This window comes from Hemiscyllium ocellatum, unplaced genomic scaffold (assembly GCF_020745735.1).
Source record: "Hemiscyllium ocellatum isolate sHemOce1 unplaced genomic scaffold, sHemOce1.pat.X.cur. scaffold_438_pat_ctg1, whole genome shotgun sequence".
Classification (NCBI taxonomy): Eukaryota; Metazoa; Chordata; class Chondrichthyes; order Orectolobiformes; family Hemiscylliidae; genus Hemiscyllium; species Hemiscyllium ocellatum.
This window is the reverse complement of record NW_026869056.1, coordinates 436,659-508,747: the sequence shown is the minus strand read 5'-3', so window position 1 is coordinate 508,747 and position 72,089 is coordinate 436,659. Positions and strand designations below refer to the sequence as shown.

General features: G+C 42.1%; 2 non-coding genes across 2 annotated transcripts; both read left to right on the top strand.

The window, feature by feature from the left end:
* The first annotated feature begins 44,485 nt into the window (after positions 1–44,485).
* trnar-acg (transfer RNA arginine (anticodon ACG)) lies at positions 44,486–44,558 on the top strand. The gene has a single exon. It is a non-coding gene; the product is annotated as a tRNA-Arg (tRNA).
* Positions 44,559–66,099: 21,541 nt separating this feature from the next.
* On the top strand, positions 66,100–66,191 carry trnar-ucu (transfer RNA arginine (anticodon UCU)). Its single transcript is given in 2 exon segments — positions 66,100–66,136; positions 66,156–66,191. It is a non-coding gene; the product is annotated as a tRNA-Arg (tRNA).
* The last annotated feature ends 5,898 nt before the right edge of the window (positions 66,192–72,089 follow it).

The window sequence follows — 72,089 nt, the reverse complement described above, 5'->3', positions numbered from 1 at the left end:
AATACTGGATATCAGTGACAGGTCTGTCCCCAGAAATAGAAGCAGAGATGTGGAGGAATGGAAGGGAAGAGTCAGTGGTAGACCAGGTGAAAGTGTGGGAGGGGTGCAAATTAGAAACGATTAACTTTTCCAATTCTGGACAAGAGAGAGGAGCAGTAGCTGTGATATCATCTACGTATCAGAGAAGGAGTTGTGGATGAGGTCTGGAATAGAACTGGAACAAGCAATGGTCTACAGATTTAGTTAATATAATAGTCTGATGTGCCATGGGAAGTTTATAGAACAACAGGTGACATGTGAAGGTATCAAAAAGCTGGTCTGCAGGCTCTGAAATGTAGAGGTGAGTCCACCAGACAACAGCAGCACCACCCTTACCGGCATAGGCTGAATAACATAGTAAGGGTAGGGCGGAAGCATACAACGTATAGTCTGTTGAGATGGTGATAGGTTGGATAAGGTGAGGGGATACAGAGAACTTAAGATAACCAAACTCACATGGAACGTTCTCAATGAACAGATAGAGTTCAAGTAAAGGCCAGAGGAATGGGTCCAGATGGAAGGAGAGTGTTGGAGCTGGGCGAAAGGGCTATGGGATGGGGAGTGGACTTTTGCCCAAAGAAATGGACACTGAGAGAAGACGGTGGAAGAGAAGTTCAGCATTATGTCGTGCCTGAAATTCATTAAAGTGGGGGCACAGAGGGCTAAAGCTGAGACCTTTGCCGAGTACAGAACATTCAGCATGAGAGCGTGGAAGGTTAGGCGGGATGGTGAATACACGACAGGAGGTGGGTTTGGGGGAGGGGATGGACTCAGATTGCAGGTCATGGGTGGTGTGGCAGTTTTAGAGGCTCATAGGCATCTCTAAGTTATTCCATCTTGTGGGCCTCGTATATCTGGTGAGCATGGAGAATGAGCTGGAGAATGAAGTAGAATTGGGGAATGGTGCAGCCTTGAGCCAATGCGATGTGATGCTGTTGGACAGAGAAAATGTTGATCTCAGTGGCAGCGACACCGCACGACCAGTCCTCAGAAAGTAAATGATTGAAAATAATCGGAATCATTATCTTATTGTAAACTTCTGATTTCATTGGAATGACACTCAACCAGCAAGGTCTTACTTTTCTGAGACATTACACCTAACGGTGAAAACTGATGTATCTTGATGTTATTAATGAGACAAATCCATCCATGGATTTGTAAGGCACTAGCAAGGGCAGAGTTTATTTGTCATTCCCAATAGCTCTAGGGAAGGTGTCATTATTCATTGAGGAAATCACCAGCACAGAATTTCCTCCGATTCCCGTTGACCGCAGTTTCCTGAGGGTCAATGATGCTACATGAGTCATATACTACTTTGATGGCACCTCAACTGACATTGGAAAATCAGTTAAAATACTAAACAGAAAAAGGGTTGAACAAGGCATATTTGTACAATGTAGTCACTGTCCTCGCAACGTTTAAGGACAAACAGATGCATGGACTTCTGATTCTGAGGAGAGGTTTGTCCAATTAGTGATAAGGCTGTTTGGTGAAGTGCTGTGACAGAGAGATAGAAAAAAGTTCCACTCTCTATGGGGAAAAAAACACCCTATTCACGGTACCTTACACAGCAACAGACATACACTATTGTCTGTTCATATTGGGCATTGAATATCTCCATCTCATCATTCACTAATGCCCAATAGCAGCACAGAAGCCAGCAGCTCCCATCGCCCCAGTGGAAAGCTAAAAGGGTAAGGGATGGCCAGTGGAAGTGGGAGTAACTAGGGAACTGGTGTAACTTACAGTGGGAATGGCAGAAGAAGGATGATTGATCAGATAATCTCACAAACTTTTAAAAAAAGCCTTTGGACATGCACTTGGTGATGCACGCTCGCATTTTCATTCAATGATTCCATGTGGTGTCAGCCACGAACACTCAGATATATTCTGAAGCAATAACTAATGGCAGTTCCTAGTTTGTTCCATTGACTGTACTCAGTAAGTGAGCCTCCAGTGAAGTGCTGGTGTTATCTCCCACATTCTATTTCAATGTTTCGGTTTACTTGAGTTGGTAATGTAATTTCCGGAATCGATGATGTCATTTCCTGCCGTTTTTCTCACAGGATGGTAGATGGAGTCAAAATTGATGTGTTTGTTGATGGAGTTCTGGTTGGAATGCCATGTTTCCAGGAATTCTTGTGCTTGTCTCTGATTGGCCTGCCATAGGATGGATATGCAGACCTAGTCAATGTGGCGTACTTCCTCATCAGTATGTAAGACATTCGGATTGTGATCATGTCTTTTGTAGCTAGTTGATGTTCATATATGCTGGAGACTAGTTTTCTGCTTGTTTTTCCGTTGTAGTGTTTGTTAAAGTTCTTGCAAGGCTTATTGCTCCAGGAGCATAACCGACAAAGATGTGAATTTATTGCTGTGCTCAAAAGTATGAAAAAAGTTGCAGAGTAGAAAAAGAATACTCTATTAGTAGGCATTGTAGCATCAAGGAATTCTAATTTCAAGGTTGTCAGCAAAAGAGAAATAAGGAAAAACGTCTTTAGTTAGAGAGTTGTTACGAATTGGAATTGACCGGATGGGAAAGTCGTGGATGAAGATTCAAAAGAGAACTGGATATATATTTGGAAATTATTAATTTAACGGACAACAGAGAGAGGGCTGGCAAATGGGAGATGCTTGGGAGATATTTTTGTAGCTGATGCATGCATAATGACCGATCGCTTCCTCCTGTATTTTACAGTTTTGTATTCTATCATGTGCCAGCTGTGAATAAAATTCAATATCCAATTATTTCACAGTGTAAATGTTCGCAAATATGTGATTATTTGGTGCAGCATAAGCATTTAAAATGCAAGTATTGCAAGGTCAGCTTCATTATGAAGTCTAATTATTACTCAGAACATGAATATTTTACATGTTGTATTCCCATTACTAAAACAAATATATCATTGCTTTGTCACAAAACTCTTTGGAAAGCTTTGACTTTTCACTGACACGATGTTATGTTCGTTGTTTTTTTTCACTCTCCACGTTTCATATTAAACATCATTCATTCTAAAAATTGGAAGCTTTCAAGTTATTATTCACTAAAATTTGATCACACAAATAATTTATTTAGTTTAATGTTCACAGTGCATGATGAATTATTACAATTTTAAAATTGCTGGCAAACAGCTGAAGATCGTACATTTCAGTGAGAAATTAAACTGATTGTTTATATATAAAGGTATAAGAACGCTAATTCTATTTGTATCTTCAATCGTTTGCTCACTCTGAACATCAAATCATTCAGAAGCCAGCCACTTTAAAAATATTGGAGTGACAAAACATTGCTTTGAATCCTGACATTGAATATCTAATTCTGATCACCACAAGGGTTATGTTCTTTCTTCGATAAAATAAAATGAACTTGCTTTATTTCTGTGTTAGAAAATCTTGACAGGAGTTTATATTTTAGTTCCATAAATATAAAATCAACAGAATTGATTGAAGAGATTCTAGTTCAGTTGAATGATTATCGTTCACATCTTATTTTTGCCCAATTCATGGAATATAGCAAACATCTCACTATTGTTCGGCTCAGTAAACTCCCCACCTTGCAATCAGGTATGCTGAAAATTGCTTCAAATAGATCTGAAATCATTTACACTGTTATTGGACCTCACAGCTGCCTGAGATACACAGAGTCTCAGTCGCCTGTTCCAAAATGCGTACATTGAGTTTCTAACCTGGTTCCGGGCAGTCAGTCAAACATGACTTCAAAACAAATAATTTGGAATCCACCTTGGCCAGGGGGAGAACCCGTCAACAGACTATCACTGGTCTCAGTGTCGGTACAAATATTGTCCAGGTTAAATACTAATGGCTGATCAGCAATCAATTTTTAAAATTCATCTTCAGTCAGAGCCTGGCCCAGAGAGCAGACATGTTGACATGGAGAGCCAGAATCACACCATACATGTTACCTATGGTGATGAAATCTGACCTACCTCCAAGATTCCATACCCCTGCACCCCGGGTGAAGACATTAACAAGTTGACAATCTATTGCAGTACCTTGTACCTCACAAAGAAACCTCTAAAGCCATATCCAATAAATGGCACCTTCACATTCTCCAGTATCAAAATAAATTTGTACATCTCTGTGAATGGTCAGAAATTCCTACATGGGTCACACAGGAGAATGGATGCGAAGTAACCAGCAGCAAACGACAATCCAAAAATCACATCAATAACTGAACTTGACGGATTCTGTCTGGTTTAAGTAAGCACACATGTTATCCTGGCTTTCAGGTGACTGGAACAATGCACACCAAACTGGAGGCGTTGGCCTTACACCCCTCCAAAGCTTCCTGATCTCACACACATCACTCCCTCACACATTCAACAATTGATGAGAATCCACAAGCTGGGTGAAACTGGAAACACAGAACAGTGCAGAACATTGCAGCACTGTACAGGCCCTTCGGTCTTTGACGTTCTGTCGACCTTTGATCCTACTCAAAGATCAAACTAACCTACGTACCTTTCATTTTACTGTCATTCATGTGCCTATCCAATTATATATCCCTAATATAGTTGATTTTACTACAACTGCTGGCTGTTCATTGTTCACATCCACCCCTCTGTGAAATAACCTACCTCTGACATCACCCCGAAACCTTCCTTCAATTACCTTAAAATCTACCCCCTCCAGAGCCATTTCCACCGTGGGAGAAAGTAAATGGCTATCCACTCTATCTATGTGTCTCATCATCTTGAACACCCCTGTCAAGTCACTTTCCATTATTCTTCGTCCCAATGAGGAAAACACCCTAGCTCTCTCAAATTTTCTTTGTAAAACATGCCCTCCAGGCCAGGCAGCATCTTGATAAATCTCCTCAGCACCCTCACCAAAGCTTCCACATCTTTCCTATAACGAGGCAACCAGAACTGGTCACAATATTCTAAGTGTGGTCTCAGCAGGTCTTCATAGAGCAGCAGCATAACCTCGCAGCTGTTAAACTCAATCCCTTGGCTAATGAATACATCAAACACATCCTTAACAACCTTATTAACCTGGGTAGCAACTTTATGGGAGCTATGTCATGGACCATATGATCTCTCTGTTCCTCCACAATGGAAGAATCCTGCCTTTAACCCTATATTCTGCATTCAAATTCGATCTTCCAAAATGAATCGTATCCCACTTTCCATATTGAACACAATCTGCCACTTCACAGCTGGGTACTGCATCCTGTCAATGTTCCTGTTGCAAACTACAACAGCCCTCCACTCTGTCCACAGTTCCACCAACCTGTGTTACATCATCAAACTTATGAACCTATCCTTCCACTTCGTCATCCAAGTCATTTATCAAAATCACAAACAGCAGAGGTCCCAGAACTGATCCTTACGGAACACCACTGCTCACCTAGTTCCACACTGAATACTTCCCATTTACCACGACCATCTGTATTCAATGGGTTAGCCAATTCTGTATCCAGCCAGATAGGTCTCCCTGTATGCGATACCTCCTTACATTCTGAATGAAACTACCACGGGAAAGTTTATCAAACACCGTGTTAAAATCCATCTACTCCGCATTCACTGCTCTAACGTCTGCAGTGTGTTTAATTCCATCCTCAAATAATCCAATAAGTGTTGTGAGGTATAACCTGCCCCTCATAAATCCATGTTGACTATTTCTAATCAAACCTTGTTTTTACAGAATCCTCTCCAATAGTTTGCCCAATACTGATGTAAGACTGACTGGTCTGTCATTCTCAGGAAAATCCCTGTTTCTTTGCCTGAACAAGTGATTACATTTGCCACCCTCCAATCAACCGACACTACTCCAATGGAGAGTGAAGGCACAAAGGCACAGAAATCTCTTCCCTCTCCTCCTTTAGTAACCTAGAGTGTTTCCTGTCTGGCCGAGGGATTTATCTATCCTTATGTTTGTACTTCAAACAGTCTGTATTTCACCTCAACTTTTTACTCCCTGTCCAACCAAATGATTGACTGCTTTCCATTTCAGGGCTCTGTACAGTGCTGCCTTCCTGAGCAAGTATGGTTCCCAATATCCTGTGTATTATGGAATGGAAAACATGGGAAGCTTTGACTCTGCTGCTCCTCAGATGCAGCCTAACTGCCGTGCTTTTCCAGCGCCACAATTTTCAACTCTGATCACCAGTCCTCACTTTCTCCATCACGGAGGGCTGTCCCCTCTGCACACTGAGCAGGGAAATAATCAACTGAAACTCATTGTATCTGGAGCTGACTGTTCAGTTCTGGAAAGTTGCATTTGATGAACACATTTACTAAAAAGGAATTTCATATTCAACAAATTTTCATTCAGTCACAGAGTTACAGTTTTGATTCATGCATTGGACAGGTTGATAACGAACAGTGAATGACTGAAGAACTCCGAGGTACAGAGTATTCCAGGTGATATATTCCAGGTTGGATGTGCTTTACCTTGATGCTGGTAATATTATCAGACAGACAGATATGATAAGGAAACGAGTTGACATGTGGAAGTGTGACATTTTTGGATTACAGAGATGTGTTTGAGGGAGGTCGGAGCTAACAACTCAATATTCTGTGGTACCAGAACAAGAGTCAGGACAGAAGACAGGGTAAAAGAGGAGGTGATGTTGCCTTATTAATTATGGGGTTAGTTACTGGCGTAAGAAGGGACAATATCTTGAAAGGATCTTCTAAAGAGGCTTGGTGGTTAGAGCTCAGGATCAAAACCACGGCAGAAACACTGCTAGGGATATATTATGGACACCCAGATAAAGGAAAGTACAGGAGCAGGTATATAACCACGTTATTGAGGTGTGTAAAACAATCATAGGATAGTTAGATTCAAGCATTTCAATTCCAAACATTCATTCGGTCAGTGATAAATTTTTAAGAGGGGCAGGAGTTTTGAAATTTATTCCAGAGAGCTTCTTATATCAACACAGAGCAGATACAACAATGGGCAGTGCAGTGCTGGGCCTCACTGTGGGGAACGAAGCCACTCGGTTGTTCCAGGCAGAAGTGGGAGAACATTATCGGACCAGTGAACGTGATATCACACATTTTGATTTTGCAAAGGAAAAGACCCCAAAAATGTTAGAAAAATAAGACCTTTTTGCATTGGGGAGATCGATTTTATGGAAACAAATGACAGGATCTGGCCAAAGTGCAGTTGCTTCTGGGTGAAACTGGAGCAAAACAAGGTGGGGAGGGGGTTGGGGGAATCATTTGATTAAAATTGAATTGATGACAGTGTCGGCCAAACATGTTACACCGAAGATAAAATTTAGGAAAACAAACCCAGAGAACCTCAGATGTCGACACAAATTCCGAACAGGATGAAAAGGGAAAGAGAAGCTTAAATCTGGTACCAAGTGAGCAGGTCAATAAAGGTCCTGCAAGAATATAGCAAGTGGAGGGCTAAACTTAAACAGTCAGTGGAAGAGCAGAAGGAGGGTTGATAAAACATTAACGGGTAAGACTACCAAGAATCCACAGTCATTTGTTTTTGGTTTATTAAGGGGAAGAGGATAATGCGGGAAAGAATGGGAGTATTAGAGATTAAGGGGACAGCCTGTTCACAGAACCAGAGAATATGTTAAACACACCGTACGAATCGGTCTTCAGTTTGGAGAAGCAGTTCATGGATTCAGGGTGAGTGACCGTTTGACCCTTGAGCAAATTGACACAGGAGCTGAGGAAGAATTGCAATTTTATGCAAGATGGAGTGGGGAAGTCACTAGATTAAGGACCACCAAGTCTCACATCAGTGAGAGGGAAACAATTGTAGAAAATTCGGAGGACTGTTGAGGCTGCATCATTAAATATCTTCAAGGCTGAGACAGATAGATTTTATACAAGCGTTACGGGGATATCACAGGAAAGTGGAATGGGGGATTAACGAAATAAATATAACCTGATCGAAGGAAAAGCAGACTCAGTGAGATGATAGACATATTGTTGCCCCTACGTCTAATGGTGTTCTTTTCCAATAAACATGTATTGACAAAAACATCTACCTCTCTAACTATGGAGTAAGACACAGTTTGGAATGCAATCGAGGGATTCAAGGAATTCATAAACGCAATACGAATGGACAGAAAGTACGAGAGGACTGCAATGACATGGATTGCCTGTTAGAGTGAGGATTGCATCGACACAATCACCACTACCAGAAAAAAAACCTCAGCAAGACATCCTCCAAGGCCAAGAGCAGACCTGCACTGGGGAGCAGGTAGTCTGGGGCCAGGTGTCAAGGAGTGCTGAAGGCCTAAACACTACATCACTGTCGTGTCTCCTTCCTTCCCTGACCAAAATTAAATGTGGAGGGGTAGAGAGACATGCCGTTGGCAGCAGAGTAAGCAGGAAGGCTTTCACACGAGAGGCTTTGGACAGCTCAGCTCAGCAAAATGTACAGGTAAACTCAAATAAAGTCCTTTTAACTTTATTGTTACAGCAGTCGAGATGGCATTTAGGGCAGTTACATGCTCCATCTTGCGAGATGTGGTAGCCCAGGGAGATTTCCACCGTCCCTGATGGCTACACGTGTGGGCACTGCACCCAGCTTCAGCTCCTGGGAGACCGTGTTAAGGAGCTACGCTGGGTGGCAAGGTGGATCATGGGTTAGCACAGCTACTTCAGAGCACCAGTGACCAGGGTTCAAATCCTGCCTCGGGCAACTGTCTGTGTGGAGTTTGCACATTCTCCCCTTGTCTGCATTGGTTTCCTCTGGGTGCTGCGGTTTCCTCCCAAAGTCCAAAGATGTGCAGTTTAGTCGAATTGGTCATGCTTAATTACCCGGAGTGTTGCGTGTAAGGGAGTGGGTCTGGGTGGGCTGCTCTTCGGTGGGTCGGTGTGAACTTGTTAGACCGAAGCGCCTGTTTACACACTGAAGGTAATCAAATCTAGGATGCACTGAGGGTCATCCGAGATACTGACAAATTCATAGACACGCCCCTAGTTATGTTTCTTTAATGACTGTAATATTCCAGTCCAACGTTCATCGTCCTGAGTTCATTAGCCTTACCTGTCAGTCCTGTTGTATTTAAATGAACACAATTTAATCCAACAGGCGTTCCTTGCTTCCTGTCATGTTCCAGGCAGAGAGTAGATCGGCGACCAACAGGAATGGCAAAGGGAGTAGGCAGGGATTGCATGAATCCCCTGTGGCTATTACGCTCGAAAACAAGTAGACCATTTTGGATTGTTGGGGGCGATGTCCGTTCAGGGGAAAGCAACAGTTGCCAGGTTGGTGCTACTCCCACTGGCTCTTGGGCACAGCGGGAAAGGGCGTTAAAGTTAAGACGGTCGATTGTTAATGGGACAGATCAAAGATTCTCTGGTCGCAAATGGGAATCCAAGATGGTGCGTTACCTCCCAGGTACTAGGGTCCAGCATGTCTCCAAGTGGCTGCAGAACATTCTCAAAGGGGAGGGTGAGCAGAATAAATCGTTATGCACGTTGGCACAAATGATATCCGTAGAAATAGGGATGAGGTCCTGCAGCGTAATTACAGAGAGCTAGGAGAATCATTTTTTAAAAAAATATCTTGACAGTGATAATCTCCAGAGAGGTAGATTAACGTCAGAGACTTGCACTGAAGGGGATTCCAATATCTCTTGCGGCCAGTTTTGCTCGGGTTACAAGGGAGGGTTTAAACTAGATTGGCAAGTAGTCATATCCTCAAGAGCAGGAGGAAAGTGGAAGGAGATACAGTAATCAGAAATAGTAAGGTTAGGCTGGAAAACGATAGAGCGAAAGTAATGCATTTTGGATTAAATTGCATCTGTTTCAATGCACGAGGGCTGACGGGTAAGGCCAATGAACTCAGGGTGTGGATATGTAGGTGAGACTGGGATATTATAGCCATGACAGAAATATGGCTAAGTGATGGAAAGGACTGACAGCTTAATGAGCTAGGGAAAAGGTGCTTTAGGTGAGACAGAGATGGTGGAAAGAGGGGAGGGGGAGTTGCATTTCTGATTAAGGGGAGTACCACATCAGTAATCAGAGATAAAATAAATGATGGATCACCCAATGAGGCTTTGTGGGTGGAGTTAAGAAATAGGAATAGAATGGTGAGGTGTTGGGGTTGTAATATGGGCCCTCAAAGAGTCAACAGGAATGAGAGTAACAAATATGCAGGGAGAGGGGGGAGAGCTGCAGGAGCAATAGCGTTATCATACTAGGGGATTTTAATTTTTCTAATACAGACTGGAACGGCCAGAGCATTAAGGGATCTGATGAGATAGAATCAGTCAAATGCACCAGGAAAGTTTCCTCTAGCAGTATATAGAGTGTCCTACTCGGGAAGGGGCAAAACTCCAACTTTTCTTAAGAAATAGGGCTGGACAGGTGACTGAATTAATAGTGGAGGAGCACTTTGGGACCAGTAACCATAGTTCTATTAGTTTTCATACAGTTATGGAGAGGGACAAACCTGGTCAACAGGTTCATGTTCGAACTTCGGGCTTGGCTCAGTTCTAGGCCGCTGGGATCAAGGGAATCCCTGCAGATATATAAGAGAGACAGGAGTTCACTGAAGAAAGAAATCAGTCGGGTGAAAAGGGGGCAAGAAAGAGCCTCGGCTGAGAAGATTAGGACGAATCCAAAAAGGTACTTAAATATATTAAAAGAAAAAGCAATAACTGGAGAGAAAATAGGACCCATCGAAGACCAATGTGGACAAGTATGTGTGGAACTATAAGAGATGGGTGAAATCCTCAACGAATATTTCTACTCTATATTTACCGTGGAGAAAGACCTGATGACTTGAGAACTTGAGGAAGTTAGTGGTGATATCTTAGGGGCAATCCATATCATTGTAGAGAAAATTTGGACGTACTAGAATGTTTGAAAGTGGTTAAATCTCATTGTCCTTACCCGATATATCGAAGAACACCTCAAGTGGCTCCAGAAGAATTTTCGGCGACCCTGGACTATAATGTTGATCATCACTGACCACAATGGATGTCCCGGAAGACTGGAGGATAGCAAATGTCATGCCCTTATTCAAGGAGAACTGCACAAAAAAAAAGCCTTGGAACGACAGATCAGTAGGTTGAACATCCATGGTAGGTAAGTTACTTGAGAAGGTTCTGAGGGATAAGATGTACATGCATTTAGAAAGACAGGCTTTGATTAGGAATAATAAGTGTGGCTTTGTGCGAGGAAGTTTGTGCTTGACAATTTTCTTAATATAATTGGATGAAGTGAGCAGGAAGATTTAATTGGGTCAGTAGACATCGAAACATGTGATGTTGGAAAAGCACAGCAGGTAATGCTGCATTCGAGGGGCAAGAGAATCTATGTTTCGGACATAAGCCCTTTATCAGGAACGTCCAATATGTCGATTCTCCTGTTCTTCTGATGCTGCCTGACCCATCGTGCTTTTCCAGTGCCACACGTTTCGACACTAATCTCCAGAATCTGCAGAGCTCACTTTCTCCAAGATTTAGTCAATATGGATTTCAATTACACCAGAACAGAATGAGGCCTTTCAACCCCTGGGGCCCGATATACAGTTACAGGAGGAGGCCAATAAACCCCTCGGGCCTATAAAACTGTAACCAGATCATGCAGCACCAGTGTCCAGTTGCACAGCAACAGGATCAATCTATTCAGTTACTTGAAGTCCGTAACACAGGAAATGGAAGAGGCAGCAAAGTGACTGGACTATGGGGTATACTGGAATAAAACCAGGCTACATAGCCCCTCAGATCTGTCCTTCCATTCAGTAAGACAGGGCAGATCTTCACTCGGCCGCAATTTCTCTTTTATGCCCAATTCTTTGTAGCCCTCGACTCTCTGACAGGTCAAAATCCACTGACACCCACTCGCACCCCCCAAACATTTCAATGATTTGGCCTCCCCAACTGTCTGGTCCCAACCGTCACTACTCCCTGAGAGAAGGAAACACTCCCCACACATATACCTTGGCCTATTGACATGGATAGAAGATATGAACACAGCGTAAAGTGACTGGCCCTGATATCATGGCAGTACTTGATTCAGTGAGATGTCAAGGAGACGGAACAAAATTGAACTTGATGGGAATCAGTTGTAAACTCCCCACTGGTTGAATCATTCAGAACACAATGGGGTTGGTGGACATCAATCCTCCCAGTCCCTGGATATCCCTGTGGGCAATCCTCAGGGGAGCTTCTTCGGCAAAAACATCTTCAGCTGCTTCATCAATGTCTTTCCCTCTGCCATACGATCAGGGGTGGGGATGTTCTGTGAAGATTATACAATGTTCAGAACAATGAGTAACCTCCTAAGGTACTCAGGTATCAAATCAGAACAACATTCAAGCTTGTGCTGCTAATGTCAAGGTAACATTGATCAAAAGCACTGCTGTGCACTAAACATTTCCATGGTTAAAAGAAAGAGGAACGCCTTCAGCAACTCTAGCCGGTTTCACAGTAATATAAGAAAGCCATTCCACCCATCTGATCTGTTGGATAACAAGAGGCGCAATGCATTCACTCACTCCTGCCTATTACACAAGAAGACAATTTTTAAAAAAACAGTAGATGTTGGAATCCAAAATACACACGCAGGAAGCTGGAAGAACAAAATAAGCAAGGCAGCATCAAGACGTTGAGAAGTGAACGCCTTGGATATAACCATTCGTCAGGACTGTGGATGGGAGTAAGGGAGTCTATAGATAAAATGCGGGTGAGGGAGGAGGAGGCAGAGTGGCGAGATGGGAGATAAGTGAACACAGATTAAGGGTATCAGCGGGTTGGTGATGGGATGACTGAGTCCAGTTGGTAGGTAGCTGGACAATAGCTTGCTCAGAGGAATGGAAGGGAGGGGAGGGTCTGGGAAGGGAGTCAGGGGATTGGAAGGGAGGTTATTTGCAATTGGAGAATTCAATGTTGAGTCCCCGGGGTGTAGGCTACACAGGACACAGATGAGATCTTGTTCTTCCAAATCGTGGTTTGGTTCGTTGTGGCAATGGAGGACGCCAAGGATGGATATATTGGAAAGGGACTGGGAAAGAGAATTGAAATAGGAGTAATTTAGCTAGGATGACTACTACATTTTAAAACAGACAAAAACTTTATTCATGAAATTACACAATGAAACACAAAGAATAGAATAAAGAATCACGACAGAATTCAATCTAATTCAACTAGACTTAATTATGCTGTTCCGAGCATACACAACTGCCCCAATCATCAAACTGCCAATTAAAACCAGTACAAACGGAACATATACTTCCAGGTTGAAATTGAAGGTCAGAAAAGAGAGAGAGTTTCCACACAGCTCTCAGATGAACTTCCCAGTTCAAAACTCAACTGAAAACTGCTCAGCTCAATTCAGCTCAGCTAGTTCAGCTAAAAGAGCTCACCACTCTCCGTTCATTATACTGGTCACTTATAAAGCATGACCACTTTGGCCTGAAGTCTCATCTGTTTCCATATAAACAAAAGGCCTCTAAAAATCCTTTTCATCTCTGTACCAAACCAGACTGATAGGAGCTTGGCCCCGTTTTATTGTCCCTGCGAAAGAAACCAGGGATAGAGTCTCCTTGAGCCAAGAAACAGCTTTTTGACAAATAAGGGACTTGCTTTGTGACATGTCTCCCCCCAATGAAAAAAAAGAACCATTAATGCTAAAAAATGGCTGCATTTTTAACCTTTGAAATCCAGTTAGTAGTCTCAAAACAGTTAGATACACTATGCTAACAGTAAACATTCAAACATGCACAAACGCTTTCAAATTCAGGCCGAGGTACACCCACCACCGAACACCTCCGTATTTCATTCGAGTCTCAATAACTCATCAGCTTTCACGTTTTCGCGACCTTCCACATGCACAATTGTCAGATTGAATGGCTGCAACAAGAAGTTCCATCTAAACAATCTGGCAGTTTTGTCCTTAGTTTTTCCCACAAATGTGTTGTGATCAGTGTATACGATTGTCTCAGATGCACTGCTGGTAATATAAACACAGTTATGGTGTAATGCCAACACGAACTTTAAAGTCTTTTTCTCCACCGTTGAACATTTCTGTTGATGAACGTTCGACTTCCCAGAATAATACCCGATGGGCCTTTCTCTTCCCCCATCATCCTCCTGTAGGAACACCGGGCCAATACCCACATCACTGGCAACGATAGCCACCTTGAAAGGCTTCGCCTAATCTAGTGTAGTTCTTCTGGGAGCAGTGTTTACACAGTCTTTAGATTGTAAAATGCCTTTTGACAGTCCTCTGTCCACTGAGAGTTCTTGCCCTTGACAATTTGGTGAGTGGAGCTGCCGCACTGCTTAAAGTTTGGCACAAACTTTCGGTAAAATCCAGTCAATCCCATGAACCGTAGTACTGCATATTTCTTTTTGTCGACGGTGTGAAACATTCCCCAACTACTTTCGTTTTCGTATCTCATGGGGCCATTTGTCCATGTTCAATAACGTGACTTGGGCTTTCTCAAATTCACTTTTAGCTAAGTTTACCACCAAGCCTGCCTTCTGAAGTTAATCGCACAAGTCCGATAAATGCTGTAAATGTTCCTTCCATGAGTGACTAAAAACCACCTGGTCATCAACGTAGACCACACAGTTGAGTAATCAGGCAATGACCTTATTATCGGTCTCTGAAATGTGGCTGGATCGCATTTCATACAAAATGCCACAATTTGAACTGATATAGTCCATTTGGCGTTATGAAAGCCGAAACTGCCTTTGCTTTTTCTGACAGAGGACCGTGCCAGTAGCCTCTGAGTAAATCCAACGTAGAAATGTAAGTAGCTTCTCCCACTTTTTTGACACAGTTCTCCAAACATGGAATTGGATCTGCATCAGTCTTTGTAACGGCACTGACTTTGTGATCGTCCACACATGACCGTTGGGTACCATCTGGCTTTGGTACCATGACTATATGTGAACTCCAGTCACTGTAACTCACTTCGATTATGACGTATTGGAGTGTGCGCTCTATCTCCTTCTGAACCTGTGCCAATTTTGGAGAGTCATGCCCATAAGGATGTTGCTTAATCAGAACAGCATCTCCTGTGTCTACATCATGCACAATTATGTTCGTACTTCCCAGTTTATTGCCACATATCTCTCCACAAGATAGTAAAAACTCTTTCAGGTCACGTTTCTTTTCTTGTGTAAGGTAACTCAATAATTTATCCCAATTTTTGACAACTTCCTCATTCTCCAATTTGATTTGAGGAATGTCCAATTCAGAATCCTCTGAACTTGGTTCTTCCTTCTGTGCTGTAATCATTAACACCTTCTCCTCTTGCTTTCCTTCCCTATCAAAATACCTTTTGAGAATATTCGCATGACACACTCCGTGACATCTCATCCTGTCTCGAGTCCGTATCAAATAGTTCACCTCATTCAATTTCTTTCCAATTTGATAAGGTACGCCAAAACTTGCTTTTCAAGGTTCAATTGTTACTGGAAGTAACACTAATACTTTACTCCCAATTGCAAAATTGCCAATTTATGATTTCTGATCCACTTCCGTTTCTTTGTATGCTGCAATACTTCTGAATGCTGTCTACCCAACTCTCCAGCTCTGTTTAATCGTTCCCTAAAATTTGACACATCATCCAAATGGATGGTCTCTGAATCCTGACTTATTAACTTTTCCTTAACCAATGTTAATGGTCCTTTTACTTTATGCCCACAAATTAATTTAAATAGACTGAATTTGGTCGATTCATTCTGTGCATCTGTGATCACAAACAGTTCAAAAGAAATTTCCTTATCGCAATCATCTGTATAATCCTGACCATAAAACCTCAACATGGTCTTCAGTGTTTGATGCCATCTCTCTCATGCTCCCTATGATTCCAAAAAGTACGCAGTAAATTTGAATTGCTTTATTCCCAAGTTATCCATCATCTCCTTGAATAGTTCGGATGTGAGGTTTGATCTGTCTGCATCTCTATTGGTAGTCAGTACCTAGTAAAAAAATAATCATTTTCTACAACTCTTTTAGCTGTGATGCTGCATAATTGGTCTGCCCCCGGAAATCTAGTCGACACATTCATTATTGTTAATAAATACTTATTTCGACTTTTTGTTTGAGGTAGGGGCCTACACAATCTATCAAGACTCTTGCGAAAGGTTCCTCAATGTTGGAATAGGTATTAAAGTTGCAGGTTTATTACTCTCTGTGTGACATGTTTGAGACATCTGGCAAAATTCAACTACATCTTTGTGTAGTTCAGGCCAGTGAAAGTATCTTTGTATTCCAGCCTGTAATGTCCTAACCCCGAAATGGTCTCCAAGTGGTAGCTCATGTGCCACTCGCAATGCCTCCTTTCTATACCCAACAGGAAAAACAATTTGAAGAATTTCTGTCCACGCCTGATCTGCCACAATGTGCGCTGATCTCCATATCCACATTAAGACATTGTTAAGTAATAACACACAGGAATGCATTCATTCTCTTTCTTGCTAAATGTTTTTTGACATAACTTTCGTAACTCCTCATTTTTCTGCTGTAATTCAATCACCTTAGCAGAGCTAAAATACTTTCATGTTTTCATACTTGCTCCTTCTGTTCCACTTATCTGGTCAAAAAGAAACTTTCGGATAACTCTATGTCAGCTTCCTTATCTCTGCCTTTATCCTGCTTCAACCTGTGCATTTGTGATCTTCTGATAACGTAATCAGGGAAAATTCCTGGATAAACATTCTCCAGGTCTTCAGTTGCCTGCATCTCCACTGGCTTTTCAACTAGAGTAGGCAGCACACCTACCAGTGAATCCGCTATAATATTTGCAAGGACAATTTTTATTCCTGGAGCTGAGAGTTAGGGATCCAGTACTCCTACCACACATTCTCCGCTCTTCTCTGGACTCCATCGCCTCACTTTACATAACTGAGCACTTTTTGCCTCACTATGAATTCCTGTTCCCAGCACATTTTCTGGCAATAGTCTCTCAAGAGTTCATAAAGCCTCACCCCTCAGCATTACAGACTGAAAATATCCTGTGTCAAATAATATTGGAACCTCCTTACCAATTACTCCTGGCCTACGTGAATAAACTTTACCCCTTCCATGTAGATTTTTTTTTACGCAGAGTTAACATGTCCACTGATCATCTTGTACACTCTGAGGCAGTTGCCTAACTCCCCCTATGCTTTTTGTTACTAATTCAACGTAACTTCCAGGCTTGTCTTGTGATCCTACAGCTGGATTTCTCCCAGCTCACCAACACTGTGAATTTGTGTGGCCCACTTCATTACAATGAAAACACCATAGTATTTAAACTTCTTTGTCCCTCTCAAGGGTTTTTTTAATTACCGTGGTAAATTATCCTTACATTCTGCACTGTGATCCACATTTCCCTTTGTACGTGAGGATATCTCTTTGCTCCACTTTCTGTCCCTCAGAGACCAGAACTGGTTCTGGAAAGCAAATCAAGTTTATGGACCAGTTCATAATCATCAGCCATTTCAGCAGCTAACCTTGCTGTTTGCACTCTCTGCTCTTCCACCTGAGTTTGCACTACTTTGCACTACTAGATTCTTTACGCAGCGGGTTGTGAGTTCATGGAATGCCCTGCCAGTAGCAGTGGTGAACTCTCCCTCTTTATGGTCATTTAAGCAGGCATTGGATAGGCATATGGAAGTTATTGGGCTAGTGTAGGTTAAGTAGGATTTGGTCGGCGCAACATCGAGGGCCGAAGGGCCTGTACTGCGCTGTATTTTTCTATGTTCTATGTACTTCAGGTAGTGAATTTTTGAATTCCTCCAAATACTAACATCTCTAGGAGCATTATAGCTTTGCCTGAAGTTTAAAGCTCTTATCCAACTATCTAAATTAGTCTATTTCTACAAACTCAGTGTCGGTTTGACCAGGGTCCTCATTCGATTTCTGAAAGATTGCCTATGTTGATTTAATGTTTTTTTTTAATCTCTTCAGACTCCCCAGATACCTCCTTTGAAAGGGATGTGAATACCTCACCAGTCCTAACTACAAGTTTCGTTTGGATCAACAAAACCCACATTGCCTCTGGCCACTGCATTTGTTGAGCCAACTTTTCAAATGAGACGAAAAGGTCATCACATTCTTCTCCTCAAGTTGAGGCAATGCTTGAACATACACAAACAAATTTTCACTCGGCTTCTGACTACCAGGGGTTGCTCATCCGCACTCTCTTCCTTACTAAGCCCACCCTCAGTCGTTATCTCCAGTGTTTAACATTGACTTCCCTTTTTAAGTGTCAATTTTTGCTATTCAAAAGCTCTCTCTTTCTCTCTCCGCTGCTGCTTTCTCTTTTGCCATTCTTTCTTTTTCCTCTCTGTTCTGATGCTCTCTCTTTTCCCCCTTCTTCTGCATTTTATTGAAAGTCAAATGTTTCATTTATGCTGCCCTTTCCTTATGTCTCGCCGTTAACTCAAGATGTTCCATTTGCAACTGGATTCTTCCCATCTGTACAGATTCTGATGGTTTCTCCAGCAAGTTTAGTTGACGAGCTACTGCTGTAATTACCTCTCCTTTCCTCACAGAATCAGTCAGTCCCAATTCCAGCTTCTCTGCTAATTCTGGCAAATTGGTCTTATTCACTTTTCGTCAAATATCCAAAGTCACTGCATGCACACCTAGGAAACGTTTGGCGACTGAAATAGCCATTGCTATTTGAAGCTTTGTCAACCCAGTCAAGCGAATACCAGAACTAAAGGCACTAGCACCTCCCACACGCTGTTGAAAATCCAGCAATGAGCCCCCAGTCGAGGCTAGACCACTCGAAACATTCTTAAGCAAGCAGCCCAGAGCATAACTTTGCAGTTTGTTTTGGTAATTATCCAATGAAAATTACCCGGAGTGATTTAGCTAGGGTGACTTCTAGATTTTAAATCAGAGAAAAACGTTATTCACAAAATTACACAATGAAACACAATGAACAGAATAAAGATCCACTACAAAATTCAACTTATCCAGCTAGACATAATTATGCTGTTCCAAATACACACAATAGTCCCAATAATCAAACTCACATGAAATAACGTCATAATGGAATGCATGTTTCGAGGTTGAAGCTAAATGGCAGAAAAGAGAGAGAGTTTCCACATAACTCCCATTTGAACTTCCCAGTTCAAGACTCAACTGAAAACTGCTCAGCTCAACTCAACTCAGCTTGCTCAGCTAAAAGAGCTGACCACTCCCCGTTCATTATTCAAGCCACTTCGAAAGCTTGACCACTTTGGCCTGTAGTTTCATCTGTTTACATATAAATAAAAGGACTCTGAAAATCCCTTTCATGCCTGCACAAAACCAGACTGATCATAGCCTGGCCCTGTTTTATTGCTGCTCTGAAAGGACAGAGTCTACTTGAGCCAATGAACAGCTTTTAGCAAACAAGAAGGATTGATTTGTGACAGAGAAGACAGGCTAGTGTTCTGTATGGAGGTCAGAAGCTGGTGGGAATGGCTAATACTGTCAGAGTGTGGCTGATGACAGATTTGTGAACAACATGACGTTCAATGCAGGGTCACACACCAACTGTACATCCAGACGGTGAGAGTTTATTCAGAACCTGGAGCTCGCTCTCTCAACCAACATGGGGGCTTCATAGAGCTCTGTAAAATATCATAGAGTCATAGAATCCTATAGCACGGAGACAGGCCATTAGCACAAACTGGTTCATGCTGATCAAAATGTCCATCCATGCTAACCCCATTTCCCTGCGCTTGGTCCATATCCTTCTAAACCTTTTCTATCTACATATTTGTCCAAATGTGAAGAGACATATCATGGAAAACATGGTATATCTAATGCTATACGTGTTTTATTTTGAAAATAATGAGTGTTGATTCATAACACTCCAGTGTTAATGCAATCACGTTTTTATTCTTTTTGTAGCGTTACAGATTAAACACTTATTTCCTTCACACTCTCCTCATGGTACCATCACTGCAGGGAATTGTCTGGTGAAACTCCATCACACCGTCTCTCTGTAGCAAGGAGATTATTGATTATAAATGAAAGAAAATACTGTCTCAAGTATACTCCACAACTGCAGGACGGTGTCTTCACTCTTATACTTAAATCATTTTGTAATGAACGATACTACTCATTATTGTGCTGATTACTTGCTGAGTCATAGACTCATAGAGATGCACAATATGGAAACAGATTCTTCGGACTGACCCGTCCATGCTGAGCAGATTTCCCAATCCAATATAGTCCCACCTGCCAGTACCCGACTGCTCTGTAGGGATTCTGTTAGTGCCTCATGATCAAGGACATCCAGCTCCTTTTCACCAAGAGCACTTCCCATCATCTCGCCTTCTCATAAATACAAAATGAGATGGATGGCATTTTTTGCCAATCATTTATTTGCCTTATGAAGCAAAGTCACACCAACAACAACATCACTGTTGCGATTGGAGTTGATTGGAGATACTGAGGAGGCGATTATCCAGCTGTATTATCTCTGAGTATGAATCCAGGGAATCAGGTAATGACCCAGACACCGGATCCGAATCCCACAACGGCAAATGTTGGAAATTGAATTCAATAAAATATCAGCAATTAAGAATCAAATGAAACAACGCAACCATTGTCGATTGTCCTACCTAGCACCCTAATGCAAGCAGGAAAGGAAATCTACCTTCTTCAGCTGGTCGGGCTTACATGTAACTCCAGACCCACAGCAATGTGGTTAACTCTCAGTTGCTGTTGGAAATGGCCAAGCCAGCCACTCAGTTATATCAGTCACTTCAAAGCCTCAAAGAAGTGAAACCGCATGGACCTCAGCATTGACTACTTACAGCTTACAGACTGCAGTGGGTCAGGAAGGCAGCACACCAACACCTTCTCAAGGACAATGAAGAAAGGGAATTAAATACTGGGCCAGCATCGCATTAATACATGAAAGAAGATGATCACACTCAGGGAAAAGAGAAAAACAGACATAAATAATGTTAAACAGGAACTTTGACATATACCTTACATGGTCATGATTATCAGTAATATGGGAACAGGAGAAACATAAGTAAGTTTTAATTTCATTTTTTATTTCCATCCCAGCTGATCATCAACAATCTCTTTGTTTCTTTCTCTCTATCTCTCTCTTTCTCCATCTATTCAACTCAGTACTTCTCCCTTTCATAACAGATGTCGGTGTCACCAACATCGATCACACTATTTCCCAACTATGTTTAGTTCTGATGTATGATCATGAGAATCGGATTGCCAATTCTATTTTTCTCTCGGCCGAGGGGGCTGCCAAATCTGCTCAGTTTGTCTGGCACTTTCTCGTTCTTTATTGTTTCTGATCTGTTGTACGATTCTTTGCTTTATTTAACCTTTAATTTTGTTATTACTTGGAATGTCTGCATGGCTGACAGGGGCAGCATTTTTTGACCTAACCAAATGTCGTTTACTGCGAGGTCATTCTTTCAAGCAGTACAGAACCAAGCACATTGCTGTGGAAATCACATAAATCTTAAGCCAGACCAGATAATAATGCAAGTTCTATTTACCAAAGGACATCAGTGAAATAGATAAACGTATGGACAAAATGCTGGAAATGTCATGGTTGTTATTTCCAATTCCTGTCTTTTGTATTTACTTTCTGACACCGTCTGTGGTAGGAGGTGGAATAGCATCTTTCTGTGTAATAACCTGTGCATCTGAATTACATTTCTTCCGACATTACTGCGCTGAGAGAGTGTTTCTGTCATTAAGTTATTTTAGAGACAAGAACAAAGTTGTCATCGAAATATTTGCAACTGAAAGTGTGCTTAAAGGAGAGGTGTAACCATAATGTCTGAATTTTACGAAAGCATAAATAATGGTTTATAAAGCGTCAGCGTTGAAGCCAAGATGGTTATTGGGCATATAATCGAGCTGGTAGTGGATAGGTTTTGTGATGGACAGAATACCGAGACACAAATGAATTTTATTTACTTTAATTCGGTATTGTGAACAGTCTCGTTCTCAGATGTTTGTGAGGGCGGGGGTGTGGGCGGTTATAAAATTTGTGGGTAATCATTGGAATTTGCGTTTGAAACTGAAGGCAATAGTTTCCCTCTTTGTCAAATATAGATAACAGAAATAGTAACGAAGTTCACCATGGATGAAGAGATTAATAAATGGATAGAGATGAAGAAACTTACCAGGAACACCAACAATAGCGAGGATAGGATAGAAACCCGCCTGGATAATCATCAGTGTACCCAATATCCGATCTTGTAATGATGACCAAGACCAGGATAAATAGAAAAGACCCACGGATAAACCCCTGTCCATTGTTGCAGCATTCCAGTCGAATGTTCTCAGATTCTGATCCATGAATGGATCATTCCAGACTATTCTCAGATGTTTAAATCTCCTTTTTCTGTCTCTGCAACTGCTGATCCCTTTGAGCGCTGGAGTTGATGCATCTGCTGCTACAATGACATAAACCATTGCAAGAGGCCCCTTACTAATAGGGGACAGAAAACATCCAGTGACATAGCTAGGATCCATGGAGACTAGCATCACTCACAGTCACTGAACAAACAGCTCCATTTAACCCCTTTCAGTATGGTTCCTTCAGTTCACAAAAACTACTGGACTGGATTGAATGTTGGCACCGTTGGCTGTTGATCACATTTCCCATCACCCATTGCTCTCATGAAGTTAGCAGTGAGGGGGAATGATGCATGTTTTCTTATCCCAGGCTAGATGATTCTGCTGCGTTGTCCATTTGCAATACTGTAACCGGGTGAACTCGCACCACCACCCACAAAAACCATAATCTACATGCTGTTACCGTGCAGATCTCTCCTCGACTAGAACAGGCACCAACCAATATGTTTACGTTGGATATATTTGCACTCCAATACATAGGAAATGTGAATTTGCCTGGGCATTCCTTTAATTGGTCTAATAAGGCAATTTTGTATCTTCAATACTCAATGTGCTTCAGCACATTTTTAAATATAAACTCGCAAACACCTTAACACACTTTATTAAGCACAAGTTTCTTCCCATTCTCCCCATGGTAACATCATGCCAGGGTTTAGTCTGGTGAAACCCTTTTGCTGATTAAACCTGTACACAATACATCTACCAGTCTCTCAACAAAACACTATCATTGGGAAAGATACATTTACTCTGGTACTTTAATCATTTTGCATGACCAGCCACATATCATTTACTTCCTGCTGTGTAAAAAATCTCTTTGTGACTTATGACCAAGCACATCCAGGTCTGTTTCAACAACAGCATTTCCCAACCTCTCACCATTTCATGATCATAAACGTGAATGATGATATTTGTTGTTCACATCTGAAATATCTTGCAAAGAGCTATTGGCCAAACACTGATCCTTCTGATACCCCAAAGCATTCACTCCAGATAATTATACTACTCTCTCCATTCTCTCGATTATCCAACTTTTAATACATTCGGTGTATTCCACCCCTACCTACCCATGGACTCTAACATTCTCCACTCACCTCTATTCAATCATGTCAATCATCTTTTGAAAATTCAAATACTTAATTTGCACTGGTTCTCGATTGTCGATGTCACAACGGACAACCTCCACAAAATCCAGCAGATTTATCAAAGATCAAGATCACTTCCCCTTCCTGAATCTAGATTGACTCTTCCGAATCATGACATTATTTTCCATGTGTCTAGTCGTGACATTCCTTACAAAAGGTTTCAATGTTTTTCTTACAGCTTACATCAAGCTAACCACTATTTAGTTTGCTGTTTGCTCTCTCCGTCCTGTTTTAAATATTTAGGTTTACAATCGCTGCTTTCCATTCTGGAGGATCCTTTCCAGAATCTTACCAGCTTTGAAGAATAATCAGTAATTCTTTCATTAGCTCTACTGCCACCTCCTCAATACTCTGGGATGTAGCTCTCAGATGCAGCAATACACCAACCTTAAAATCAGTGAGGTTTTGAAAGATGTACCTTTTATTAATTCTAATTTCCTGCTGTTCCCCATTTTCACCAGTCACTCTGTTCCCCTGTATTTCTGGAAGGTTATTTCTGTATCTTCCTCAGGGAGGTGGGCACAATATATTGCTCTCAGCGGAAGATGGATTCTGTCAGGCAGTGAATATATCGGATGACTGCACTCCAGTGATGATGGATATGTTACTCACTCCTGCCTGGAAAGTTCCAGAATTAATCCAGTTGAATTCATGGCTAGCATCTGCACAGCCCTGTCACTGGTGTGAGTCTACACAGTATACTGAAGGAAGGGACAGAGCTCAGTAACCACCTCAATTTTGGTTTCATACCTGACACCTGGTCCAACTTAGAGAAATGTCCTGTAAAATCCCAGGAAAGATAATGCACTGTCCTGCACCACCCTATTGATAGAGATTCCCTTTTGAGGAGCCCTATCTCCATTTGTTTACCATGGATCCAGACACTCTGTAAATGCAGTGTACAGAGTGGGGTCACCAGACCCAGCAGCTGACAATACAAACCCGAGATAAGCATCCCCAGAAACTCCACTGATTTTCCAATGACAGGAACAAGTCAATTCCCCATACGGAATGTGCATGCGCTCAGTGTTGAAAATTATTTCCACTCCTGAGTTTCTCTTCCTGGTTGAGAAAGCCATTGCATCTCTGCACACTCCCACACTAACAGTTTCTCTCTCCAAAGAATCAGTTGACAATGTAACATTACCTTTCTCTACTACTCAGCAACTACAAGGGCAGCACCAGTATTGCTAATGGATTTGATCATCACACTCAGAGGAGAGAGGTACAGGGAACCTAACTCACTTTAAACAGGGACAAATCTAAATGGATGCAATATTCAGGAATATGGGAAAACGGGGAAATGTGAGAATAACTTGCCATTTTGTTTTCCTTTCAGTTCATCATCAGCAATCCTTTTGCTCACTTTTTATTTCTTTTCCTCTCTTTTTCTGGGCATTTCTCCACCCATTCAATTTAAACCTGGCCCCCACCTCTCTCTCCAATCTAACCATCCATGATACCAGGATAAATAATATTATTTTCCAGTTTGCTTTCAGTTGTGAAACAGGGTCACTGGAATCAAACGGTTATCTGCATTTCTCCTGACAGACGGTGCCATACCTGCTGAGATTCTCCAACACTGTCAAACGCTGGAGAATTTTATTATCGATCTCTCGCACCCACCTTTTCTTGGATTATTTTCACCTTTCATGCTGTTGTTTCTCGGGATGCCAGCATCACGGGCAAAGTCAGCATTTGTTGTCCATCATTAATTGTCTGTGACTCCGCGGCCATTTGTCAAGACAAAATGGAACCCACAATGTTGTTGTGGGTCTGAAGTCACATCAAGTTCAGACTGGGTAGTAATGTTAAGTTTCTTTAGCAAAGACTATCAGGGAAATAATGAAAATAAATCTTAACGGTTTCTGGTTTCCATGAGTGAAATTAGGTTTCATTCCAATTTCATTCGAATTTAAGCTCTGTCATCGGCTGTGGTAGGATTTTAAACACTGCCTTGGAGTCACAGCCCGTGCCTCTGAAATACCCGTCTAGTTACATGATCATTCTGATACAGAGTCCTTATTGCCTCGTCCGTATTCTTTAGTTCCTGCCAGAGAGAGATGGCGGGGATATCAGTTTAACTACCAACAATCAAAAGGACTTTGGGGAAAAAAGCGAAAGAGAGACTGAGGGACAATTTCATGTAAGATCACAGGTTTCAGAACGCTGAAATGAAGACATTTCGACAGCATCCTGCAACATGAGCCAGTATTCCTAGGAATGATAGGTGAAGGGGATAGTGGCGTCAATAAAGATGAGGGAGAGTTTTAGATGAACATTTGTTCTGCAATTTTGTAACTGCGTGTAGGATCGGCAGAGTATTCGACTCATTGGGCTGAATCTAACAATACTTTGTCTCAGTGACATTTTTATTGAGTGTGACAGAGGGATTGTCTGTACCAGGCTGAATTAGTTTCATGATGCTATCTTATCGAACTCACCACATTAACTACCCACTCAATCTCATAGTGTTCCTCGCATTCAATGCCACCCCAATTCTCCAACCCAACATGGCTGAAGGGACTCATCATCGCACTGATGCCCCTAGATATTCTATAATCACTGACACTGGTGTCATCTTTCAAAGGCCATTGGGCACACTGTTGTACTTCCTCAGTTTGGAGCCACCCTGCAGAGGTGACCCCGAGCATGGCAGATACGGGGAACTAACATCACGATTTTTCAACAGGGGCACAGATTTGCTCGTGAATGGGCTAGTATGGGGTGTCCATTCTCTTCCCAGAGGAGGCCCGAGCATGGTCTGAGCTCACCAACCCGCTCAGTGCAGTAGCTGCTGTCTATTTCCCTCCCTCACACACACGCACACACTTTAATCTGAATTCCAAGTAGAGTTCCAAAGAATTCCCATTTTCGGATACAGGGACTTTGAGCAATTCAACCTCCTGGGTTCCTGCAAAAATATGCACTTATTTATATCCAATCACAATTAGTAATTCTGGCTATTTCACTTTGTCTTACTTTATTGTATTCAGCCAAACACTGCTTCTAAACACTTGTCCTGTTATGAAATACATTTTTGAGCAGAGAACATTTTATCCTCAGCTGTTATCTTGACCGTTATCTGAATTGTACCATTTTCCTTGTTAGGAAAGTTTCTCTTGCCCTTTGCCTGTGCCTGTTTCTGTCTGTAACCGTTACACTGTCTCCCACTCAGTTGGCTGGACGGCTGGTTTGTGATGTAGAGGGAGGCCAGCAGCGCAGGTTCAATTCCCCCACACTGATAGAGTTTACCATGAAGGGGACGCTCTATCAACAAAGGGCAATCTAGCATGGCCAAACCACTCTAAGCTGCACATCTCTGTACTCTAGGAGGAAACTGGAGTATTAGGAGGGAATCCACACAGACATGTGCAGAATGTTCAAACTCACCTGAGGTTGGAATTGAAACCAGCTCCTTGGTGATGTGCGGCCTCAGTGCTAACCACATATCCATCATACTCCTCAGTTGTTTCTGTTAATTACTTGTAGCTGACTGAAGAAATCCAACTGGCTTGTTCTGATAACTGAACCTGACCCAGTCTTAGACCTTTATCATCGATCATATCGCCAACCTGGTTACATTAAAAATTTATGGTGAGCAGTGGAGGAGTGGGACTAGAAATGACACCCTCCAACCTCAGTCAGAACCGGAACGAGGAGAAATTCACGAAGTGGGAATTCATTCAAGTGGGAATTCTCTCACCCAGAAGATTGGGATGGCTGAATCTTCATATTGTATCGAGGCTGACTTTGTCTGATTTCCCATAGACAGGTGAATCAGGGATCATTGTGAAATCAGAGAAAAGTGCAGCTGAGAACACAATGAGATGAATCATGGCCTTATTGACTGGTAGAATAGTATCAAAGTGCCGAATGGCTCAGTTGCGTCTGTCAGCCCTATGCTCTGATGTTCCATTCAGCCCTTCGGTCCTGCTGTGCAGGAGCAGATTGAGGCCACTCCGATGGTTTGGTGTAGTTTGGCAAATGTATTGGAAAATCCAGGCTGCATCGGACAGTGACCCCCTTCCACCAATCCCTCTTTTCAGGCTTCTCCTCTCTGTAACTTCTGCTACTGATGTAGGTCATGTTACAGGCCCAGATTCGCATTGAATACAGTCCCCATGCCCCACCCAAGGTCAACCCAGACAAATCCTGTGCTGTCTGTGAATGCAACATTTTTCATCATGACTTCCAGGAAAATAATCAATTATAAATAAGAATGTAAGAAATAGGAACCTGCGCTGCCATTCAAGAAGAACATGGCGGATCTACTCCACTGCTCAACTCCACTTTCCTGCTAACCCCTTGCATCCCTCAACTCGCTGAAATGTCACAAAACAATCCACCGATCTGTAAATACAATCAGTGAGCCAACCTCCACAACTCTCGGGGTTAGGAAATTCCAGCCATTCACTCCCTTCTGAAAGAAAACATTTCTTTACATCACAGTTTGAAATCGATATTCCTTATTCTGTATCTACATCCCTGACTTCGAGACTCTGCCCTGGTGTGGAATCACATTCTCAATACCGACCTTGTCAACCCCCACTGTATCTTGCCCGTTTCAGTAATGACACCCTTATTCATTTAAACCACAATGAATAATTGCCTCAGCATTTTTGATGTATTCAATAATTCAATCCTTTCATCCCAGGAACCAGTCTAATGAACCAACATTTCCGCATCAATATGCTGATGTTATGTGTCATACACGGAAACACACCACTCCGTTGTACTGCTCCTTTTTTGGGAGTTCTCTCCATTTAATAACAGCCTGCCTTATGGTTGTCAGTGTCATCCTCAAATTCAAATGTATATTGCACGCAGCTCCCGCGGTCAGGAGCTGAGTGCAGCTCTTGTAAGCAGATGTTGCCATCGGACTGATATTTGTGGTACTCCAGTAGATACTTTTTTTCATAAAGTTCGATGAGGCGTGACTCTCCGATTTCTAAGTGTTTACCAAGTGTCATCCCACGCTAATGCATTATCCACCATACGATGAGCTTCTGTCTTGCGTAAGAACCTTTATTTAGTGATATCTTGTGGAAGATCTCTGGAAAGCCTCGTGTCTACCAGTCCTTCTTTATCAAGTCCACTTGTTACATTCTCATGGATTTCCAGAAAAACTTTGCATGAGTTTACAGGCAAAATACAGTTCGCCTTTGACAAGACCATGCTGACTCTGTGTGAAGCTTTTCTAAATGCTCTGCAGTCCCTTACTTCACAACAGACTCTCACAGATTCCCAGCAATAATGGTGAGGCTAAGTGGTTCCTGCTTTCAGTCTCACTCTTTCTTGAAGACAGGCGCCACATTGGAGGGTCTCCAGTTTCACTGGATCACTCCTTCAATCCAGAGAGTTATGGAATATTTCACACTGTGCCACCAGCCACTCTGAGACCACTTCGTTTAAAACCAGCTATGAATTGCTGATGGCCTGTTTAGCCTTGGTCTTATCTGTCTGAGAAATGCCTTGTCCCTTCTGTTAGAGACTCCCCTCCTATTACCATTTTGTTTATACCATTGAAATATTTACAGCACCTTCCCCTGTGAGGAACGATGTAAAATACTGCTGTAAATTATCTGTCTGTTCCCTGTATCCACTTCCCCAGTCAAACATTCTTAACATCCTCAATATACCTTCCTGACTTTTTTTCTACCAAAGATCACACAAACCTCTTGAACTCTTCTCACCTACATGGAAACGCTCGTGCTGCTTGTTTTTATATTTCTTGCCAAATTATTTACATCACATCTTTTCTTCCCTTTTCTTCGCTTTCTATATTCATACAATCCTATCGCATACAAACCCACTCTTTGGTCCAACTTGTCCATGATGGCCAGGTTTTCCAAACTAAACTATTCCCATCAGCTTGCATTTGGCACATATGCCTCTAAACGGTTCGCATCTATATGTTTGTCCAAATGTCTTTTAAATGTTGGAGCTGTACCTGCATCTGCCAATCTTCCTCTGGCAGCTCATTCCATAAACACATCACCCTTTGTGTGAAAAAAGGAAGCTCCCTCTTCCTCCCTTTTAAATCTTCCCTCTTCACCATAAACCAATGGCTCAACGATTTAATCTTCCTATCCTGTGGAAACGATCTTGGCTTTTCACCCTGACCATGCCTCCCCTGATTTTGTAAATTTCTATAATGCCACCCCTCAACCTCCTACTCACCATCTGATACTAACTTCAAGAACAAGCATTGCAAGTTAAGCACTGAAAATTTGAAACAATGTTAAAAGTGACAGGTAAACAGCCCTTGGCCCAAACTTCGTACTGTCATTTGCTTTCTTCTTTATGTTACAATACTAAGGCAGCATGAAAATCTTACTAGTGCCAATAAGCCGGCAAGCACCTGAATTCCTTTGTCTGATTCCTGTGATGATTTCTCCAGTGAAAATGTATCTCAGGCCAGATTTATGTAATTCTACATGTTCAACATTCTCCCTCCTGGCCTCCATATGGCTATATGTGGTTGTGTTTTCTTTATCTTGCACTCAATACAGAGAACCCCTATCCTGATTCTCATCTTAATCTAAACTCATTTTATATCATGTTCTCGTTCACCACTGCTAAAAGCCTGTTCATCTGGTGTCACACCCTCAGTTCCCTTTCACCTACCCCCCACCTCTGGCAAAGAACTAAAATGCCCAGTTTCCAATCCTTTTTAGTTCTGAAGAAGTGTCCACTGGACCTGCTTAGTTTCTTCAGCAATTTGTGTTTTTCAACATGATCCAAAGACGTGTGTTAAATCTGCTCAAACGCCCTGTTCAGCACAGAGCGCTGTTCATTGGGAAGTGAACAAAAACGCAAAGTGCACAGGTTCATTGGCTCTGAAACGACATAAGGCTGGCATCAGTGACACGACAGAGGTCTTAATCATGGTCAGGGAGAAAAACAGAGGAAAGAATATTCACTTCAAACATAGAAGATGGTATTACTGGAAAGAAAATGATTCAGTTTAATATGTTAAAGTCTCTGAGTAATGTAACAAATTGGAGGTGTGACATCAGGGTGAGACCCTCAGCAGAATGATATTGTGAAACTGGATGTGTTTGCACATCAGAATCCAGGTTAGGTCACTGAGTACAGGTCTGATGGGTGAACGGGTCTCGGTTTGAACTGGGGGAAAGTCTGTCGAATTGATTTGCAGATATTGCAGCTCACACTGGGTTATTATGTGATGTTGTAAATTACAGCAGCAGCCGCAGCAGAATTGCATTCAAACACAATCCATAACATTTCCCCCTGGATAATCCACCAGTCTACCATTATCATCAAGCCGAGTGATGGTTCAGTGCCGAACATGCCAGAGTCAGAACCATGTGTATTGAAACCTGATGACAACCCACTAAAGCTACTGCACTTGACTGTTTACATTATTAACAGAAGAACTACCATGTGATGGTGAGGGTGAGATGATCCCAAGACAATCTGATATGATCGAAACTCTGCAGTCAGGCCACATTCAGTCATCAATGTCGATGGACTATTAAACAACTTAGAGGAGGAGAGGGCTCCACAAATACCCCTAGCGCTGCACATTAGTGTGCAAGACAAGGTTGTAGTATTTGCACCATCCTGAGCCTGAAGTGTTGAGTCGATAATCCACCTCACCCTCGCCATGATGCCTACAGAATCACAGATGCCAGTCTTCAACCAAAACGATTCGCTGCACGTGACATGAAGAAACAGCTGAACACAGAAGATATGACGACGGCAATGGGCCCGGACCCCATTCCTGAAATCGGAATGAAGATTGTACTGCACAACAAGCCGTGTCTCTGGGGAAGTTGCTTCAATCCAGCTCCAACTCCGACATCTGCCTGGCCAAGTGGAAAGTTCCTCAACTATATCCAATCCCATAACAAGGGAATGACTACAGTCTGACCATTTACCACGCCCTTAGTCCCGTCACGATTATCACATTGGTGGGAGTTCTTTTTGGCAGAGCTGTCATACAGCACAGAAATAATGTGCACAGTGTGGTTTCTGATAGGTCCCCATGTGGAGCTGGTGCTGTTGTGGAAATGTCACTGGATTACTGATCCAGACCGGGATAATGCTCTGGCAGCCGGTGGAAGTTAAAAACAATTCACAAAATATCGAGACAAAAAATCTGGTGCCAGTAATATTGACCTTGAGTCTAATGTCCATTGTAAATATCTGTTCCTTCCCCACTGTCCTTTCAGGAAGTGAATCTCCCGTGCTTCCTGGTCTGGCCTACAAGTGTCTCCAGACACACAGACATGTGATAAACTCTACAATGGTCTCTGAAACGGCCAAGCAAGATACTCAATTGTACCAAATTGCTCTGAATTCTTAAAGGATAAAACCAGACCGAACACGGCAACAAGCTTGGTTTTGGAAAAGGGAACGGGAAACACAGTCCTGTCGACCAGACAGATAATGCCTTCCTAATGTTTGAGAGCTTGTGACAACAATGACAGAGCTTTCCCCCAGACTGCACAGAAAGATCAGGAAGGGAGCAGGGTATTGGACACTTCTGGCTTTCCCTGTTCTAGCTCATGGAGACAAGTTCACTTTTATAACGCTAGTTAATACATTCTTCAGAAGCTCATCAATTCATGTCTTATGCTGCTCAATGATTGACTGTCCAACCCATACAATCACAGAAACATTGGCTCTGTACTGTCATAAATACAGCACGATCTGCATTAGTCCCACTTTCCAAAATGAGGCCCAGAGACATGTATGTTATGGCACTTCAAGGGCACGACCACGTATTTTTTTAACGGTTGTTAGGTTACCTGCCCTCTCAGGAAGTGCATTCCTGACCCCAACAGGCTCTGGATGGCAACCAATCGTCAAATCCTCACTAAACATCAAACCCTTCACTTTAACATAGTACTCTCTTGTTCTTCGCCTTTTAACTGAAAGGAACAGCTCCTGTCTATCCATGCTGTCCATGTCCCTGGTAATCTTATCCTTCTGAAGTACATCCCTCTCAGCCTTCTGTGCTTCAAAGTAAACAACCCGAGCTGATTTACTCCATTCAAAGGAACATCCTGGTGTATCTCGACTGCACCCTGCCCAGTGCAATCACATGCTTCCTGTTTTGTGGCTCACAGAACTGTACATAGTATTCCATTTGGCCTCACCGAAGTTCCACATAGCTCTTGTAATCGGTGCCTCCATGACTAAAGGCTATGTTTATGGTCGCTATGCTTTGTCAACTTGTCCATTAACTTGTTTTAATCACATTCAGGGATGTTTCCAACACCCTCTGAGCTTACTAGGACATTGCGTCCTCCCCTGTCTGGTTCCTTCTTCCAAAGTACATCACCTCATATTTATCAGGGCTACATTCCATCGGCCATTGATCCACCCATTTGATCATTCCATCTGTATCTTCCTGTAATATAAGGCCTTCCTCCTCACTGCCAACCAACCAGGCAAACTTTGTGTCAAACGCAAACTGATTTATCACACTTACCCTAAACCCCTGCAAATTCACAGCTGCATCATTTATGAATGCTACAAACAATAAGGTTAAAAATCACACAACACCAGGTTATAATCCACTAAATTCGCACGAACTAGCTTTCACAGCGCTGCTTCTTCATCGCGTGATTATGCTGTTCGAAATGTCGTGCTTAAATAAACAGTTGGACTATCATCTCGTGTTCTTTAAAATTTTAACTTTGCCCAAGCCAGTCCAACACTGGCATCTACGAATCACAAATAAAATGGGACACAGCACTGTGGTACACGATTGGATACTGCTTTCCAGTCAAACAAACAGATTTCTACCAGCAGACCTTCTGTCTCCTACCACTAAGTTGATTTAGATACAACTTGGCAAATTACTAATGAGTCCTACCTTTTCCCTGGTTATTCTGCTCCACTTGACGTACCTGTAGAATATCTGGGGATTCTCCCTAACCTTGCCTTGCCAGCAGGTTTCCATGTCGCTGTGTTCGTCAGTCCCCTTCAAATGAAGAATTGTCTTCTAACTGCAGTCTGAAATTGTCTACCCTTTGCCTTAAATGTAGAGTAGACAGCCAGAGAAAAATCCTGTTTATTTCCAACTTGTCATATGCTTAGTGACTTCTCTAAATTTCACTATGATCACCTCTCATTCTTTGAACATGTAAAGAACACAGGCCGAGTTCCAACATAAGGCAAGATCGCCATCTGACGGATTAATCTGGAGAATGTCCATTGCACACCCTCCGTGGCCGTTATATTCTTTCTCAGATTGAGTCACCAACACTAGACTCAATCCCCTATGTACAGTTTCATTAGCAAGCTGTGAAACAGCTTCAGCATGACCTTCCAACAATGTTCTAATTCTCTTAAATGAAGGCGAATCTGACTTTAACTTTTCACTTTTATATATTCCTCCAATTATCATTCACATTACTTTACTTATGAATTCACTGCATGAGTTCTTATAAAAAAGCCTTCTGAAAATCGAAATACGCCATTTCTATTTTGCAATAAACAAATTCAAATCATTCTGAAGTTTGTCACATATGAAGACTCTGTCAGACTCTGTCAGTGTATACTGATTCTCTCCAATGTTGCTGTTAATGTCTAAATATCCAATATCAGATCCTACATAATAGGTTCCATCAGTTTACCTACAGATGTCAAGTTAATTGGTCTGCATTTCTCCACACTATCTCTTCTTCCCTTTGCAGATGCTTGAATCCCTTCCACTTATCTCCAACGCTTGAAACACATTTACTAACTTCCAGCCCCGGCGGAATGTACAGGAAAATAAAACAGTCATCTACAGCACAATAAATGCGTCTACTGCTGATTTATTTCTAATATTTTGATACGAAGTACAACTGGCTTGGCAATGCTCAATCCAGCTGCAATACTACTATGTTAGCCTTGAACTATTACCTTGTTACTGATCTGAATTGACTTTATGTCTTTAGTTCCACAAGTTCCATGTGATCATTTGGTATTACTCAGCGATATTAAGGATCTTCCTCCTTGATGACAGATGTAAAGGAACTGGTTATTTTCTTGGCCCCTTATAAAGCCTGTCTGGTCCCATTTAAATAATATGAGGCAACACCATTTCCAGTCTCAGCGCCAGGGTCTTGGACAGAAATTGCAATCTGGTTTTAATAGGGAGATGGGCCTGTATGAGGCACATTCCTCAGGACCCTTCCACATCTCAAGAATTAAGGAAATATTAGCTTCTCTCAAAGATGATAATAGGCAATCATATAGGAGTGATTGGGCATGTCTAACATCGGCCCTGACAGAATCCCTAGAAACTGCTTATAAAACTCGCCCGGAGGACCATCAGGGCCAAGCGCTTTCTCACTCTGAAGTTGCCTTGCTGTATCCTATATTTCGCGAACTGTCAAGGGGCCATTAAGGAGAGCGACCTGTTCCAAGGTTACCCCTGGAGGACAAGGTTCTTAAAAAAGGTTTCAATTTTATACCTCCTGTTTTCACAACAGTCAAACCGATACAATTCAGAGTAAATGCTCCGTAAAATCTCATTAATCTTTTTAGCACCGTATGTAAAGATTCCGGCGCTATGTCTGATTGCAGTAATGGATGGGGAAGCACGCTTTTTCCGAGTCAGATATGCTAAATTCGACCCTGGCCTATCCCCATATTCGAACACCTTTGCCTAGCAAAGGCAAGTTCTTCCTTTGCGTTTTGTGTCAGTATTGATTTCAAGTCAGCCTGAAAGGCCGTGATCTGCTGTAGGTTAGATATCGAAGGCCGCGCAAAACTTCTCGCCTCCGCGGCTTTCAACCACGTCTCAAGTAGACGCTGCTGTTCCTCCTCTGTCATTTCTGGCTAGACGAATAGGAAATATCTAATCCCTTGCAAAGATTTTTGCAGTCTCCCATTGCATGGACAGACTACTAGCTATGCCCGAGTGGATAGTCAAGAATTCCTGAAAGTCCTTCAAAAAGTATTGCACAAATTTGGAATGCTAAAGGGGAAAAGGGCCCAAATGCCAGTGCCACAAACCTAGCTCTTCACTCTTGGCCTTAACCTCCAAATAGACTGGTTCGTGATCAGCTATAGCTATATTCACAACTTTGCAACCCATAATAGAATCCAGAAGGGCGAGAGTGCCAGAAAAAGGCCAATCCTTGTGTGACATCTTTGTTGGTTTGAAAAAAGGTGAAGTCCCTCCAGGTAGGAAGAAGACATCTCCAAATATCCACCAGCCCCCACTCCTCGCATAAACCAACCACCTGCTTGGCCTGTGAAGAAATAGCTGGGGGCCCACAAGGCATCCTGTCCACTGTCGGATTCAAAAGAGGCATTATCTTTAGCATCGCAAATTGAAGATACACTGATGGCTATTCAAGCTGGTTACTATACTAACTTTGCTATAGCCGGTGTTACTGGTAAGTCATTCGAGTTGTCTAGTGAAACCGTCTGAACTGAATTGATGCTCATGATATTTAAATTTTGGAAAAGTGCAAATCAACGTTTTCATTTCCAATCAACGATTCCATTCCTTAGGAATTATAACTCGGAAATTACTCAAACAAATTGCTCATCAATATGCGAGGATGAAAGAAACTGTTCTCAACCTCCTTGATTCACTCAGTAAGTCACTCAGTCTGTTGATTTAACTGAATTGATGCTGATAATATGTAAAGTTTGGAAAGGTGCAAGTCAATTTTTTCAGTCCCAATCAAAGATTCCATTCCTTAGAAATAATTACTAGCAAATTATTATTTGCAAATTACTCCCCGCGATGCGAGGATGAAACACACTGTCCTCAACCATCTTGATTCATTTTCTCCTGCACAGTTTACTTCTCCATATTCTCCACACTCGCCAATCCTGCCCACTACCAACATTAGGACATCCAGTCTTTTCCTCAGCCTCAGCGCAACTCCTGAATAAACCATCGTTTGTGCCCTTGCTAATTCTGGATACATCTGTTTCAAGTCCCTTCTTACCACGTGTCCATTACGAAACAATTGCACTTGGGATGTTAAACTTGTTCTCTGCACAGAATCTGAAAGATGGGAAGACAGTGTATATGTGGTCACATCATTGGCTCATAATCTAGAGCCACAGAATAATAATCTATGAATATTGGCTTGTCTCATGCTCTTTCGAGAAAGCAGTGGGTCACCCTTATCTGGTCGGGTCTCTGTGGGACTGCAAACCCACAGCACTGTGTTTTACTCTTTTCTGCCCTGTGGAACAGCTGAACTAACCACCCACTTCAAGATCGTCACAAGATGCAGCCCTGACCAGGTCTGTACACATCCCGTGATGGCAAATCAAAAGAAAGATCACTCCCTTCCTCTGCCTGTATCCATATTCCAGCAGTTCATTTCCATTCAGGTAGGTGGCCATTCACTGTTTTAGGAGCGTCAGTTGTGATTGATTCCCTCCCCTAGAGTGATGACCTTCTGAATTGGCACCTCCGGTGCAAGCTGTATTAATGTTTACCTACAGATGTAAAGGTGTTTGAAATTCCAAATGAGTGACAGTGCATCGTAAATGAATAGTTTCCTATTTCACACAAAAGAAACGGAGCCAGCTAAGTGAGGGAACGGAATTCTTACGTTCAAACCTGAGAGTGTTGTTCAGGCAGTATTTGGGGCATTGTGGATAGATTTTCTCTCCTTTATAAGGAGTGATCTCCGTATCACAGGCAGAGTGAACAGGGTTCCACCAGATTAATGCCTGGGATGATGGCACCAAGAGGAGTGAGTGAAGGTTGATCTGTAGCGCCGTGAGAAAATGTGAGGTAATTGCATTGAACACTGGGTGGGATTGGCAATCACTCATTATATTCTAAACAGACAATGAGAATGTGATCAATTCCATGACTATTCTTTCACTCAGGATGCATGATTGAGGATAGTTTGAGTGCCTGGGAGGACGTTACGCCCTCCTACCCCAACCCCCACATCTCACGGTGATTGACAGAGACAGAGAGTTCCAGGTTTTGAAAAAAACTCTCCCACATTAATACAGTGCACTTGGTGTGTGATCCTGCACTGAATGTCATATTGTCCACCATCGCGACAGCAGCCACAATGCTTTCATTCTAAAACAGTTAACTATTCCGTCCAGCTACTGACCTTCATGAAGAACTTGAATCCATATTCTCATAGATACAAGGTGCCTCCTTGAGGTTTGCACCATAAGACAATCAGACATCGGAGCAGAAATTAGGCCAGTTAGCCCATCGAGTCTGCACCACCATTCAATCATCGCTGACAGTTTTCGCTAACCCATTCCCTGACCTACTCCTTGTAACCCTTGATCCCCGGGATAATCAAAAGCTTATCTAACTTCGTCTCAGATATACTCAATGATCTGGCCCCCACAACCTTCTGTGGCAATAAATTTACAAGATTCTCCAATCTCTGGTTAAAGACATTTCTCCTCATCCCTGTTCTAAAAGGTGTTCCCTTCCATCTAAGGCTGTGTCCTCGGGTCCTCATACAATGGAAACATCTTACCAACATCCATTCTGTCCAGGTCATTCAGTATTTTGCATGATTCCATTTCACTCCCTCTCATTCATCTAAACTTTATCGAGAATAGACCTAGAGCGCTCAAACATGCCTCATACGATAAGCTTTTCATCCCTACGAGCATTGTCGTGAAGATCTTGTGAACACGCTTCAGGGCCAGTACATCGTTCCTGATATATGGCGCTCAACATTATACACAATGCTCCAAATGTGGCCTGACCAGAGAAGTATACAACATGTTTATATTCAATTCTTCTCGGAAAAAGTGCCATCCATAATAAATGCAATTGCACCCCTAACCACTGCCTCAACATGCAAGCTTACCTTGAGAGAACCCTGCACCAGAACTCTCAAGTCCTTCTTGATTTCTGAACTTTTTCTCACCATTCTAAAAATAGACCATGGCTCTATTCTTCGTGCCAAAGTTCATGACTTCACACTTTCCCACATTGGAAGGCATCTGCCAATCTCTTTACATGTCGAAATCCTTCTTCAGACTCTCCACCTTCTCAAAACGACCTGTCCATTTTTCTATCTTTTTATCGCCTGCAAATTTAGTCAGAGGGCCCTCAATTCACTCATCTAGATAGTTAATGTAACGAGTAAAAAGCTACGATGCCAACAAGAGCCTTGTGGAACACAACTTGTCACCGGCTGCCATCCTGATAAGGATCAATTCATCCCCACTCTCTGCTTTCTGCCAGACCGTTCAAGCAGCATGAAAGGAGCAAGAGAATCGATGTTTCGGGTAAAGCCCTTCTTCGGGAATGAGGGTGTGTCGATTCTCCTGCCCCTTTGATGCTGACTGACCGGCTGCGCTTTCCCAGCAACACAGTTTTCAGCTCTGATCTCCAGCATCTGCAGTCCTCACTTTCTTCTTTCTGCCAGACAGCCAAGCTTCTACCAATGCCATTACCTTGCCTCTAACATCAGAGGTTCTTATCGTACTCAGTCATCTCCTGTGTGACAGATTGTCAAAGGCCTTCTTGAAGTCCAGGTGGACAATATCCATTGGCAGTGCTTGGTCAAGCCTGCTCAATTTCACTTCAAAGAATTCCAACAGATTTTTCAAGCATGACCTTCCCTTGATGAAACCATAATGACTTTGTACTATTTTTCCAAACAGTTCCAAGTATTCAGAAATCTTGTCCTTCACAATGGATTCCAGGATCTTACCCACGACCGAGTATAGCTATTCATTGTGGACCTTTTGTCTTTATCCTTATTCCCTCGTTAAAGAGGGATGTCACGTTAGTGGGTTTCCAATGTTCTGAGATTGTTCATTACTCTAGTGATTCCTGAAAGATCACCACGATCGCCTCCATTCTTTCTTCCGCTGTCTCCTTCATAACAATGCGATGTAGTCCATCTGATCAACGTTATTTAACCACCTTCAGACCATTCAATTTTTTTTGCATGTTCTCCATTGTGGTGGCCAACATACTCAGATCTTGCCCCTCAATCTCTTGAATGTTTAAGGTATTACTCGTGTCTTCCACCGCCAAGGCTAAGCCAAGTAATTATTCAGCTCGTTGGTCATTTTCTCGTTCCCCACTACTATCTCCCCAGTATCATTTTCCAGCAATCCAATGTTCACTTTTGCCTCTCTTTTGTACTTTATATATCGAAGGAAAATGTTACAGTCTTCCTTTATATTACCCCAGACTTAATAATCCCCCTCCTTATTTATTTATTGGGAATATCAAAGAGCGATAGATAGCCTAGGATATTGTTGAAATGCATGCTTCAGTAATAAGGAAGTTTAACATCATTTACTTCACCAGTTACCTCACATGTGGAAGTCACCACTGCTGACAACTATCACATATTCTCAGTTACCATTCAGAGAAACTGAGTGGTACGGCCGTGAAACTCCCAAATTAATGAGAACACACAACTTCTTTTTCAGCACAAGTTTACCTCGAACTATCGAGTAAAAGCATGAAACTAGAGTTAAATTTATCAGATCAGTGGTAATCTCATTGAATAGCTGCACAAACACAGGGTGAATGAAAGCTTCATGAGATCAAGTGTGTTTCAAATGCGAAATTGACCGCTTCACAATGTGGGATCAGTTGGAGTGAAGTGATGAATTTGATTATATTTGCTAGTTGTTCACCCAGTGAACGGTAACAATTGATTATCCTGGTCCTGATATCATCACAGAAATGCAGCAATCGCACTTGAATCAGTGGCTTAATGATTTGCTTATTTGCAAATCTGGAGGTTGTTCATTCGACTATTCACTGTCTCAAAAACACTGCCGCTCTTTATTACACTTACAAACTCATTGCCCCGAATCCGAAATGTGCTTTGAATTCCTGATCTGCTGGAGGAAGAATCTTTGAAATGCTTGCGTGCCTGAACTATTGATATGAATGCATGCCCACCTTCAATCTATTGTCCACTTATAAGTATTGTCGATTATACCGCAATTGTTTGTTTAACAGATTCGTTTTTTAAACGAGGGGTCGGTGTGGTAATACAAAGTACTAAAATGATCAACACAATTCCACCGAATGGTTCGAAAGAATTGAGATCTTCATTAGAACCATCTTGCAAAGCAAGTTGTTTATCTTCTTAAACATGGTTTTCCTAAATACCTCTCAAAACTGAGCAGTTTCTGAGTACTTTGCAGGCAGAATACTTGAAAGAATTTCATTCTGTTTGGAATTATTTGTGGCACTTTTAATCTACCGGTTAATGTCTCCAATCGATGAATGCAACTGAGAACATCAGAGTCAACCTCACAGTACTGTCAGAGGAGGGGAAGATAGAATCGTCTCGCACGCTGCTCTTGAGCAAATCATAAATTTCCAACAACTCAATACGTGCAACCAGTGGGAGTGCAAAGGAAACAATTAAACAGAGCACCGTTTCAACTCTGGGAATCTTTAGAAACTATGTGAGAGGGGAATGAAGGGTGGACTGACCGACTGAGCAGAAACTGTCAAGGTACCTTCCCCTTCTTGCAGGAATAGAGACATGAACTCTGATGTTCTCGAGGCATTAACTGCTTTGAGACATTGAAAGCATTCCCATCAGAGCTGCTCCACTCACGCTATTATCAGTCAGGAACAAGAAAACCTGATTCCCTGATCAGGCACCCAACTCTGGCCGCGATGAGGAAAACACCCAGTCTTAACCAATACACCACAAGTGCTGCCTCCCGAGCTGTTAGACTGCTTCTTAATGGCAATGCATATGGCGTTTGATTTATCAGGTCATACATTTGAGCAAGTCATCGACTGTTTACAGAACGGAAAGAGGCCCGTCATCCAAGTTTTCAGCTCTTGCTATGTCCCCTTGTGTTCCTAAATGTTTCAAGCACTAGTCGCAATGCTATTATCCAGTCACGTTTTACAATGTATGCGACTTCAGTTTAAGATGGATAATCTTTGTTTACACTCCCTCGGTGATCTGAACCCCATTTCACTTCCAGAGGTAAACGCACAGACACGTTCTGGAGAGGTGACTGTGGCCTCAGGAGATATCGGACAGAAAGTAGTATTGCTCTCAATTGGCTTATTTTGTCTCATTTCAGATTTCAACACCAGAGTCTGGTTACAGCAATGAAATGAAGCATTCAGCCTTTCATTTGTCCATGTTCCTCCCCGATCTAAGCATTGAGCTACGGAGGCAGTGTGCTCTGAGAGAAGGATTCTCATTCTTTGAAACAGCAACATAATAGATGATTGGATAGTCCCTGTATTAGAAAACAGTCGTAACAAAATCAAGACAGAACGGAAGGCATCACGTGCAGAAGGATGGGAGAGTGTAATGCCGAATCAGACAGTTTCCAGGATGAAAGAAACAGAGACCGTCCATGGAAGTCTTGTAATTCGGATTACGTGCTCTGACAGCCATGGTCTGCAAATCGTTAGCATTTATTGTTACCAATATGCAATGCTGCCTTCTCCTTAAAAGTAGAATTATGACCTGGACATGCAAACATAAATCGTGAAATTGATCAAAATTGATGTATTGTTTTATTACATATTTTGGCAGCAAGAATAACATGTAAACACTTAGATTATCATTAAAATCCAATATTAAAGCCAGTTAGTGCTTTCACAAAACTACAAAATCAGAGGAAGATCTGGGAGTTGCATGACGGAAGGAGGCGACTGCTCCTGCTTTCGACCCACAACTTTTCATACCCTTCATCCCAAGAACATGTGCAGAAGCAAAAAACTGGCAAACTGATACATATGTTTTAAAAAAACAGAAAACGCTGGAAGTATTCACCTTGTCTCGAAGCTTCTGAAAGAGTGGTAGAGCTCAACACCATCACAATCTGATTGTATTCACGATAACTAATGTCCAAGTCACAATTCATTCAGATATTAGATTAGACTTACAGTGTGGAAACAGGCCCTTCGGCCCAACAAGTCCACACCAACCCGAAACCCACCCATACCCCTACATTACCGGCAATTTAGCATGGCCAATTCACCTGACCCGCACATCTTTGGACTGTGGGAGGAAACCCACGCAGACATGGGGAGAACATGCAAACTCCACACAGTCAGTCGCCTGAGTCGGGAATTGAACCCAGGTTTTTGGCGCTGTGAGGCAGCAGTGCTAACCACTGTGCCACCGTGCCACCCACGATTGTTCCCTCATCTTGAAAAGGTATGCACGCTGTCAGTTTGCCATGAGAAACGGTTTGTCAATTAATTCAATACTGACAGGATTGCCGTTTAAAGCTGCGTGAAAGACGTTACAAATGGTCATACCAGACAAAATGAGGTGCCATGTGAAAAATGCGTGTTTCATTCAGTAAAGCGAAAATAGAATTGTTCATAGAAAATTGTGGTGAACTGTCTGCTGATTTTGTTTTGATGAGGTCTGAAGATAACTCTCCCTCCCACTCCACCGAGGACAAGCAGGTCCTTGGACTCCTCCACCGACAGAACATAACAACACGACGGCTGGAGGAGGAGCGCCTCATCTTCTGCCTAGGAACCCTCCAACCACAAGGAATGAAGTCAGATTTCTCCAGTTTCCTCATTTCCCCTCCCCCTACCGTGTCTCAGTCGGTTCCCTCAATTCAGCACCGCCCTCCTAACCTGCAATCTTCTTCCTTAACTCTCCGCCCCCACCCAACTCCGGCCTATCACCCTCACCTTGACCTCCTTCCACCTATCACATCTCCATCGCCCCTCCCCCAAGTCCCTCCTCCCTACCTTTTATCTTAGCCTGCTTGGCACACTCTCCTCATTCCTGATGAAGGGCTTATGCCCGAAACGTCGAATTTCCTTTTCCTTGGATGCTGCCTAACCTGCTGTGCTTTAACCAGCAACACATTTTCAGCTCATTCATAAAGCTAATCCAAAACGATCAGATAAATATAGATTGGCAAATCAAAAGACAAAAGTTCTGTGAGACCACTGTGCCTGAAATCTGGGGATGAAGGAATATAAGGGATAATAGCAATATTGATCATAAATTGGCTGCGTGAAATGTTACTGATGAAGTGTGCCTGCCTGAAACTTTGATTTTCGCGCTCTTCGGATGCTGCGTGACCTTCTGTACTTTTTGAGCACCACTCTCATGCTGACTCTAATCTCCAGCATCTGCAGTCCTCACTTTCACCTGCGGGAAAGGGAACAGAGTCATCATTAACAATTGTGTTTTGAACTGGAAGAATTTTCCAAGCGAACTTTAACTGAGCGTTGGGGTGTGAAAGTTCTGGATAGATTAGTTGAGCCCAACAGAATTCTATGATTGATCAGAGCCCCCAGCGCGCCCATGAGATTCTCTGATTGGTTGCAGCACCAATGCCTACAGCTTGGTCATGTAGAACTGCCTCTTCTACGCTGTTGGGCATTATACATCATCAGTTCAGATGGGTCCTGCAGCATGCACAGGGTTAACATGATTGGAGAGCATGCATGTGGCGAATGATCATTGGAACGAAATGTTGTCGTCTTCAATCGATAGTTGGTGAGTGAGGGCGAAAGGGGAGGGAAGCACCAGGTGCTAGAGCCCAGTTAGAGGTTTCATGTTTGGTCATTATATGACTCTGGACCCAAACACAGTGGCTCTGGGCTCGCCAATTAAGCCAAAGACAGCCTGAGTCTCCTTCCCAGAAACAGACCCCAGTCAGCGGCTGCTATTCCTGGTTCAGTTTTATCTTGTTTTAATTTATCAGGTCACTGTTGGTTTATCTATCTTTAGTGTGAACAGAGATGAAAATAAGTGATATTGTTTGAAATCATTGTTGTTGTCCAGGAGGATGTGGTGTTTTTGGGAGACGTTTGGCTGTGTATTAGTGACTGGGACTGATGGTAAAGTGTACCCCATGAACACCTCCGTCCCTTACCTTGCTGTAAATATTTCAGATACGAAAATAATGAACATCTGTGTCCTTTTTTTGGAACAAAAACCTGCTTTGAAAGGTGGTGAAGATTGGACTGAAGCAGTGACAGTGATTATCTTTTTTTACTTGGTCAATTCGTGCACATCACTGCTATTAATCATGTCCGTGCTAACATCACGGCTCTTACTCAGCAGTCTACGCGTCGGGCCAGTGGCGCAATGGATAACGCGTCTGACTACGGATCAGGAGACTGTAGGTTCGAGTCCTACCTGGCTCGCGGGAAATACAGGCATTTATTACGCATTTGAAAACTGATTTCCCTTCAGCTGAAATAAGATGTGAGTTTTTAATCTGCAGGAGTAAGAATGCCTTCATTAATTGTCCATGACAACCTCAGGGTCAATATTCCAGAGTCATCACAGGAGGAAGACGAATAGTCGGGCACCTTTCCATTTCGCAAAGCCACCGATCGCATCATTGTTGCTCGCGGGAACGCTCGGCTTTGAGCATTTTTTTGAAACTCCTTGGCCCATGGATTCAGAGAAGAATGAAGAGTTCAATGTCCAACTAATCTTTATAGAGAGTGAGTTCCAGAGTCTACCACCTGCAGACTGATAAAGTTTTCCGACAAATCTATTCAAAGCTTTCTGCATCTTGTCTGAACTCTACAAACGCTGGTGATCGTTCAAGAGCAATTGTTTCCTTCAATCTGTAATTCCATGCTCCTCATTATTTTGTACACGTCAATCATGTCTCCTCACAATCAGCTCTGCTCTGAGAAAAATAACTCCTGTTTTGCCGAGGCCAGACCACTCAAAACATTCTTATGCAGGAAATTCAGAGTGTAACGTCGCTGTTTGTTTTGGTGAGTGTGTAGTATGATTTACTTAGAATACTTTAGCTAGGTTGACTTCGAGTTTTTAAAACAGAGAGAAAATTATTCACAAAACTAAGGAATGAAACACAATAAACAGAATATAAAATACCCACAGATCTTAGCTATCTAAAGTAGACTTACATATGCTTTTCAAAACAATAAACAACAGTCCTGATAATTAAACCCCATAAACACAGAATACAAATGAAACTGATTTACAGGTCGATATTAGAGGTGCAGAAGATGAGAGACATTCACATCACTGGCACACTGAAAACCTTCATGTAATTAGGTGTGGCTGATAGTTTGGCAATGGTTAACAAAATGTTTAGGCTGTCAAATAAATTTTGAAATTCTTGTGTTCGCTGAAATTTCTTGCCTGTTTTGAGCAATTCGGTGAGTTGAGCAGTCCCACTTCTAACAGTCAGCACAAACTTTCAGAAAAAGTCACCCAATCCGGTAAACCGTCGTACTGCTCTTTTCGTCAACAATGTATAAAAATTCCCCGTAAATTTCGTTTTCACATCCCGTGGGGCTATTTGTCCGTGTTCAACGACATACGGAAGGTGACTTTGGCTTTGGCAGATATACTTTCAGTTAGGTTTACAAATCAGTTTGACTCCCGTATTCGATCAAACAAGCCCGAGAAATTCTGTAAATATTCAATCCATGAGACTGAATGTCCCAGGCACACCACACACCAAACTGTTGTGTATCCAGCAATTACCTTGTCCGTTAACCTCTGAAATACCAGTGATTTTTTTTTGCACGAAAGGCATTACTTTAAATTTCTGCAGACCAGTTGGCGTTACAAAATTGCCTTTGATCTTTCCGACAGTAACCTTTGAGGAAGTCCAACTTGGAAATGTAAGTTGCTCTTCCAATCTCTTCCACATAGTCCTCCAACGGCAGATGCGTAGATGCACCCGTCTTTCTAACACCATTGACTTTGTGATAGTCCACACATAACTTTTGGGTCTTACCTGACTTTGGCACCATGATGATGGGTGAACTCCATTCATTGAAACTCAATTTGGTTATGCTATCTTGGAACATACGTGACATCTCCGTATAAATTTGCACCAACTTTATAGGGTTATGCCTGCAAGGATGTTACAAAATCAGAACAGCAGGTCCTATATTTACATCATCTACAAATAGGTTATTAATTCCCAGTTTCTTTCAGCATGCAAGAGTAATAACTCTTACGATTTTCTTCTGGAAGAGAACTGAATAACTTTACCAATATTGGACAACTTTTGCATTGTCCAATTTTATGGCAGGAACGTCCAATGCAGAATTCTCTGAAATTGGTTCTTCCCAGTGTGTTGTATTCAATAACACATTCTGCCATTGCTTTCATTCTCTGCCAAAATACCATTAGCGCATATTCCCATCACACATTCTGTGAGATTCCTTCATGCCAGGAGTTCCTATCAAGTAGCTAACCTTACTCGATTTCTTCTTAATTTGATAAGGTCTTCGAAACCTTGCTGTATAGTTTCACCAGTTAATGAAATTTAAATAAATACATTGTTCCCAGTGGCAAAAATCTGATTTTTTTGTTTCTCATACACTTCCTGCTTCACCATTTGCTGTGATAATTTTATGTGCTGTCTATACAACTCTCCAACATTATTTAGTCCAATTCTAAAATTTGACAAATCGTCCAAATGCTTGGTCTCTGTAACCTGACTTATTAATATTTCCTTATTAAATTTTAATGGTCCTCTTTCTTTGTGCCCCAAATTGGTCTCAGATGATCTTAGTTTTGTGGATTCTTTCGATAAATCTCAGATGGCAAACAGCACTGATGGAACTCCCTTATGGAAATAATCTGGCTACTCCGAACCATAAAACCTCAACATAGTCTTTCATAATTGACGTCGCCTTTCCAGTGCACCATGTGATTCTGAATGGTACACAGTGCATTTGATTCGTTTTATTCCGAAGCTATCTATATACTCCCTGGAAAGTTGGATGTGAAGTTTGACCCTTGATCTAATTGTATCTCTGATAGTAGTCTTTATTTAGTTTTTTTTAAATCGTAATTTTTCCTCAATCCTTTTAGCTGTCATCTTGCAGAATTGAACAGCATTTGGAAATCTCGTCAATACAGTCATTTATGTTAATTAATACTTATTCCCATCTTTTATTGGATGTAGGGAACCTACAGAATGCATCAAGACAATTAAGACATATTCCTTGAACGCTGCAGCAGGTATTAAAGGTGCAGGCTTTATTTTTTCCCATGGTTTGAAATGTATGACACGTCAGGCAAAATTCAATTACATTCATCTGCAATCCAGGCCAGTAAAAATGTCTTTGTATTTTAGCCTCCATTTTCCTCACGCCTCAGTGACATCCAAGTTTTTGGCACATGTGGCACTCGCAGCATCACTTTTCTGTACCCTACTGGGAAAAAAAAAGCATTCTGCCCATTTCTCACATGCTTGAATATATGTTGGTCTCCATTTCCTCCTTAACATATCATTTGCTAAGTAATATCACACAGGGATGCATTCACTCTCCTTCCGAATATATGTCTTCTGATCCAAGTGATTTAATTTTTCATCTTTCTGCTGTAACTCGGTAGCATAGCTGAGCTGAATATACTAGCATTTTTAACGTTTGTCCCCTGCTGTGTCCCACTTACTTGATATTAAAAACATTGTAATCTTGATGCATTGTGTAGATTCCCTACATTCAATAAAAGACGGGAATGAGTACTAATTAACATAAATGGATGCAATCATTTTTCAGCTTCCTCATCCGTGCCTTTTGATTTCTCCTGCTTTCGATTGTGACTCTGTGATCGCGTAAAGACACAATCTGGGAAAATTCCTTTATCAACGTCCTGCATTGCTACTCTTGCCTGCAGCTCGACTGGCTTTTCAACTGGAGTATGGAGCAGGCTTACCGGTGATTGAGCTATATCATTTGCAAGCACAAATTGTATTCTTGGAGCTGAGAGTTTGTCCAGAACTCCCACCACAAACTCCCCACTCTTTTCTGCCCACTCTAGCTTCACTGTACATCACTGAGCAATGTTTCGTCCCACCATGAATTCCTGTACACATAGTTCTTCAGGAGTACATATTTCCCCATCCTTCTGCATCACAGACTGAGACGATCCTGTGTCCCTAAATGCTGTTACCTGTCTATTTGCTACTCCTCGCCAAGGTAAATAACCTTTAACTTTGCAGGTATATTTTTCAAGCAGACATGGCACTTCCCCCTTACCAACCTCTGATCGGTTTGTGCACTCTGATGAAGCTTTCCAGCCTCCACTGTGCTTTCTATTACCATGCCAACAAAGCATGCAGGCTTGTTTTGTTTTCCTGCATTTGATTTTACAGTGCTTTCCATAGTTCTCCAATACTGATTTCATGTGGCCTACTTTATTGCAATGAAAACCTCAGATCTTGTTCCCTTCAAGGTTTTCCTATATATCCTGTGATAAGTTATCCTCGTGACCTTCACAGAGATTTAACTTTCCCTTTCCACGTGAGGATTTCTCTTTGCCCAATTTCTATCCCTCAGGCTTAAAATGATTCTGGAAGCCCATCCTTGTTTTATGGATCTGTTCATTACAATCAGCCATTTCAGCTGCTCTCTTTGTCGTTTTAACAATATGCTCTTCCAGTGTAATCTTATCTTCAGCATTTATCTCCAGCGTTTTAATGTGAATTCCTTTAGTAATTGCCAATTTCTGAAGTTCAATCTCTGTCTCCCTTTCTCTCTGCTCTTCTGCTCTCTCTTCTTCGAATCGTACCTGAAACTGTTTGAAATCTGGTCTCTTTTCCTTATCTCTCGCGTCTAACTCAAGCTGCTTCATATTCAATTAACATTTAAACATCTCTGCAAATTCTCATGAATTTTCCAGCTGGGTGAAATGCTGAGCTACTGCTGTCCTTTTCTCACAGAAAGAGGCAAATACAAACCCAGCATTTTTGCTTATTCCAGAAGCCTGGCCTGAATCAGTTTTTTGTAAAAATGCCAACTTTTCATCGTCCGTAGTCAAACAACCCTTTGTACCTAAATGAAACATGCTTTCCCAAGAACTGTCCACGACAATCCAAATCAACACCCGAAATGAAGACGCAGGCACATATCGGTTGCTCTTTTAATCCATCAACTATCTTCCAATTTGTTATGAGCTTGGCTAAATCATTCAAAAAGTTATTAAGCACACAACCCAGATCGTAACATTATATTCTTTTTCGTTAAGTGTACAGTGATAATTACCCAATTAGCTAATTATAAAAATTCACAAAATCACGGATAGAAAAATAAAAAAAATAGAATACCCACAGAAATTAGTCCTTCCAAAATAGACTGAATTATGTCGTTCTGAAAGTACACAACATTCCGAAAAAAAGCACCTTAAACACAGTGAAAATGAAACTGAAGCTAAGGGTTAATAATTAGAACGGCAGAAGGAGAGAAGTTATGAATTAGTGCACCAGTACTGAAGGATCTAAAAACCGGAATTCAGCATTCCAGAATGACCACTCTTTTACCATAAAACAGTTCATTTCTAAAACATAGAGTCTTTGGCCTCAAGCCTCAGCTGTTAATGGAGAAAAACAAGGCCTCACAGCGAAGAATTACATCACTACAACACTTCATCTGATTCGGAGCCTGAACTGATTTACAATGCCTTTGATAAAAAAAAAGTCAAGACACATAATCCTTGAGGAAAAGTACAGCTCGTTGTTTTTTTTTAAAGAGAGCATCTTTGTGACAGCGCAGTCTGTCCAAATAATCTTCATAACTGAAATTCTACGAACAGACAATGTCCTGGTAAATTTGGACTGCACAGTTTCCAGTGCTGTCACATCCCTGCCATAATGATAATTGCAGAAAGACACTCAATACTCCATCTAGAACCGACTGAGCAAATGAAATTAACAACTTAGAAATGCACAGGAACTGCACTTTTTCAATAATGTGACTTTTACACAATACTGCGCCGTGGAGAAAGTGAGAACTGCAGATGCCAGAACTCAGAGTCGATAGTGTGGCGATGGAAAACACAGTTGCTCAGACAGCATGCAAGGAGCGGGAGAATTTCAGTTTCGGACATAAACGCCTCATCACGAATGAGGTTTGTGGCCGTGGGGACTGAGAGATAAATGGGTGGTTTGGGAATTTGGGGGCGTGATAGCTGAGAAAGTGATGAGCAGATAAAGGTGGAAAATAAGATACGAATTCTGACAGGAGGTGGAGCGGGTAGGTTGGAAAGGTGACGTGCAGGACATAAGGGCAATGCTGAGTTGGAGTTATGAAACTAGAATATTGTGAGCGAAGGGTGATTGAGGAAACTGCTAATCCCATGTGGCATCAAGCTCCCAAGCGGAAGATGAGGCCTTCTTCTTTCAGGCGTCAGGTGTTTAGAGAATGCCAATGAAGGAGGTGCAGGACCTGCATGTGCTTGGCAGATTGGGAGGTAGAGAATGATTTACATCAGTGATGAGCTTCCAACTGCATATCCAAACTATCATTACGAACATGTTGTTACATCTCAGGAACAGTATCTGACACTACCCCCATTTAAGTAGAAGGTGAGGATTGCAGATGCGAGAGATTGTAGTCATAGAACATAGAACATAGAACATAGAAAAATACAGCGCAGTACAGGCTCTTCGGCCCTCAATGTTGTGCCGACTGAATCCTACCTAACCTACACTAGCCCAATAAGTTCCAAATGCCTATCCAATGCCCGCTTAAATGCCCATAAAGAGGGAGAGTTCACCACTGCTACTGGCAGGGAATTCCATGAACTCACAACCCGCTGTGTAAAGAATCTACCCCTAACATCTGTCCTACACCTTCCACCCCTTAATTTAAAGCTGTGTCCCCTTGTAACAGCTGACTTCATTAGCGGTAAAAGGTTCTCAGTGTCTACCCTATCTAAACCCCTAATCATCTTGTACACCTCTATCATATCTCCCCTAAACCTTCTTTTCTCCAATGAGAACAGCCCCAAGTGCCTCAGTCTTTCCTCATACGATTTTCCTACCATGCCAGGCAACATCCTGGTAAACCTCCTCTGCACTCGTTCCAATGTCTCCACATCCTTCCTATAGTATGGCGACGAAAACTGCACACAATACTCCAGATGAGGCCGCACCAGAGTCTTACACAACTGCAACATGACCTCAGGACTCCGGAACTCAATTCCTCTACCAATAAAGCCCAGTACACCATATGCCTTCCTGACAGCACTCTTTAACTGGGTGGCAACTTTCAGAGATCTGTGTACATGGACACCAAGATCCCTCTGCTCATCCACACTACCAAGTAGCCTACCATTAGCCCAGTAATCCATCTTCTTGTTACTCCTACCAAAGTGAATGACTTCACACTTAGCTACATTGAATTCCATTTGCCACCTTTCTGCCCAGCTCTGCAACTTGTCTATATCCCGCTGTAACCTACCACATCCTTCTTCACTATCCACAACTCCACCGACTTTTGTGTCATCCGCAAACTTACTCACCCAGCTTTCAAGCCCCTCCTCTAGATCATTTATAAAGATAACAAAAAGCAATGGTCCCAAAACAGATCCTTGTGGTACACCGCTAGTAACTGCACTCCAAGATGAACCTATACCATCAACTACTACTCTCTGTCTCCTTCCAGCCAGCCAATTCCTAATCCAAACCTCTAATGCACTCTCAATGCCATACCTCCGTAGTTTTTGCATTAGCCTACCATGGGGTACCTTATCGAACGCCTTACTAAAATCCATATACACAACATCTACTGCTTTACCCTCGTCCACCTCCTTAGTCACCTGCTCAAAGAACTCAATAAGGTTTGTGAGGCACGACCTGCCCTTCACAAAACCATGCTGACTATCCTTGATCACGTTATTCCTATCCAGATGTTCATAAATCTTATCCCTTACAATTCTCTCTAAGACTTTGCTCACCACAGAAGTCAGACTCACTGGTCTATAGTTACTCGGGCTATCCCTACTCCCCTTCTTGAACAAGGGGACCACAGTCGCCATCCTCCAGTCTTCTGGTACTATTCCCGTTGACAATGACAACATAAAAATCCAGGCCTATGGCTCTGCTATCTCCTCCCTAGCTTGCCAGAGGATCCTAGGATAAATGCCATCAGGCCCAGGAGACTTATCTATTTTCATCCTTTCCAGTAATCCCAAAACTTCTTCCCTACATACTTCAATGCCATCCATTCTAATCACTTGTGACTCAATATTCACACCAGCAACAGTGTCCTGTTCCTGAGTGAATACTGACGAAAAGTATTGATTTAGTGTCTCTCCAATCTCCTCCGCCTCCACGCACAACTTCCCACTACTATCCTTGACTGGACCAATACCTATCCTAGTCATCCTATTATTCCTGACATACCTATAGAAAGCCTTTGGATTTTCCCTAATCCTACCAGCTAAGGACTTTTCATGTCCCCTTCTCGCTGCTCTTAGCTCTCTCTTTAGATCCTTCCTGGCTACCTTATAACTCTCAATCGCCCCAACTGAACCTTCACGCCTCATCTTTACATATGCCGCCTTCTTCCCTTTCACAAGGGATTCCAATTCCTTATTAAACCACGGCTCCCTCACAAGACCCTTAACTCCATGCCTGACTGGTACATACTTATCAAGGACACTCAGTAGCTGTTCCTTGAACAATCTCCACAGATCATTAGTATTCTTCTCTTGAAGCCTGTTTTTCCAATCCACACATCCTAAGTCATGCCTCACCGCATCATAATTTCCCTGCCCCAGCTATAACTCTTGCCCTGCAGTGCACACTTATCCCTCTCCATCACTAAAGTAAAAGTCACCGAGTTGTGGTCACTGTCCATGAAGTTCTCACCTACCTCCAAGTCTAACACCTGGCCTGGTTCATTACCTAGAACCAAATCCAGTATAGCCTCACCTCTTGTAGTCAGGAAGGATAGCGCGAGAAAGCACAGTGGTTAGGCAACATCTGAGGACCAGGAATGTGAACGTTTCGAACATACCTAGCGAAGAACTTATGCTCGAAAATCGATTTTCCTACTCCATGGATGCTACCTTACCAGGGGTACATTTCAAGATCCACGCTTTTAACTCGACCCCACCACCACTCAACTGCTTTAGAAAATTAAGATGCACCTGTCACCACTCAGTTGGTTCTTCTGCCGCATGCGAGAAAAAACTGCAACATTCTTTTCCCCATAAATATCAGGTCATTCAGATTCCTAAAGAAAAGAAAACTGCAGAGACTGATTACCTGGGGGAAAAAAATGTTGTAGAGTTCTGCATTCTCTCAGTGAAACTGAATGTTTGAATATAAATTTGGTGAAGGAAAAGAGAAATCTTCTGTTTAATAACTGCTACATCTGTTTCTCAAAGGAAAAACGAGTTTCATCAACTGGAATGTTTCAATCAGGCAATGCATGCTCACCCTGTCAGGTTCTGAGAGGAATGGTGGAATAGATATTGGCTTCGCTATTGCTGAACAGATGAAAAATATTAATTTGACTTCCGAAACAGTTGATGCTCCTGCAGAAACGTCAATGTGACTCATATCCCAGCACAGCCATTTCGGTGTGTATTTCAGAGTCCTGCAATATCACAGTTCATTGAAAAGATTTTTATTGATTGTTCCTTATAAATACGGCATTCTCCATTTCAGAGGTCATTGGACAATATTTTACCCAGTCACTAATTCATCGGTACATCACCCCTAATGTTCCATTCACGACTTATCTTCCAAACTGCTTTCACGCAGAAAATGCTTATTTTTTTAAACCAAAGACTGAGCTTAACCAATGTCTGTTGGACATCAACCATCATTCTGTCACTCTCTATACATTGTTTAGTGTGTTTCGGTGCCTGTCACCTGAAACCTGTGCTCTCTAGTTTTGAACTTCAACATATTGCGCAAATGATTTAGGCCAGTTGTCGATCCATGCCCCTCATGATTTCATAAACGATGAGAACGTGACACACTGGCTGGAGCATTCCAGCGAAAAAGCCCCTGCTGACACCATCTCCATGCTTATCTGAAGCCCTCGGCTCCCCGCAACACCCTTGTAAATCATGTGTGCACAGTTTCAATTTTCACAAAATCCTTCCTGTAGAAGTTGACAATAATTGTAAACAGTATTCTAAATGTGATCTCACCAATGCTCCATATCGCCACAACATGATCTTCCAACTTGGATAATCGACTTTCTGACTAATAACGAAAAGCGTGCCAAGTGCTTTCTTCACCACATTGTCTCCTTGTGGCACCACTTCATCTGCTTTTATAAATTTTGCCTTGACTGATAAAGTTGTGATTGTCACTATGTTCTGCTGCCTTCACGGATATGTTGACCAACATGCAAAGACTCTCTGTTCCTGTGGGTTTCCTCGTGTCCTGTCAATCATTGAGTAATCAGTTGATGTGTTCCTTCCAATGTGCATCACCTCATGTTTTTCATGGTTAGTTTCAACGTCGCCTCTCTGAATGTTACATTTGATAAGTCCATTTCTGTGTTCCTACTTCCTAAAAGGATCTTCCTCACTATTAACCACTTTGCTGATATTCGTATCATCGACAACTCTGCTTATCATTTCCTCCGAACTTGTTCTACATTCTTTACACACATTCACAAACGACATGGGACCCAGCATTCATCCTTGTGTTACATTATTGAATACCAGTTCCAGTCACAAGAAACAGCCTTCTATCACCATCCTGTGTCTCTTACCACCACCAATTATGTTTGTATCCAACTGCCAGGGAACCTACAATCCCTTTTCAATTGTATCCTCTTACCAGTCTTCAGAGTGGTGTCGTGTTGAAGGCTATGTTGGAATTCACACAAATAACATCAACTTCACTAACCTCGTTCAAAATAAAACCTGATCACTTGCCGATAAATTGTATTTAATCCAATCTGTTAGGTATGACATTCTGTACCAAAACCGTGATGACTCTCCCTGATGAAACCTTGCCTGGTGAAGTGGCAGTTAACGCTTTCCTTCAAGGTTCGCTCCAAAAGGTTCCCTTCAATTGATGTGAGATTCACTGCTGGGTGATTCTCTGGTTTATCTCTCCCAATCTTGCGTTAGTCCAGTCCACTACAAACCCAAAGATGAAAGTAAACCATTGCTCAGAACACCTGCAATTTCCTCCCTTGTCACAGAGAGGAACATAAGATACAAGTTCATCCTGAATTTGGAATATGCCCATTTCAATCCAGAAAACCGCGAACACTTCCTCAGTCCCAATGTCAAACTGCTTAAGAACTTTTCCATCCCTCCTCCTGCATTCTGCCCGTATATCTTGCCACAAGAGGACTGTTTGCTCGCTGCACAAGTAAAGTGATTCAGTCAGTTATTCCATTTGCAGACACGACTGTACTGTAACTCTGGAGGATGATCATTCAGATATTTTAGCTTGAAAACGCTGTATTAAGCAATTGTGGTTATGAAATATTTGCTTTGATAGCCACAGGCTATTACAGTGAGAAATGGATTGAATTTTGTCCAACTGAAAAACATTTACTTAATTCCAACTCCTGTGCAGATTCCTATCTGTTCACATCTGATATGATGGAGATGTTGCTCTCTTGTTGTTTATCATATCCAGAACAGAGCGGCGGCACAAATCCCAAACACATGATTTCTACTTTCATTGACCTACGAAGTCGATGCCAGTGGCAAACATTGTAATGGGATTCATCAACAAGAGAAACTTTCAGGATGAAAACAGTTCTGTCTTCTGCGCAGGGGGTCATTACAGAAGCACAGTATCCAGCCTCCTCAGGGGCAAGACGAAAAGATGCTGAAAAGAGAAATCGAAGTTTACATTTTTGGTCCAGTGACCTCGTCCTTGGCACTGATGGTTTCCAGGAAAACTTCGGTCGATATGCCGAAGATATGTGGGGGTGCAGTAATTACGAGGAAACGAGATGTCGGGATAGAGCCGAAAGAGAGAGACGAGCAGTTGGGCATAGGAATTGATAATGATCTGTTTGGAGCATTAACAACTGCTCACAGAGACTGTTTATGACTAACCAAAGGTAGTGTGTGACGAGGCCTGGTGAGTGTGTCGGGGGCCAACACATGGGAAACTTCAGGCCTCTAAAATGACTGAGATTGATCTGTAGGGTAGTGGGGTCCTCAAGCAGAAAATGATCTACTGCTTATTCAGCATGCGCTAAGCTATGATGCAACACTGCAGTAAGACTGAGATAAAGACGTTCGCTAGGAAACATGGTTCTGTGCTAAAGGAGCAGTGAACTGGAAGCTCAGGGACACTTTTGGCAATAGAACTTGGCATTCTGCAAAACACTTCGTTTCCCAAGGTAGTGGCGACCACAATATGAGCTGTAGACTAGATTGTTGCGAAGTGTAGGGAAAGTATTGCTTCACCTGGAAGGTATATTTGAGCACTTGTATACTAAGCATGGAGGTCAGAAATGGACAAGGGAGGAGAAGCAAGAAACAAGGATACCGTGGATGATATTATTATAGATGTTTTTTAATCAATGAGTAAGAATGCGACCATAAAGGTACTATACCTGAATGCTCGTACTTTTTGGAAGGTTGGAGATATAACGGCATAAATCATCACAAATGAATACGATTCAATACACGTTGCAGAGACATGGAGACAGCATAGTCAAGACTGGGAGGTATATAATCACTGGTATGAGACAATTTGGAAGGACCGAGAGGATGGTAAGGAAGGTGGTGTAACTCAAACATTGAAGGACAACCTCAGACCGATGGAAACAGATGATTTAGTTTCTATGGAGAATGAGTTTGAATCGATTTGGGAGGAAATTAGAAGTTCTAAGAAGAAAAAGTCACTGTTTGTCGGTGTCTATCCGCCTCCAAATTTTAAGATGACATTGGGGAGGGCAGTAAACAAAGACATAAATAACAAATGAAAAAACGAATGGCAATTATCATGTGGGAAATTAATAAACATGTCGATCGTTCGAAGCAGCTAAGTCAGGGTAGCCTTGATGGGGATAGTGTTGAGTGTATCTGCAATAGATTCCTTAAATAATGTGTAATCGAACAGGCCAACAACGGGAGAGGTTAAATTAGATTTAGTGCTGGGTAATGAACTCGGCAAGATGTTACATTTGGCAATAGGTGAGCACTTTGGGGATAGTTACCAAAATTCAGTTATGTTTATTTTAGTTTTTCATAGGGATTGGTATACATCGAAGTGCAAGCGCTATTGCTGGGGGAAAGAAAATTGCAATGCGATTAGATAAGATTACGCATTCAGAGGTTGGCAAAGAAACGGCACGGAATGGGCAGAATAGAAATGTGGAGCTTATTCAAGGAGCAGGTTCTGTGTGTCTTTGATAAGTATGTACCTGTCAGAGGGGGAGGAAATTGTGAAGCGCAGGAGTCACGATTACTGAGGAAGTTGAATCTCTTGTTGAGAAGGCTTGTGTTCCCATGAGATGTGAATGCTCAGTAATGGAGATTGAGAGTTACAAGTTAAACAGGAAAAACCTGAAGAGAGAGTGAAGACGAGCCAGGAGGGGACAGAGAATTTGTTGACAGATAGATTAAGGGAAAATCCGAAAGCTTTCCATCGATATGTGAGGGCTAAAAGAATGAATAGAATAAAATATGGCCAATGAAGGACAGTCGTGGTAAGTAGTGTGTGGAGTCAGAAGCGATAGGGGAAGAGTGAAAGCAATGTCTTTAGTCAGGATTCGCACTGGGAAAACAAAATGTTGACTAGGACAATACTGAGAAACTGGCTACCAGACGAAATAGGATTGAAGTTTCCAAAGACAGGGCGCCATAAGCTCTGAAAATGTGAACAAATCTAAATTCCCCTGGGCCAGATCGTATTTATCCTAGGACTTTCTGGGAAGCTAAGAATCAGATTTATGATTCTTCCACTTTGATATTAATGTTGTTATTGTCCAAAGTTAGAGTACCAGAACACTACAGCATAGTAAAATTGCTCTCTCATTCAAAAAAGGGAGTTAAGGAAACCCTGGAAATTATAGACCATTGACCCTTCCCTCGGTTGTGGGTAAAGTGTTGGAAAAGTTCCATGAGATAAGATTTGTAATCATCTCGAATGGAATAAATTTATGAGGGCAAGTCAAGCCGGTTTTGTGAATGGGTGGACGACACTCACAAACATTATCGAGCTCTGTGAAATGATCGTTGAACTGCAGGTCGGTTTGCTCACTGAATTGGGAAGTTCATTTCCAGACGTTTCATCACCCTACTAGGTAACAATTTCAGTGGGTCTCCAGGCGATGCACTGTTCATGATTCCTGCTTTCTCTTGATATGTTTGGGTTTCTTTGGGTTGGTGATGTCATTTCCGATGGTGATGTCATATCCAGTTCTTTTTTTCTCAAGGGGTATTCGATGGCGTTGAACTCAAAGTGTTTGTTGATGGAGTTCTGTATGGAATGCCATGCTTCGATTAAGTCTCCTGCATGTAGGTGTTTGGCTTGTCCTCGGATGGATGTGTTGCCTCAGGCGAATGCAATGTTTATCGAATGCAATTTTTGTCAAGTTCTTGCATGGCATTTTGGAAATGACATCAGTTTTTGCATATGGACAAATAGGCAGAAAACGAGCCACCAGGATACATGAACATCAACTAGCCACAATACGACGTGACCCTCTCTCACTGGTATCCTTACAAACAAATCAGTAGAGACACTACTTTGACTTGGACAACGCATCCATCCGAACACAAGTGAAACAGAGACACACGCGATCATTCCGAGAAGCATGGAATTCCAACTGGAAATCCATCAAAATCACATCGAGATAGACTTCATCTACAACTCGCTGAAAAACAGAACTGGAAATTATATCATTGCAGGAAATGACATCACCAACCCAAAGAACCGCAAGCATATAAATAGAAAGCAGAATTCATGAACAGTCCGTCATCCGAAGGCACAATGAATATATTAACCAGGAGGGTAACGAAACGTCTGGAAATGAGCCTTCCAGCTCAGTGAGCAAATCTTCATCTGGGAAGCTAAAACTGAGCTATAACTCTTGTCAAAACTTGCCAGATGACTAAACAGATGTATGAGGATAAAGCCGTTCATGTAATGCACGTTTGGGTTTCAGTTAGCAGTTTGATAAATCTCGCCACGGCAGATGACTCACAAAATACTGAGGCATGGGAATGAGGGGGATGTCGTTCTTTGTATCAGAAATTAGCCAGCTGAAAGAAGACAGAGGGTGTTACTTGATGGGAAAACGTCATCCTGGAATTCTGTTGCTTGTGGTGTACTGCAACGATCTGTTTTGGGTTCACTGCTTTTTGTCATTTTTTTGTAAACGAGCTGGATGGGGGCGGAGAAGGATGGGTTAGTACATTTGCGGACGACACTAAGTTCGGGAAAGTTGTACACAGTGCTGAAAGATATTGTAGATAACACAGTGACACAGGTATGCAGTAGAGCTGGGCTGAGAGTTGGCAAATGGAATTTAATGCAGAAAAGTGTGAGAAAGAACATGGCATTAAAAATATCACAGAATATAAAGATTGATAGCAGAAGTTTCTAGTAAAATACAAAATGAAAAAAGAGGCAAAAGTAAACGTTGACCCTCTCGTGGATAAGAAGGGGCATTTCCTTATGGGATGTGTGGAAATAGCAGTGACATTGATCAGGCATTTGCGTCGGTCTTCACAGTGGAGGATATTAATAACATGCCAATAATTGACAAAGAGATGACGTTTGGTGACGACCTGGGAACAGACATTATAACAAAAGAACTAGCGTTGGATTGTTGAAGCTAATATTGCAAAGGATGGTTACGTCTCCAGGACTTGATAGAATGCATCGCAGGGTACTAAAGGCAATGGTATGTGCTTGCGGTAATTTTCCAAAATTCGTTGATCTCTGGGCAGTCCCAGCAGATTGGAAAACACAAATATGGCGTTACTGTTTAAAAAGTGTGGCAGACAAAATATGAGGAATTAGATCAGATTACTTCGAGTATCGTAGCAGGCCATTCGTCCCAACAAGTCCACACCGACCGCTAAAGTGCAACCCACCCAGACCCATTCTCCAACATAATAGACCAGTTTGTTTAACAAGTGTAGTGCATAAATTTCTTGAGTCTTTTATCGAGGAAAAAATAGCGGGGCTTCTCCGTAGAAATTTGACAGATGCAGCCTGGGTTAATGAAGAGCAGGTCATTCCTGCAAAATCTTTTCGAATTCTATGATGGCATTACGATCATGGTGTACAGCGGGACGCAGTGAATTGAAGTACTTAGATTTTAAAAATGGCCTCAACAACGTGCTGTTCAGGGGCAATATTCTGGCAGATGGAATTCCGGATTTGTAGGTGTTCGCTGATGACAGGAGGGTATGTGGAATAGGCTTATTCCGAAAATTTAGAAGAATGAGGCCGGATCTTATGGAAACGTATAAGATTATGAAGGTCATGTGTGAGATAGAAAACGAGAGCATGCTTCCATTTGCAGATGAAACTAGTGCAAGAGGGCACAGCCTTTGGATTAGAACGAGATATAGGACTGAATTGAGAAGGAATTTCTTCAACCAGAGGGTTGTTCCTCGATGGAGAGCTTGCCCAACGATGTAGTTGATGCGACATCAATCAATTTTTTTTTAGCTCGGGCTGCTTTTGTTTTGAACAATAAAGGAAGTAAAGATTACCTTCAGAGTTTGGTTAAGTGGATGCGTGTCCATGGAAAGATCAGGCATGAGCTGAATGAATGGCGAAGTATTCTTTAAGGCCTGTGCGGCAAAGCCTTGCTCCTCGTTCTCATGTTCTATGAATGTATGTGTCACATATTCCGCAATTTTAGGGAAAGCTTCCATGGACTTTGGGGGAGGTGTTGAGAGAGAAGGAGCAGTGCACCACAATGCCCTGGAGGGAATGTTCCGCGGGGGAGGCGGACAAAGGGCGGGGAGGGGGATGTATGTTTGGTAATAGCATTTCGCTGGAGGTGGTGGAATTAGAAAAATATTTCGCTGATCACTTGGAGTACTAGAGTGCGTAAAGCTCCAGACCAATTTCTGAAAAATAATGGGATGAGAATGGATCGTTGCTTCATGATGGACATTTGGAAGATGGGTCCAAAGTCCTATTTTGGTGCAGTGAAAGTCACAATGTCTTTGAGAAGCTAACTTTAGCAGCCGTATATCATTGCGGCCACAGGAGCAGGTCATAGTCAGAGATTGTCTTGACTCCTAAAGCCTGAATAACACATAGCCTGCGATTACACGCCACCGATGATTTGTCACTGGCAGTCTCCATTAACCGCTGTTCACTCTCAGAGCGAGATCGTTGTTCACCTCATTGACCAAATGTTCTTCTCTTTCTTTTCTTCTTTCCCTACCAACTGTTTACTACTTTACAATACAGAATGAAGCATGATGGGATAGTTCCTTTTCGCCTGGATGATTTCAGTGTGAAAGAAACAATGTACAGGAGAAGCACAACAGATTAGTCAGCATCTGAGTAGCAAGAAATATTTAAATCCCAACCTTCTTGAGGATTCCTTACTGCAGCTGTAACAATATTGAAAAGCTCAAAACCGTTCAGAACAGAGCAGCTGAATTGAGCAGCAACACATAACTAATAAAACATCGACAAACATCAATTCCCACCATAACCAAACGCTCCGACATGCAGTCTGCACAATCCACTAGATGTACTGCAGATATTCACCAAGGCTCCATCAAAAGTACATTACAAACTCACAACTGCATCCATCTAAAAGGAAAAGGGCACTCAACAGATAGGAAAGGCCACTTACCATCCTGATCTGGAAATATATTGCCATTACTCCAGAATCACTGGGTCAAAACTGTGGATTCCACTTACCTATAATTTGGATCTGCCGTCAGCACACAAAAACTGTGGTTCAAGATGGAAGCTCATCATCACCTTATCCAGTCAAATCAGGAATGAACAATAAATGCTGACCTGTTCTGGAATAACCACATCCATGGAGAATGAAAATCACATGCTGTGGTGTTCTGAGGATCCTCTCTTACTGAGATATTTCTGGATTTATTTGAGTGGTATCAAAGATGAGGATTTGCTGTTGGGAAACTGAAACGAAGCATTACATCGGAATTTGAAGGTGTTGCTTTGTTCCATGTAGCCTGAAACTTTCCCGCCTTTGAAAATGAAAGCAGAAAGGTAAATTCACAGTGGAGTGCAAGTATTCACTACCTGAAATATCGAGGCATAATTGGAGGGACGCTGGAGAGAAACTGCGGAAATTTGATGACGATTCAATTACTTGTCTGCCCTGAAGATTCATCAGGGCAACCACACTAGGGGAAAACAATTCAACTGTTCTCAGTGTGGAAAGGGAGTTGCTCAGTTCTCTAACTTGCTGACTCGTCAGTGGGTTCACACTGACAAGAAACCATTTAATGGCCTAGAGTATGAAAAGGGCATTAAAAGGTGTCACGAACTGCTGTACATTCAACGTATTTACTCTGACAAGAAACCATTCAAGTACTCTCTCATAGGGAATGGGTTCAGGACGTCATTTGATCTCACTTTACATCTGCGAACTCAGTGGAGAGAGGTCATTCGCCTGTTCTAAGAATGGGAAAGGATTCTTTCAGTCATTCTGCCTGCTGAGGCACCAGTGAGTTCACACAGAGGAGAGACCATTCGTCCGCTGTGATTTGAAATAATTAATTGATTCTGGAAATCTGCTGAAATTCAAGCGAGTTCATACTGCAAAGAGACCATTCACCTGAATGTATACGATGTGCATTTGAATGGAAAGGTGAACCAGAATTGACTGTCTGGTTGTAACGCTACAATAAAGACGGCTTTTGCTAAATCCACAGCAGAGAACCATTTACTATCCGGTTGTATTTGGGTAATATTGCACAAGGATTAGGAACATTTGGGGCGGGCGGAACAACAGCATAATTGACTACCTGCTGGCTGCACGGTGGCACAGTGGTTAGCACTGCTGCCTCACAGCGCCTAAGAGCCGGGTTCAATTCCCGACTCAGGCAACTGAGTGTGTGGAGTTTGCATGTTCTCCCCATGTCTGCGTGGGTTACCTCTGGGGGCTCCGGTTTCCTCCTGCATGCTAAAGATGTGCGGGTCAGGTGAATTGGCCATGCTAAATTGCCCCCTAGTGTACTGGTATGGGTGGGGTGCACTTCGGCGAATCGGTGTGGCCTTGTTGGGCCGAAGGGCCTGTTTGTAGACTGTAAATCTAATCTAAAAATAAACCTCCATTTAAATGGAATACTTGCCTTTTTGACTGGAAGAATGGGGGCACTCACCGGTGATTATCCACAGGGAATTATCACTTCATCCTTCAGGACGGAGTCAACGACTGGAGTAATTCCTTTTCCAGCCTCGGGTTTTAACGAGTCTTTTGTTCTGCAAGATCGATACTGAGACTTCGGGATTATTCTTTTGGATTCAAGGCTTCGTATGAACCCACATCACGTTTGTCTTTTGCCCTGCACTCAGTAGGGACCCTACTTAATCTTGGATCCGAAACATCTACCGTAGCTCAACACTAGGCTACCCTCTTGGCGGGGGTTACCGGGACTGCCCGATCTGCCTGAGTTAGCCAATTTAGTTTCTCCATATATGTCCTTATATCTGGACTGAAGCAGATATGCACATCGTCCCTGAAGGCACAAGCTTTTGTTTTTTTTTTGTGCCAGTAGTACCCATGGTCCGAAATCCTGCCACATGTCACTGGATGTGTTCGCCAATGGTACTTGAGGATAGGAGCGTTCCACATCTAAAAAATGGGTTCTATTTGCCCGACAGATATTTTGGATAAGTTTACACTGACCGCACATCTGTGATCGTTCTAATAAAATTTGCACAATAATAACTGACCTGGTTAAAACATTCTCCTAAAAAAATCCTTCTCATATGATTTGTAAGGGCCATGACGGTTTATGCGTGCTGAGCAGTGCCTCATATCTCCAGCAAGAAAATCGGGGTTAATGGGATTAATATGGTTACTTGCAACCTGGGCGAGCGAATCGCTCACTGAACTTATGGCTCTCTGGGTAATCATCACTCATAGCCATGCATCAGGAGTCGTGAGTCGGATTTTACAGCCTGCGCTGGTAAATCTTCTTTTTGTATTACCTGCAAGCCTGTCGGGGGTACTGCACAAATCCGACCACAGACTCACTATGAGATCGCCAGCTGTCAGATTTAAAGAACAGAATTCCGAGAAATGAAATGAGAATTGGAATGTTTCACCATTACTGGTTTCACACCATAGGGGTGCTGTTCATCTCTCCCGTGTCATGAATCCTGATGCATCCATTGCGTCGACTCTCTCAACGGCCGAGATTTAAGGACTGAATATGTTGCCCCTGTATCTACCAAAATGGTAACTGGTGCACCTTCCACATATAATACAATTTCCCTTGATAATAGAATTCGCTTCTTCTTATCAACACCTCAATGTCAGGGACCTGAAATATTCGAGTTCCTTTCCAGATACAGAGTTGTTTTTTCCCCATTCCTTGTCTGGTGATATGGTCGTTTACTGGCTCTGTAAGTCTGCCATTAGTTCGGTTTAACTTTACATTTTTTTCTTTCAGTCTGCAATACTTGCCTCTGCAAAGTCAGGTTCTTACTTCTTTGTTTCCCTGTGCTTTTATTGGTTTCGAAATAAATGCTAATTTCCCATTACAATGGACATCACATTATTTTTACAGGTCGCTGCAACAGCGAGGGCCGAAGTGCCTGCACTGCATTGTAACGTTCTATGTTGTAAGCTACATTTCCTGCTAGTTTCTCATGTCTCTCATCACATGTGGAAGCTTCCAGTCACATCTTCCAGAGATTTGTCTGCACTTCGTTCAATAGAAGCAACTGCATTTCCTGCTCAGAATGTGATATTTCTGAAATGGAGAGAGGAAAACAGAGTCGGTGACAAAACTGAGATTACTTGCGTTCTGTCCAGAATCAACAAAAACTATCCCGATCTTCCAGTCTCCTGTAACTTCAACATTACACTGTTTTCCCACCCTTCAGGTTCTTTGCCTGTATTCCTGATGAGGGGCTGTTGCCCGAAACGTCGATTTTGCTGCTCCTCGGATGCTGCCTGAACTACTGTACAATTCCAGCCACACTCTAATCGAGACACTGTGTTCCCAGGCCACTATTCCAGTCTCTGGTTTGCTGCAGTGCTCCTTCAAGGAATAACTCAAGCTGGAATACCTTCAACTCATTTTATACAGACAGACCATGCAAACGTTAGGACCCAACATCGAGTTCAATCATTTTAGAACCCGTCCGCCCTCTTCCACATTCTCCACCCACCCGTCCATCCCATCAATTCCGAAGACAGATCATTGGACTCGAAATGTTAACTTTCCTTTTCATGAGATATGGACACTAGCTGTTGATTTTGTTCAGACCTTTTGGCTTTACTTCAGGGAACTTTGCTTGTCCGTTGCAATCGCCAGATTGCTGGAAGCTTCTGATTGCAGGATGAGATATTCAGAGGAGATGACAGGAATGGCAAGGGCTGGACCATTTCCATTGTGAAGGTAGACGAGCTAGGTTGGGGGATGTTTATCGAAGAGCAGAGAAGGCTCTTTGAGTAACCGATTAACGTGCACATTTTATGAAAAGGATATATATGTATGAGAAGGATCAGACTATATTTGGAAGGAATACAGTGGCATAAATGAAATACAGTAGACAAGATGTTTTGAGGAGAATTTGCGACAATGCTTTCACCAGTAGAGTGTTGCGAATCTGGAAATCATTATCTGAGCATGTGGTAAAGCTACGTGTCATGAGAACATTCCAGCAGTCTGTAGACGTACATTTGAAGAGCCAGAGCACACGTGGATAAGGAACAGGTACTGGAAAGTGTAACCAGGACAGACAGATGCGAGATGGGTGTCCTGAACGCAATGGGTCAAACACAAATTTGTGTGTTCAAAGGCAATCGCAGGCGTGGCTCTGTGGCGCAATGGATAGCGCGTTGGACTTCTATGTCACTGCTCAGATTGTAATTCAAAGGTTGTGGGTTCGAGTCCCATCAGAGTCGACTTTTAGTTTATGGTTTGGAAGATGGTCAGAGCAGACTCAGCTGCTCATCTGCAAAACCAACAATATTCGTGCAGAAACCCAACTGTCTCGAAACGAAATATTTTCCTCTCACAAGTTTAAACTTTTGATGTCTATTTATGATAGAGATCAATAAACATCTGTTAGTCAGTAGACAACACGATGATGTGGATAGGCTGGAAAAAGACACAAAATTGTTGTGTCAGCCATGATGATATTGAATCATGGAGCGGGGCCAGATCGGTATTAACAATGGGCTCCTTTGTGTCTGTGCCATTTCTGGTCCAGATTTTTAAACAATCGTAATGATAACAATATGAATTAAACACCACGAAATATTTTGGTCTCACCTCCACATCCCTTCCCTTCCAACTGGAATAGACAGCTCTTGTTTTAGCTTTAGATCAGACTGTGGAGAATTCTGACAAGTTCTCCTTCAGGCTGAATGTTGCTTCGCATGGGTTTCAAAGTGGATACATGGAGCAAGCAAATGCATGGAATCAGGTGCTTCTGGGGCAGATTTCCCCTTTGCTGGGCTGGAATTCTGGCCAAGGTAATGAACGTGAAGTTCTGACATTTTGAATCTTACTCTGGATTCTTGCGTCTTCAGCAATTAAATTGGAATTCACGTTGCCCTTGCATAACATTATTCAATCTTCACTGTTTATAAAAACCATGCCACGTCCTCGTGGGTGCAGTATGCTGAATATTGTTGTCGTTGTGTGCTGTGTGGGTCGATGTTCATATGAACATGCCGATGGAAGTTGGTGAAATTTCAGTGAATCGAATTCCCTGACGAAGTGAAACCGATCGAAGGAAAACCCCAGTCCAGTGACGACATGACATTTCCGGTGATCAACACAGGACACCACTGTAAACGTACGCAGCATTCAATAAAGTCGATTTCCGCCACATTTTTCTATGCCACATTTCCACCACATTTCTGGGACATTATTGTAATCTCTACGCTCTCACATTCTATAGGAAGAACATTCAAATGGCCAACTATCCATTACTAATGTCCTGAATTCACATACACATGCACATATATGCGCATATTTATATATCCACACAGATATAAATGTATGTGCGCATGCATGTATATGTCTGTGCATATATATTTAAAAGTTACAAAAGAACGTTGAGTAAAACAACATTTATTCTAAAAAAATATGATTTCTTGGAGTGCTCTGTCCTTAGGAAATGCCTCAGTTACTTAAGACCAGCCATAAATACTCCCTGAGTGAATATCCAACACTCAATAGAGATACAGAGGTGATTTTTGCAAACAATGACGTCTTTCATACCGCTGATCCTGCGCTGTGTTAAATTCTGGAAAGGATGTTTAGCTCTTTACATATTACCGGTGTTGCTGCAAGCTCGCACAGGCCATTAAAGCAATCCACAAAATATTAGATTTAACTCATTGGACATTTTGACTGTTATCAGAAAAACTGGAATCGAAACGATAACGATGTTTTTAAGTATTGCTGTGAAGATTACAGAATTGCAGCAGGAATATTTTTCGTGTCTTGTTAATGGATATTTTGGGGGAGATGAGTGAGCAGTATATGGACTCACTCCCTTCTCTGTGATTGCAGCCAAATGTTCCAATGCAACACATGACAGGATAAAGGTGCATTACATTGGCAGGTCAGTTCCCACTCACGATAGTATAGTTTCACTTTGATTATCGCCATCGTCTAAAGTATTAGCTGAGTTGGGAGATCATGATCCTGAGTGTATGCTGAGACATTTCGAGAATTAATCCCACACTGTTGGCTTCACTTTATATCATAAACCAGTTATGCAGCGGACTGAGCTAACCGGCTTCCCTTTCATGCTCAGTTTTTTGTACAATTTATAGAAGTTCACGTGGAACAAGCTGCTGAACCTTTCCTCACAATCAGCACATGCTGTACTTAGTCCTACTCAGTTGAAGGTGTTATGAACTTTCTATCCAATTAACTTTAACCAATTACAGAGTGTGAACATAACGCGTACCCATCATGGCCGCCCAGATTCCCTGTCATGGTGAAATTCATTCCTCGCGTGTCTGCACGTGTCTTCACAAATATATTAGGATCAGCTTCTCAATAATCTTTCCAGCGAAGAAGAAATCGTTTTCGAATTCAACTGCTGTAGAAGGAAAAGGAAAACTTTCCAAATTTCTCTTTATCATTCATCGCTGGTTTTGAAGTTCTAAAGTTTTGATATAGATCCATCCAGATGAAAGAATTTCCCTCCTGTTTACTCTCACCAAATTCTCATCGCCTGGAAACCTTCCATACGGACACAACTCAGTTTTACCTGGTGTCACGTCACATGATCTATTCGTTTTTTCCACCAACCCATGAAACCTCGCCTTTTCTTTTCAAATGGCATTACCCCTCACTACATCGATGGCTTCCTTTACATTTTTTTGTTTCCAAGTAAACACTGTCCATTCTTCCTGACGTCTTTTCATTACAGTCATCGCCATCCATGTTTTTATTATCTCTTTATATCCCTGTATAGCCAATGTTGGGAAAGGATGCTGGGTCCAATGCAACACATTAAAACCCGGTCTAATGCTGTGTACTGCCATTACCAATGTAGGGAAAATAGATGCTAGTTCAGGCAAAAGGGAATCCGTTGGTTGTCGCGTAATGGATCAATCCTGACTGGGAAGTGACTGTTTTTCCTCACTTTTCTCCCTGGTCTGAACATTTACTAAAGCAACACACTAAGGGAACATAGAATGACTATAGTTCAGAAACTGGCTATTCATTGCAAACAATGCACACCCAGTCCTCCAGGGATTAACGCTCACAGAACAATCTTTCTCTTCATTTGCGCCTGAAGTTCGCACCTTACTGACAGTCAACCCAGTTGTAGGCAAATCATATCTCTGGCGCTGTGAGGCAGCAGTGATAACCAGTGAACCACCTTATGGCCGTGTACAATATTGCAAGGCACATGTGGACGCGTTTGTCATGTGATTCCTGTCAAAGATGCTCTACTTTGTTGTTACCCTGACCAGGAACAATAAATTCTGATTCCCTGACCTAGAAATGAACCCAAACCACAGCGGTGAAAGTGCTGCATTAGAACCACTGGTCGACCAGGTAGGACGGCATGTGCAATTGTGTCTTCTCTTAACAGCATAGCTTTCTTTTCCTGTGATGAGACATTTCTATCGAAAAAGAATGTTCGTGACACCGTGCTTTTACAGCACAGAATAATAAATCATGTCAGTACCAGTCATCAAACATCCATCCATTCTCCTTTCCAGTTACCACTACTTGGTCCACAGCCTGACGTCTGAAGTGTTCATCTCAATGAGACTTTCCATGCAAAGTTTTAATTTCAAATGAACCAGCGACAGAGACTGAAGTCAGATACCGTCACGTTTGTTCATGACCTGGCGGAGAACTGAACCTCATTTTGACCCATAGATGGAACTATACAGACACATCTTTTGAGAGTGACAAAGGCCTCAGGACATCCCAACTAACATAAAATGAGGAATTGAACCGTTTGGCCTCTTCTTTCTTCATTACTAGCTTTAAAATCCGATTCTGTTGACAAAAGCAGAGGTGTAAACTGACAGGAGGCTGTCCTTCGAAGACTGCCCCAATCGTGAATATTTGGTATCTGCAAACCGTCGATGTATCCACCTGTGAGGCAGACTGGCTAGCTGTGCTCTTCCAGCCTCTGACCGGTTTAATTTGGATTCCAGCGCATTCCTGTCTCTACATAAGGAACAGGAGCATACAGCCGCATTCCTGTAAGTTTTCGTTCCCCCACTGTTTCACCGTTAGTTTACTGCTTCTAATGAGTCACGTTTTTCTTCCTGCCAAACGAAGGCATTCTTCGCATCAGAAGATTGACATCCACATGGTCCTCAGGGGAAAAACACGGATGTGGACTTCCAAACTGAAATGGATGAGGCCTGGTCTGCGCAAAAAATGACTTTCAGCTTTTCCTTCAAAAATAAGTCCTATCAACACACACAACGCACCTTCGGATGTTTGTTGCAAAGTTGTAAGGAAATTCAGCAAGGCTGCCGTGAGAATGGAGGTTACAACCGCTGGTTTACAAAACCAGCCTCGAACCACTGAGTTATGGAAGAACTAAATTCTGAGTCGTTTTGAGTCTGACAAAAGATGATGACCTCGAGCAGAACAAATTCGGTCAAATCAGTTTTGTGATACAAACTTCGTTTTATGTGACAAAATACCCCTTGAAACCCACTTCTTTGATCGCTTGTTTGATGTCACACTTTGTCAGCTTCCCAAGTTTTCATAATGGAACAGGGATCAACATTTGTATAACCTCCCGGCAGAGTAAAATCTTTGACGTTTCTATTATGATTTTGGTGCTAGACAGTGAAATCCTGAAAATAGGAACAGAAGTGTTTCAGATGGGAAAGAAAGCAAATCGAACTCTGGCCTTCATCGGTCACAACGTTTGGTATCGTGATTTGCATCTGATGTTGTAATTGTATAAAACTTCTGTTTGGCCACATTTGGAGTACTGTGTGCAGATCTCATCTCAAAAAGCAAGGATGTGGAGGATTCGGAGAGGGTACAAAAAGGGTTTATCAACACGTTACCAGTATTGTGTTTTTAAAGGTGTGTTAGGTATAAGAGGAAATTAAACAAAGATGGATTGCTTTGTGAGAGTATCAGAGGCTGACAGGCGACCAGGTACAGGAATATAACGCTAGGACAGGATAGATAATGTGGATAGTCAGAATCTCTTTTCCAATGTATAAGTTTCAAATACTAGAGCGCAGAGGTTTAAGGTGAGAAAGAGAAAGTTTAAATGATGTGTGTGAGGCAAGATCTTTTATTCAGAGAGTGGAAGTTGCCAAGCGAGGTCTTGAAACAGAAATGTGAGTAAAGTTTTGAAGTGGCATTTCGACAGAAACATGAACAGGCAGGGAATAGAGGGATATGGACCATGTACATTCAGATGGGATGAGTTGAGAATAACATTGTGGTGGGCCGAAGGGCCTATTGCAATGCTGCACTGTACTATTTTCTAACTTGCCAGCATTTAACCGATCAAAGCACTTCAGAATCTTGCACTTTCTTTCAGTTTCTCTCTCATTTTTCTTAACTGTAATTGGTTCATTCTCAATCTACTCCACTTCTTATTATAAAATCCCTCCATTCCCAATATCATCCGAGTGAAAATTATCTGGCCTGCGTCTGATACAACAATATCTTTCCTTCGGGCACACATGCTGTTCATAATATTCTAAATGTAATCTTACTTGAACCTTGCATCGTTTTAGTAAGACCTCCCTATATTTAGCCTCCATTCCCTTGTTAAAAAAAAGGCAGCATTTAATTTGCCTTCTCTATTACTTGAAGACCTTGTAAGCTACTTTTTTTCTTATTGATAAACAAGAACTCGCACAAACCTTATGTTTCCAATCTAAAAACAAGTACTGTTAGCCTGACAGAAAGTCAGGAGCATGTTGCAATAAGTGAGAAACAACATATCAAAAAAAAGTAACTGGACTCTTAGAAACAAATTTTATAAAAGAGAATTTGTTTTAGAGCCTGTTGGATTTTATTTGTTGGTGTGAATATAAATGGCAGAATAGATAAGGTTGTGGTGGGGTGGGTGTTGGTACGGTGGATATGGTTGATTTCAGAAGCCTTTGTGTGAGTTTCAATAAGGGCTAAATAAAAATAACATGGTAGAGAATAGGGCCCCTTAAAGGTCAATATGGTCGCCTATGTGTGAACTACAGGAGACGAGTGAGATCATAAACAAAAAAAAGTCTTGTCAGTATTTACTCTGGAGAAAGACATGGAAACCGGGAACATTTTGAAATAAATTGCCATGTCTTGGAAAAAAACCTCAACAGAGAAGAGAAAGT